Source organism: Cynocephalus volans, chromosome 6 (genome assembly GCF_027409185.1).
Source record: "Cynocephalus volans isolate mCynVol1 chromosome 6, mCynVol1.pri, whole genome shotgun sequence".
In the NCBI taxonomy this organism is placed as follows: Eukaryota; Metazoa; Chordata; class Mammalia; order Dermoptera; family Cynocephalidae; genus Cynocephalus; species Cynocephalus volans.
Window position 1 is genome coordinate 162,526,351 of NC_084465.1, and position 64,572 is coordinate 162,590,922.

Sequence of the window (64,572 nt, forward strand, 5' to 3'; positions counted from 1 at the left end):
TTTTCTGAGGAGGAATGCCTCTCTCTTGGGGGTTCCTGGAAAATTAAACCCTTCGGGGCTTCTCACTGCTCAGAAGAAATGGACTTTGAGTAATCCTTTGCATCTCTGTCACCCAGGGGGAGAGAGGTGACAAAGGAGAAGTGACAGTCTTACATACCAACACCCAGGGCAATGCTCCCAGGCTAGACTTTCAGATGCACAGAATGGTGTGTCCCGTGGTTGGGTCATTTGTTAGACGCTCCCTCTCTCCAGTGACTCGTATAGACAAATGAGACGTGTGTCATGCTGCAGGTGGTAGCTCTGATGTTTCTACAGTTAGTTAAACTAGTATCTGTGTTAGGTGCTGCATGTATCATGATGACTAAGGCCTCTGAAGACTCAGAGTGAACGTGTGGTCAGACATAAAACTGCTCAATTTTAGTGCAATGAGGGAAATCAGAGGAGTGGAGAGAGCAGCCTTCTGGAGAGCACATCCTCTGTGCTCCTTCCCCAGGATGAGCTGAGTGAGCCAGACCAAGGTGCCAGGAGGATGGGGTGCAGCTGGGGCTGGGCATGGGCATGGGCACAGAGGCTAGAGGCAGATACTGCTGCTTAGGCCGTGGGGTATGTGGCCCAGCCAGGGTGACCATATTGAGGGAGGAGTGGAAGGCTGCTCCAGGGACCCACAATTTCTCCCCAGGGGCAGTGACAGCCACAAGAAGAGGCTGCCAGTGGGGAAAAGGGGCTCATGGAGTCTTGGGGTCCCCGCCTCCTCCTGCAGCAGCTCCCACTCCCATCCCAGGATCTGCTTGAATGGCTGAGAGGCTGCAAAAGGAAGATCCAGCTCTGCAAAGCCTTTCTTGACTCACAGACATTGGCGGTCCTCAGTTGAACTTTCCAAGCCCTCTGGACCTGAGCTTCTGCCTCCCACCCCACAGGCCGCAGTCTGGCCCCCGGGAGCCTGCATCTCTGCCCTGAGGTCCCCCACTCCCCTGGCCTGCCTGAGCCCACTGCAGGGTGCCTCTGCCCCATGCTGCAGTCCCTGAGGACTGGCCTGTGAGGAGCGACCCCCTTTCCCCAGACCCAGTATGTAAGACAGGATACAGTGGGATGAGGACCCTTGAGCACAGATCCTGGCCCGAGAGGCAGATATGGGGGGGGTGAAAGTCTATTAGCACAGCCTGGGATGAGCAGACCTGGGATGGGGACTGAATCAACCTCCCTTCTTCCTTCCCCTTGACCCCTAATTCTAACTCATGCACAGGCCTGAGGTCAAAGGTCACTACTCGAGGGAGGCCCTCCTGGACCCTCAGGTCTATGCACACTCATAACCTTGTAGCTCGTGCATACCACAACTTAAACAATAATTTTAAGATGAGTGTTTATTTATTCGTTCACTGTTGAGGTCTCAGCTCTAGAATGCCTGCATGGGAGGAGCCCAGTCCAGGGGAGCTGAGGGTCAGGCAGGAACAGTTTATGGTGATGCTGTTCCTTTAAAGCCACAGTGGGGAGGGGGAGAGGCAGTGGGGGGGAGAGGGAGATACAGAACCGGGCCAGCAATGTCTTTTGTCTTTTGCCCTTTGTGGCCTAGCTCTGGAGGTCACATCAGATCGCTTCTGTGTGACTTCCAGGTTCTACCCTCCATACCCCAGGTTTCAAGATAATGAAAATAGAGTCCACCCACCCCTGTAGAGGATTCATAAAACAAATGTACTTCACAGGGCCTGGTTTTCCAAAGCCTTGCAATTTCAAATATTGACCTTGCAAAGGACAGGAAATTTTCCCCAGGCTATTGAGTCTCTGTTGCAAGATAAGAATTTAACACAGCAAGGTTGCTGGCTCAAAGACAGACAAGTTACTGATTAATATATAAAGTTACTGCAAAGCTGCTGGAGAGAGACAGAAAGTTTGCTAAATCAAGCCTTTGTTAGTGGGTCACTTAATTGTCTAATAGAATGTCATCTGACTTGTTTTTACTAAATGTTACCAGTTTCTATTGTAAAACTTGTGAAATTGTACTTAGCAAAACCCCACCTATGTCTCTTCCTGTAACTTGCTGGTCTGGAGAATAAAGGCAGGAAGAGAACCCCAATTTGTGGTTAATTACCCAAACGGAAGGATGCCTCACGCTTGAGGGTCCTGGGATATTAACCCCTTTCTGGGGCTTCTCATGGCTCATAAGAGACGGGCTTTGAGTAATCTTTGGTGGCTCCATCACCCAGGGGAAAAGGGGTGACAAATCCATGGGAGGCAAAGCAACACACCCCCTTTTGTAGAAATCATGGCATGATTCCCATGACATAACTAACATTTACCATCTTAACCATTTTAAAGCATACAGTTCAGTGGTATTAGTACATTCACCCTTAATAAAACTGAAAACAAATGATGAAGTTCAGTTTTACAGTAATAGTTTATGAACCATACTATCATTTGAAGTGTGCTCATTAATATGCAATTTACAAGGTTAAAGCTAATAAACGATACAGGATACACGTGGGGGAAAAAGTACATTCCCATCATGCAACCATTACCACCATGCATCTCCAGAACCATCCTTGAAATTAACCTTCTCCAGGAGACCTAGTTCAGAGGAAACTTTGTTGCAAGAAAACTGGACCCAGCCCTCAGGCAGGCATAACAACCAAATCATAAACTACATCTAAAAAAAATCTGAATCCAGCCGTCTGCCGGTCAGCACAAGTACCCTGGGCTAAGCTGGCTCTGTATAGACCCTGCCTGGGTCTGGACAGGAAGACTGAGCTCCCAGCACCCACGCCTCTGGGCTCAGACAGCTCTCGAAGGTTGTTGGTCCAAAGCCCCCGGATCCTGAAACATAAACACTGCATAACAAGAACTTTCTTAAAAGAAGATGGTTTCCATCATTTCCCAGCTGTCTGAGTTAATGGGCTGCTTCTCTGAGAACTAGAGAGATTAGCCCTACTAGGAGATGCAGATGGCCAAGTGTGAGCCCCGGGGGACCGCGCCCTTGCCCTTCTCACAGCTGTTTCCTAATTCACTTTTCTTCTTCAGTAAACACTTTTCTGGGCTGCTGGTTGGAAACAGAGCTGGACTACCAGAGACCCTGTGATGTTGATGGAGAATAAAGCTGGATGGAGACCGCAAAGAACTAGGCCAAGAGACACAGAGGAGCTTCCGCAGCTCTCTGGAGCGTGAGGACTGAGCAGCTCCTGTGAAAGCAGGACTTCTGCCACGGCAGGAGCACGAGACACTGTGTGGGAAGCCACAGATGCCGTGTCCAGCGCACCTCGTCCCTTGCCAGATCATGCTTGTCTGAAAGAGTAGGTGGTTTATCTGGGGCCAATATTAATAGAAACATTCCCATTCTTGGTTTCCGTCATTGCAGGTCAGCAATTCCCTGCAAGCTCTGTAGAAATATTCCCACGCAGAGATCGAGATCAGAACATGAAGCAGGGACCTCAGAGGTGCCTGGGAACCAGGACTCGGATGAAAGTAAGATGGACTGTCTCCCGCCAGGCTTCTCCGGTTGGACGCATGTGCTGGGAAAGGCAAACGGAGTCACAGCGAAACAGCAACAGGCTCTGGGTGTGCGCCCAACATCTGAGCAAAGGGTCCTAGCGCTGCATTCTGACCTGTGGTGCTGTCACGTTCTGTGTCTCGGACACATTTGGGTAGAGGCAGGGCAGGCCTGATCCTTGCTGCTGGACAGGCTGGGAACCAGCCAAGTGCTATCCACGTGTCTGAGCACCAGGTCTGCAGGTGCAAACAGGTGGGGAGGATGCTTCCTGGTAGGGCTAAGGATGGCACACACATGTGTAAAGTGCCTCACAGTACCAGGCACAGAGTTGACACCCAATCAACGCCAATTCCCTTCCAGCTCTTTCAACTCGATCTGACTCTGGTAAGTCAGACATAACATAGCATAAACACGCATAAACAGAGCACAATTTCCTGTTCTATATTTTGCCTTCTTGCTGGATCGTATTCTCAAAAGTGTTTTCTTATTTCTGAGTCTGCTATAAATGATCAAGGAACCGATTCTCATATCCAGGGAACCCAGTACCTCTACCAGCTCAGAGCAATTGAGAGTTATTCTGCTTTTCAGGAGTAAGGACCCGAGACCTCTTTTACTTTTTTATTTTTATTTTTTGAACAAAACAACTTTAACCAGTTGGTCATTATATGTTAAACTCAAAATTTACAAATAGTGTAGATGTATTGTTATTAAATTCTTATTTATTTATTTTTAATTGAAACATAATTGATTGTACATATATGTGGGGTACAGCTTTGAATATCAATACCTGTGTGCATTACTGAAAGAAATTAAAGAAGACACAAAAAGGTGGAAAGATATCCTATTTTCACAATGTCCATACCACCCAAAGTGTCTACAGAGTGCAATTCCCATCAAAATACCAATGACATTCTTCACAGAAATAGAAAAAACAATTCTAACATTCACACAGAACAGCAAAAGATCCCGAATAGCCAGAGCAATCCTGAGCAACAAAAATAAAGCCAAAGGCATAACACTGCCTGACTTCGAACTATACTACAAAGCTATAGGAATCAATACCTGTGTGCAATCCACAATCCTCAAATCGGGGTAATTACTATATTTATCATTACGTAATGTAATCATTTTTTGTGGCCCTTTACCAATTTATCCCAAACCTCCTTCCCCTTTCCCATCTCTGGTGGCCTCAGTTCTGTTCTCTCCTTTTGAAAGTTCAACAAATTATTGTGATTGTCACATCTATCTCTCTTTCTTTTACTGTTTATTTGTTTATTTATTTTTAGTTCTAACTTGTGAGTGAAAACATGCGGTATTTTTCCTTCTGTGCCTGGTTATTTCACTTAACATAATTTTCTCTAAGTTCATCCATGTTGCTGCAAATAGCGGAATTTTATTCTTCTTTATGGCAGAGTAGTATTCCATTGTGTATATATACCACATTTTCCTTATCCAGTCGTACTTTGATGGACATTTAAGTTGGTTCCAACTCTTGGCTGTTGTAAATAGAGCTGCAATAAACATAGGAGTGCAGGTGTCCCTTCGACATGATGACTTCCATTCCTTTGGATGTACACCCAGCAGTGGCATTGCTGGATCATATGGTAGTTCTATCTGTAGTTTGAGGAATCTCCATACTGTTTTCCATAATGGGTGCACTAATTTACAGTCTCACAGTCTCCAAATACTTCTCACTTCCCACCCCACAACTGAACATATTCATCCTACCACTTCCCCCAAATAATCATAGATCTGTCCTCACCCACTGAAATACTCATACACATTTCCTGAAGATTACGAAAAAACAAACACACATAACCATCCAGCATACCCTGAATACACAAATGGTCTTCCTACATTCCCCAAATCTATAAAACAGATTGCACATCCAAAGAAATATACACAAGCACTTTCCCTAACATTGCCCGTATGCACAAGCAGAGAACACTTCCACACCCACCATCAGACACACAAATCCTCAACATTCAGAAAAAACACACACGTAAAATATTCCTCCAAAACCCAAATAACAAACACCTAAACTCTTTGAGTATAGATGCATTACATCTCACACCCTCCACATACACCAAACCCTATACACTCTAGCAAAGAGTCAGGACCTTTCCTTAATCCCAAATATCCACACAGACACAGCCAAACAACGTGTGAATACGCATATCAGAAATTCTCACCAACCGATGAAATACATAGCAATTCCCAAATTATAAATCCATATAATCACATTCCAAACAGATCCCCAAATAAAGACATACAACAAACCATTCACACATCCTGTACTAGTCTGTTTCTGTTGCTTACAACAGAATACCTGAAACTGGGTCATTTAAGGAAACAAAATTTATTTCTTACACTTTCGGAAGCTAGAAAATCCACAGTCCAGAGGGTGCACCCGGTATGGGCCTTCTTCAGGGTGTGAACACTCTCTAGGGACCCACAGTGACCCGGGTATAACACGGTGAGAAGGGCAAGAGCAAGACAGCTAACCTCCTCACTTGCTCTCCCTATGAAGCCCTCAGAACCACGCCCTAGAAAACCCATTAAATCATTATCCCATTACTCCATGAATGGGTCCATCCATTCACAGGACACAGTCCTTCCCATCCAATCACCTCTTAAAGGCGAACCTGCATAAAGAATAAGTACAATTTGCAACAATATATATACTAGTAATATTGATTTGATCAACATATGTCAACACTGAACCCCCAAAATATGTATAATCAATTATGATTCAATAAAAATTTAAAAAAAAAATAATAAAGGCCTGCACCTTCCACCACAATACTGGGGGTTAAGTTCCAACACGAGCTTAGGGGGACATTCGAGCTACAGTACCCCCTGAGTTCCTATATTCCCCAAGAGGCCCACACACCAGTACATCACATTTTCAGATACACCTAACGACCCTGACTCTCACACCCCCAAAATCAAAAACAAAACTTTCTCTCATCCTCAAATATACACACTGTCCCCCCAACCAACCTATAAGTATACACACATACATCTGTGTGATAAATTTTACTAATACAATACGGATGTAGCATACAATTTAATTTACATACAATAATAACATATATATTCCTCTTTACTGTAAATTCCATTTAGGCAAATGATTCTCATGTAATGCTTTTGTTGATTTCTGCCAAACTCTCGCATCCACAGTCAACCCACACTTCCAAGTTAATCATGATTTCACATCAGACTATGAAAGAAAGCTACTCATTTAAGTTTGCAAAGTTGCTCACATCAGTGACAATTGAGTGTGGTCACAACACAAATGCTGTCTGGTAACTTCGTGGTGACGGGTTTTATAAGTGAAGCAATGACATGTACATTACAACTTCACTCATTTTCAGTGACATGAGCTGCGTCTTCGCTGAATTGGATACAAGTCTTCTTCCTTTTATCTTTGGAGGGGAGCGGCTAGCCTGTATGGGGGATAATCGTTTTCAGACACTGAAGACGCAGGATACTGGAGACGTTTTCCTCCAGCTTTTGCACTGTTCGGAAGGTAGGAGATGCAGAAGTGACACACATTTATGTTCCCTGCATTATCACATTTCCCCCTCACTTGCAGTCCAGGCACGGAGAGAACAATGCGAGGAGCCCTGATGTGCTGCGTTTGTCACTTTCCCTGTGGTAAACATGGAAATGGCAGTTCCATACACTTAGGAGTGGGGGGTCTGAGCACCGTTCCACTGTTTTTATGTAACTGATTGGCGGATGACTCCACGGAGAACCGCAGCTGGAGCACACCGTGTCCCCTCCACGCATGCGCACCTCCTCGAGCGCGGCCGCCGCAGCGGACATTGGGAGCCGGTTGCCCGTCAACGCAGAAAGTCAGAGCCCCGCCCCTGAAAGCGTGCGCATGCGCGGGGCTCGCGGGAGTTGCTGGGCAACGGCGTCGTGCTGGGGTCGCCGCGCTGGGGCGGAGCCGTGGTGGGGTTGGGAAGCAGCGGCGCGGCCCGAGGCTGTCCCCGATGGAGCAGTACCGCATCCTGGGCCGCATCGGGGAGGGCGCCCACGGCGTCGTCTTCAAGGCCAAGCACGCGGAGGTGAGGCGGGGCCGCGGCCGGGCCGGCGGGCGTGGACGCCGCCTGCCCTCTGCCCCACGCGCCAACTCCTCCGTTCGGTCCTTGTGAGGCGGCCGTTCTCTCACTTCCCGCGGTCCGTTCCGCCTGCCTCCGCGCGGTTCTCTGGCCCCTGTTCACCCAGCGGCGGGACTGCGGGCCCCGGGCTGGTCCCAGACCCGCTTTCCCTCCGTGCTGCGATTGCGCCCCCGCCAGGAGGGCCTCGGCCTCTGGCAGCCCGGCGGCCCGCGTCCCCTCTCTTCCCGCCCTTCTCCCAGCCGGGGGTGGGTGGGCCGTGTCTCCTTCTTTCCTGCACAGACTGGCGAGATAGTTGCCCTCAAGAAGGTGGCCCTGCGGCGGCTGGAGGACGGCATTCCCAAGCAGGCCCTGCGGGAGATCAAGGCTCTTCGGGAGGTCGAGGACAGTCAGTATGTGAGTGGGGCCGGCGGCGTGGGGACGTCCCGAGGCGTCGCGTTCCGGCGCCTTCACTCCCCCTCCCCCGTGCTCATTCATCCGCCCGTCACTTCCGTCCACTTGTGCACCCTCATTCACCTCATTACCTCATTCCTCACTCATTCCATCGCTCATTTGCCCACTTATTTCTTCACGTACTCATCATCATCCATTCATTCACCAGCTTGTTCTTTTCAAAGCATTTAGTGATTTCTAGTAATAACTAGCACCTGGAGAGCCCCTCACGTTCTGCAGGCTGTTAAAGGTTCTGTGTACATTTGCGTGCTGAGTTCTCTTCACTGCTCTGCAAGGTAGGTTCCAGGCGCTGTTTCTCACTGGAGGGGACAAAGTGGGATCAGCAGCTCATGGGCCATCACTGGTCAGTGGAGGCACTGGCCCAGGTGTGACTGCGGAGTCCAGACATTCTTCCCTTGGGGCCTCCTCTAGGCTTTACTCTGTGCTGGGCACTGGTGACACAGAGAGGAACAGGCCCAACCCGGCTCCTGAGAACTTAAGTGTGCCAAGGGAAACAGACAGAGGCAGCCGGGCCCACCTTGTGTGGTTCGTGCTGTGACAGATACTGTCACAGGGTGCTGTGCAGCCCTGACACCTCTGACACTGGTGGCCTCAGTGTGTGTGATGTGTCTCCAGCTGTCCTAGCGCCTGAGAAGGTGTGGTTCCTGGTGCCCTTCCCTTTGTGCTGGGATTTAATGGCTCTAGAGGAAACAGGAGGTCCGTGTTCATGTATGTGTGTGCGTGTCCATTGATTTTCAGGTGAGCAGGCTGTGCTGGGGGACCAGATGCTGCCACTGAGTGACCTTCTTTAGACCTTTTCCCTGAGTGTTAGTGGAGACTTAGAGTGGGACCTGCCTTGTCTTGGGAGAGCAGAGCACCGTGAGCACTGAGCTTCCTGATTCTGAGCTCAGGTCCCATGTCATCTTCCCTGCTTGGTCCTTTGTTACACATGGTCTGGAGGTCTCAGGTGGTTGCATAGAGGGTCTGGCGTTGGGAGTCTGGGGACTGATGGGCTGCCCCACCCACAGGTGGTACAGCTGAAGGCTGTGTTCCCACATGGCGCAGGCTTCGTGCTGGCCTTTGAGTTTATGCTGTCAGATCTGGCTGAGGTGGTGCGCCATGCTGAGAGGCCGCTGGCCCAGGCACAGGTCAAGAGCTACCTGCAGATGCTGCTGAAGGGCGTCGCCTTCTGCCATGCCAGCAATATTGTGCATCGGGTCAGTCCCACAGTGGGCCAGGGGTGGGGCCTGGGGGGCTGACTCAGTTTGGAGGTAGGGTTAGCCCTTGAGGAAGGTGTGGTCAGAGGGGGACAGAGGTGGTCAGGACCTTTAGGTAAGCAGACCCAGGTGTGTGGCCCTGGAGGAGGTGGGGCTGGGACTGACCTGGGTGGTCAGCCTGCCAAGCTCCCTGTCCCATGGTTCTGGGGGGGATTTGGGCAACTGATGCCTCCTTTGGTCCCCCCAGGACCTGAAACCTGCCAACCTGCTCATCAGTGCCTCAGGCCAGCTCAAGATAGCAGATTTTGGCCTGGCCCGGGTCTTCTCCTCAGACGGCAGCCGCCTCTACACACACCAGGTGGCCACCAGGTATGGAGGGCCAGATTCTCTCCAGCCCTCTTTCTGGGGATGAGGTGCTTCTGGGCCTTCGGAGGATGGAGCTGGGGTGACCTTCTGGAGCAGCATCCTTTTAGAGCAGTGGCCTGGCTATGACCACCAGCCCTCTTCCTCACAGGTGGTACCGAGCCCCCGAGCTCCTGTATGGTGCCCGCCAGTATGACCAGGGCGTTGACCTGTGGTGAGTTTCCTGTGGGCAGGCAAGGGATGATGTTGTCATGAATTTCTGTGAGGCTTTGGGGCTCTAAGCTGTTTGGTGGTCTTTTACTTGGTCTGAGCTCTAGGCTGCCTTGGGGGTGTCTTCCCTGGTTTGGGTATTCTGAGCAGTTTGGGGTCAGTGTTCCTCACCATGACGTTTTTGCTGTGGGTGGGGAGGTGGTCTGAGGCTCAAGGTGGGGAGTGTCTGAGACGAATGTGATATCTCTGAGCTGGTCAGAGGCCTGTGTCCCTGGCTGTGAAGGCACTGAGCCTTTTGGGGAAGAGGATGGTTTGTAGCACCTGAGGTTCTGAGATTTGGGGGCCTGTCACAGTTCACTGTGTGGTGGAGATGCAAAGATTACTCAGAGCCCAAGTATGAAGAGCAATGAGAAGCCCGAAGGGGCTGCACCGAGACAAACTCCTTCCAGGAAGAGGAAGCAAGGCGCAGCCCCAAGTCGGTTTTTGCTTCAGCTTTTATTGTAAAGACAAGGAAGTTACAGAAGAAAAACAGATGTTTAATCAGTCATAGTAAGAACATAAAAGAACTGGCTCTGTGACAATCTTCATCCAAGCGTGTATAGCTCAAAAATAGTTTAAACAATATACTATCAAAAGGAGTCATAAATCTAAGCTATGTAATGTACAAAAAGAAACAATAAGATATTTAGCAGAGTGCCTAACTTTAAGGAAACTGCTTAGGGCAGGAGATGGAACATCCCCCATGTACTAACTAATCTACCAGAACATCCTTGAAAATTTTAACTTATGTACTTTCCCATCATTAACTTCTGCTGTACTAAGGGCAATTGCCTTAAGAACAATCCCTGTTCTGCCTCAATGCTGTTATCCACATTAAAGGCTTTAGTTTTGTGTAAATTCTCTGGTCCTACATTCTTTCCTAAAGGTTTGGGCTTTGGCCCCATAGCTGTAGGCTTTGGCCTCCTAAACTAAGGACTTTGGTCCTGTAAAATTTACGTGTTTTAATTCTATCTTATTAATAACCTTTTAATCAATATCCTCTCCCGGGGCCATTTTACTGGCCTGCCCCAGAAAGTGCAGGGGGAGCTGTGCATCCTGGAGTGTGAGGCTCTGAGCAGTGTCGCAACTAACCGTTGGGGCTTTGCTCTGGGTTCTAGGGTTGAGGTCTTTGTTTGGGGGTCTGTACCCTTAGACATGAAGACTTTGGGCTGGCGTGCAGGGGTCTTGCCCCTGGTGTGAGGTTTGGAGCTGATGACAGTAGGTCTTTGTCCCATGGTGGGTGATCTCTGAGCTGCTTGGGGTTCTGTGTCCACAGGGCTGTGGGCTGCATCATGGGGGAGCTGTTGAATGGGTCCCCCCTCTTCCCGGGTGAAAATGACATCGAACAGCTTTGCTGTGTGCATCGCATCTTGGGCACCCCCAGCCCTCAAGTCTGGCCGGTTTGCAGGGGCCCTTGCTAGGGAGGGTGTGGGGCAGGTTTACTCCATTGCCCATCAACAAGTGGCTGCCTCCCCGCGCCGCCACACCTTTTCTCTCATGGCCCCGACCCCTGTTGACCGACAGGGACCACTGTCCTTGCCAAGTTTGGGAGTTCCTCTTTCCTGCCATGCTGGAGGTGGGAGGGCCAGGTCCTGTCCTCTGCCCCTTCCCACCCCAGCACGCGCATGGCTTGGCGTCTCAGCAAGCTGGGTACCAAGCTGGTATCTAAGAGGGTGAGGGGTTGGAGGAAGGAATGGAAGAGGGATGAGTGAATGAGTGATAATGGGGACACATGGATGGGGAGCTGTGAGTGAGCTTGTGTTAGGGACAGGAGCTGGCCTCTAGGGGAGTGGCAAGGGTGGTGCCTGCTCTCATGTTCCCCCCTCCTCTTCCGTGGCCCAGGAGATCACTGAGCTGCCCGACTACAACAAGATCTCCTTTAAGGACAGGGCACCGGTGCCCCTGGAAGAGGTGCTGCCCGACGCCTCTGCTCAGGCCTTGGACCTGCTGGGCCAGTTCCTCCTCTACCCTCCTCGCCAGCGCATCCCAGCCTCCCAGGTAGAGTAAGGCCATGGTCTCTGCTTCTTTACCTTTTCTCATCCCCGCCATTGCCCCAGTACTCTGTACTTGATAGCTGTGTGACCCCATCGTGTCAGCAACCCTCAGAACCTCTGATGGGTGGGGATGAGAACCAGGCATCCCGGACACCTGCACTGTACCCAGGACCCCCAGGGGCCTCAGCAGCTGTGCCTCTCATGAGCAGACTCCACTGGACATCCCCAGTGTTCCCTGAAAGGCTGCAGGAGAGCAGCGATGACCTGTTAGAGGGGCATGCCCATCTCTCAGGAGAGCACAGGTCCAGGTGGGTGGGTCCTGGTCTGTCTCAGACCATGTGGCAGATACAGCAAGAGAGTTGTAGGGGACTTGCTCCTTTATTTCTGCAGCAAATATTTATTGAGCATCTGGCATGTGCTGGGCATTGTCCTGGGCCCTAGAATAGACAGAGAAGAGCAGACCGGCCTCTTCCCCGTGTCGAGGCAGCTTCAGACCCAGAGGGTCACAAGAGGGTCTGCCCCTTATCTGTGGGAGCCCAAGAGGGATGCGGGGCCAACTGTGGGGTCTAGCAAGGCTTCCTGGAGGAAAGGCGGGTTTAAGCATGAAAAGGTGTTTGAGGAGGTGTGCACCGAAGAGAGAAATGGTGAGCAATGGCCTGGAGAGGAGGCCCAGGAAGTTTGGTGTGGCTGGAAGGCAGGGAAGGACAGTGAGGATGGCAGGAGCCACAGGCTGATGGTGTCAGGACCTCTCTCAAGCATACCTGTCCCTCCAGCCTGATGGCCACCATTCCCAGCCACACTCGGCACCACACATGTCCTCTCAGTCCCCACTCAGCTCCCCTTTCAGTCTCAGTCAGCAGCTCCTGTGGGCTCTGCCTGCACAGTGCACCCAGCCGTCTGCCCACTTCTCCCCCAGATCGCCCCCAGCACCTCCATCCCTCCTCCTCCAATTGATCTTCTCTCCACCTGGCAGAGACAGTGGCCTTGTCCCAGCAAAGCTGGTCACAACCCTCCTCTGCCAGGGCCTGTGGCTCCCTCTAACTCAGGAAAAGCCAAGGCCCTTCTGATGGCCTACAGGTATGGTGTCCTTGGGCACCATCACTTCTTGACCCTGCCTGCTGGTGTCCCCCTTGCCCATTCCTCTCCAGCCCCACAGCCTCGTCCATGTCCTGGAACACACTGGGACACTCTCTGGGGTGGAACGCTCTTCTCCAGGTATCCTGGCGCCTGCTCACCTCTTGCAGGTCATTGCTCAAATGTCCCCCCGTCAGGTGGCCTTCCCTCACCACTCTTCAAATCTGCAGCCTTTCTCCAGTATTCCTCATGCCCCTCTCTTGCTTTCTCTTTTCAACAGCACCAATTGTTATTTGACATACTGTATATTTTACTCCATTTTCTTGTTTATTATCTTCCCCCTACTTCTCCGCCTATGTCAAAAAGGCAGAGCTTTTGTTTGCTTTGGTAACCGCTGTGTCCCCAGCCTCCGGAACAGAGCTTCAGACACAGTGGGCACCCAGGAAAGCTTCCAAGTCAGCTGGAGGCATGAGTGGGTGAAGGAAGAAGTTAACAGTCACCCTCAGCCTGAGGCTGGGGACAGGGAGGTGACTGGTTTCCTTCTGCTGTCCCTTACTCACCACCCCCAGGCCCTTCTGCATCAGTACTTCTTCACAGCTCCCCTGCCTGCCCACCCGTCTGAGCTGCCGATTCCCCAGCGCACAGGGGGACCCGCCCCCAAGGCCCCCCCAGGGCCTCCACACATCCGTGACTTCGATGTGGACCGGCCTCTTGAGGAGTCGCTGTTGAATCCGGAGCTGATTCGGCCCTTCATCCTGTAGCAGGGAAATGCTGGCCGAGGCCCTGACTGCCTCCCTGCCAGGGCCACCGGGCTGCTTGTTCCTCTGCCTCCTGCCTGACTTGACTTTCCACGGCCTCCCCACAGCCATACTGGGCCCACTCCACACCTCGCCCTGCTCCTACCGTGTCCTACTCTTCAGCCCTCGTGAGGGCTGGTCTCAAGGAGGCAGAGGTCATGTTCCCAGCACATGAGGATGTCCAGTCCAGCAGAGGAGGCCCGCGGCTTGTACTCAGTTGGCCTCACATCTGTACACTAGTGACTTATAAGTCAGAAACAGATCTCTGCTGCCGTCCAGGGACCACCCTCGGATAGTGGCCATGCCGGCCTGTGCTGATTCTCAAGGCCCTGCGTCCTGGTCAAGGACATCCCTGTTAGAAACATCTGGGAGAAGGGTAGAGAGTAAGATGTCCTCATGGTGGAAACTCAAGTGGGAAGGAGGATTTTGGTTTAATTTTGTTCTAGTTCAGTATTTGAGATTTATTATAAAAGCCCCAAGTGGCTCTGCCTATGTCTGCTCCTCCTCTATTCATCTCATGGTCCTAATTTTTTCGTGGGTCACTGAGATCATAGCTCTAGTCATGGCCACTCTCACCCTAGGGCTTCCTGGGTGCCTCATATAACTGAGCGCTCATTTGGAAGTGGGGTGGACGGAAGTCTCGACCCAAGGATGGCTCAAGATCCAGCAGGCGACCCACGCACATTAGGCCGGGTTACTACCGTCTGCTCCCTGAGGATGAGGGGGAGCCAGAGCAGCTGTGTGAATAAGGAAATAGGCACTCCTGCAGTTAATTTATGAATTCAGTAAACCCCAGTCTAATCCCAGCCAGCTTATGTCATAATAATTTGATAAAGATGATTCTAAAAGATATATGGAAATGCAAAGGGCCAAGAGGAAGAATCAGAAGCAGAAGAAGAGGAAACGATGAAAGGACTTGCTCTGTCAGATATCAACACTTTTTATAAGGTTATGTAATAATTAAGACAGTGTGGTATTGATTTGGGGATAGGTAAAAATGGACAGACGAGAGAAACTTATTTTCAGCAATCTTTTATTCTTAAGATGTTTGCTTTATGCTTCATGTGGATACATGCTTCTGGGAGCACTGAGGATACCAAAGTGACTAACACTGCTGCAGCTGCCGGCCTCCAAGCACTTAGTGGGAAGACACAACGCGGTAAACCCCAGTTGCTGCTCTCAGGAAAGTCTGATGTCTTCATGATCTGACCTCTGTTTATTTCTCCAGCCACATCTGCAGACTCTAAGCTCCAGTCAGCCTTAGTTAATTTCTGGTAGTTCTCACCTCTGCATAAATGGGAGCCTGCACTTAGGCTTGATGTGTTTGGAAACAGTTTAAATAAGATGTGGTCAACTGATGAAAAGCTCATTTGGAGATTGTCAGTTGAGGCCTTAGGTTTTTTTCTACAAAAGCTTTTCAAGCAGCGTACATTGTACAGTGATAACCAGGCACATGAGGAGACAAGAACGTAAATAAGCAGCACAAACAGAAAACAGACTAGGTATAGTAGTGGACTCACCAGACATAACACTGTGTAACAGCTGTACTCTGTCCAGGATGCTAAGTAATTTACTAAATTTCTAGGGTAATATCAAATCTAGAATGAAGCGTATACAATTTCTAAAACTACAAGGAATAATGGAATAATAAAAAATACTTGCTACAACACAGGTACAAATATGTAGCACATAGATGATAGTTTTAAACTAAAAAATATTAGTAATATAAGAAAGAATAAATGCTCCAGCTGAAACAAAGATTGTTATCTCAATTAGAAGGAGAATGAAATTATGTGGTATTTCCAAGAGAAGTCCAAAATGTAGATACCAAAAATTTGCAAGTAAGAGAATAAAACATTTACCATGTACACACAAACCAAAAATCTGGTATAGTTATTTGATATCAAACAATAGATTTTAAGGCAAAGAACGGTTAATATCAGACAAAGATTTTAAGGCAAAGAGCATTGCTAGAGATAAACACATTCAATGCTAATGATATTAAATCTATTGGCAAAATTTTCTAAATTAGTATTCACATAATATGGTCTCAAAATTTAAGATGAATATAAATCAAACAGTAACAGAACTAAAAACCAGAAAGACAAATCCACTTCCAAAGCGTTAGATTTAGAATAGCTCTCCAAGAAACAGGAGGCCAGTCCAAGTGTAGTTGTGTTCACAACTAATCAGTCACAACCAGTTGCAGATTTCCTTGTTCCTTTTCCGTTTCTGCTGCTTCACTTGACTAACCCAAACAAACAGGAAAAGACAGAACAATTCGGAATGTAGTTTGCCTAAGAGGATGAACATATTGACCTAATACTTGTATATTTTAAATAAAAACAAATCCAGACTTGAGAGGCTATTTGAAAAGCCTGCTGCAATACTGAGAGCACTCCAACCTCAGGATCTGCAAGCATCTCCAAATCAACAAAGGGCTTTGCTTCCATAGAGAGGTGAGCAGGGCAGCAGTGGGGAGAGCAGGCAGCGTAATCAACGTGGTTTAACAGGACGTGTTTATTTCGTTGCTCACCAGGTTCTTGGAATGAGCTGTTACGGGAGCATGTCTACATCTTAGTGCTTGTTTGAGCTTAGGGGCGAGCCAAAGGTTAGGGGCCTAAGGCGGGGAGAGAATCCTGACTAAAGGTTGGTCAACTCAAGTCAGTGGGTAAGTAACAGGCAATAGTGAGCACTTGGTCAACAACACAAAACCAAACAACACAGGATACACATTCTTCTCAGGCACATGCAAAACACAATAAATCGGGCCAGCCTGTGGCTCACTCGGGAGAGTGTGGTGCTGACAACACCAAGTCAAGGGTTAAGATCCCCTTACCGGTCATCTTTAAAAAAAAAAAAAAAAAAAAAGACAAAACACAATAAATCAATCATAGACTGGGCCATAACAAGTCTCAACAAATTTCAAAGGATCAAAATGATCCAAGGTGTGTATTTTTTTTTACTGAAATGTAATTAAGCTAGAAACCTGGAAGATAACATAATTACAAATATGTCTGAAAATTAAGAAATACACTTCTAAAATAACCCATGGATCAAAGAAGAAGCAACAATGGAAGATGGAAAATGTTATGAACTGGCTGATACTAACATTACAACACAGCAATTCTTGTGAGATACAGTCACAGCAGTGCTTAAAGGTTAATTTATAATCCTGATGATATGGATATAATATCAAAAAGGCTGTGACTAAGCCGTGCATCCATCACAAGTTTAATAAAGAAGAGCAGTTACATCTAAATAGGTAGAAGGAAATAAACAGGAAGAGAAATTAACAAAACAAAAAAGGTATGATGTGGAAGAACAAAGCCAAAAAATTTATTCTTTCAAGAGATTAATAATGTCAAAGTGGGTGATGCTGATCAAGAAAGAGAAGGCACAAACTATCAATATCCGAAATGAAAAAGGATTCAGAAGAATAATATTAGGAATAACTTCATGTTTACAAATTTGAAATTTTGGTAAAATAGACAAATTCATAGAAAAATCTAACTTACAACAGGCAAAAACAAAAATGCCAAAGTGTCTTAAAACTATTAAACTGAACCTCCAAATCAGATTATTTTCATGATGCAACCACCAGGCTCGGATAGCTTCACTGCTAATTTCTACCATTCATTTAAGAGAAAGTGCCAAGATACCAGAGAACAGAAGCTTATTTTGTAACATCAGCGATAGTCTTGATTCTAAGATTCAACAAGGACATTACAGAAAAGAAAATTGCATGATTACTCTTACTCATGAGTATGAAAACACATCATGGCTTGGTAGTAGTTGTTTGAAGTAATGAAAGAATATCTGTTAACAGAATTTTTACCCAGCAAAAATATCTTTCAAAAGTAAAGGAAAAATAAGGCTGGCTGGTCAGCTCACTCAGAGTGTGGTGCTGATAACACCCAGATGAAGGGTTTGGATACCCTTACTGGCCAGCCGCCAAAAAATAGTAATAATGATAATAAAGAAAAAATAAAACCTTTTTCAGACATGTAAAAGCTGGAAAGAATTCGTTTCTAGCTGATTCACTCTAGAAGACGGCAGAAGGAAAGTGATACCAGATGGAAATCTGTATCTACTCAAAAAATCAAGAGCACCAGGAATGGTAACTACTTGGGCAAATATTGCTGTTTTCTCTTACTATTTAAATATTTGGTCGGATTCTCCAGTGAAACCATCTGGGCTTGTAAAGTTCATCAAAAGTCAGGAAAGTCTCAGAAATTGTTGCAGTCAAGAAGAACATAATGAGACATGACATAGTGAGACAAGATATGTATTAAACAACCCAAATAGTATATGAGTCAAAGGGAAAATCTCAAGGGAATTTCTTTTTTTAAAGTACTGAACTGAGTGAAAATGAAAACATGATGTATAAAAGCAGTACTCATGTGGAAAGTTATAGCACTAGCTGCATATATTAGAAAAGAAGAAAGGTATTTAGTGAATCACCTCAGTTTTTACTTTAAGAAACTTGACAAAAAAGAGAAAATTAAGTCCAAAATATGCAGAAGAAAAGAAATAATACAGATCAGATAGAACAAACAGGAAAAAGAAAAAGAAAAAAAAATAAGTGAAACTGAAAGCTGATTCGCTGAGATCTATAAAATTGATAAACATCTAGCCATACTGATCAAAGGGAAAAAGAAGAAAAGACACAGAATACCAATACTGGGAATGGGAAAGATGTTATCATTACACAGATATTTAAAAGTATCATCAGAGAGTATTATGAATTTTGTGCTGATAAAAGTCAACTTAGATAAAATGGGCTAATTCCTTGAACGACAGAAATTACCAAAGCTCACTCAAGAAGATATTGATAACCTGAGTAGCCCCATATCTATTAAGGAAATAGAAATTACAATTAAGCTTCCCACAAAGAAAACTTCATTATATAAAAACATTAAAAATATAAAGAAAAACCAAAAATAAAAATATATTGTCCTTATTCTGACCTTGAAACTGCAATTTGGTCTGAACTTTACTCTGATACTGACTCTGACCCATCCTGATCTTTAACTTGGGCTTGAAACTGACCTTAATGATAAACCTGACCTAGATCCCCCATCTTGATCCTCACCATGTCCTTGAACTTGATACTGACCCTACACTCACCCTGACCTTACTCTGACCTTTGGTTAACCATGTTCTGACACTACATTGCCTTGAACATCTTCCTGACCGTGATCCTGATGTCAAAAATCATGCCTCACCTTCACCTTGATCCTGAATCTGAGCCCAAACCAGACACTCACGCTCAAACTAATTCTGAACCTCAACCTTACTTTGTCCCTAAAAATAAATGTTATCCTGACAATTGTCATCACATTTACCCACTCTGAATTTGAATCTGACCTTGAACCTGACCCTCGCTCTGACACTCAACCTTTTTATAACCCTGGTTCTTAACACTGTACATGATCATCAATCTGACCCTGCTCTGGATCTAGACAGAACCTGTCCCTATTACTGAACTTCACCTGACATTGATGCTAGTCCAGATACTGACCCACACTGACCCTGGACCCTCAACCAATCCCATCTACATAAGACACTAACCCTGACCCACCCTAACCTTGTACTTGACCCTAAACCTGACTCTTGACCTTCAGCCTTACACTGAACCCGACAACCTGAATCTGACAATTAACCTTATCCTCACGCTTAACTTGATCATCACCCTGACCTTAATTTGACCTTGACCCTGATCCTGACTCTGACCCTGACCTACACACTCACTCTCACCCTCATCCAATTCTTTGGCAGACTCTGATACACTACCCTTACCCCCACCTGCCTTTGAACTTAACTTTAAATCTGCCCATGACCCTGAAACTTATTCTCATATTGACTCTCTCCCTAACCCTAGCCCATTTCTGACCTTTATCCTGACCATCACCCTGACTGTGACTGCACTTGACCTGGAACTTAACCTTGACCATGAACTTGATCCTCACCTTCACACTGACTCTCATCTTACTCTGATGCTCACCATGACACTGATCCTGACCCTGACGATTAACATGACCCTAACATTCACCCTGACCTTGGCCCTGACAATGACATAGCTCTCACACTGATCATGACCCTGAACTTGATACCACCCCAGAACATTTATCCTTAATGGGACACTCACCCTCAGTCTGACTTTGACCCACTATCTCATTCTGTCTCTAGACTCAATCCTCACCTTGAAAGCATTGTCCTGACCCACTCTGACCTTGCACTTGACTTGTACCTGACTGAATTACACCTGTACGCTGAAACTGAAGCTAATCTGCATCCTGACCCTGATTGAGACCCTGATCCCGACATTGACCTTGACCTTGATCCAGGCCTCAGTTCCATTCTGACCTTGAGCATGGCCTTGGATTGACCTTGTCAGCTTGACACTGAACCTGAACCAGGCCTTTACCCTGACACTGACCCTGATCCTGCCAGTGACACTCAAATAACACTGACCCTGGTCATGGCCTTGTTACCAGACTACAGGGTCTGTCCCTCAGAGAGCACAAAACCGCTAATACCAGGGTAAAATGAAAAGGCTCTATTACTTGCAAGTAAGGAGAACACTGGGGATCACTACCAAAGCAGTGTTTCCCCAAACAAGGGAAAGAAGTTGTCATATAGCCAAGGTTCCTGCCTAACTTCCTGCCCACATTCTTATTTAGGCCATGTCATGTAAATGACGGATACAAGCTTGTTCAATTTGGATTAGTTGACTATGAGACATAGTTCAGTGGTCAGTTCTAATGCCAAATTTGCATTTGGACCCGGGAAGGAATGTGGCCTTTGGGCAACAGCAGGACCTCAGGATGTTGTCACAAGGGTTAAACCTTGAGCTCTCAGCTAGTATAGTTGAGACTTCTCATTGTGGCTGACTCATGACATAAAATTGGGGCAGGTAGGTGTGGAGATCCTGGGTTCTCCTTGGGGAGAGATTCACCAAAGTTCATCTCTGTGGCCCATATTTCAGTTTCAGCCAATATATTTTGAGGGAAGTCTAGTATGGTTTAAGATTTCTTGCCCCTTCCTGCGAGAACAGAAACTCAGAACAAAGGGTTATGACCGGTTCACTTCCTGTCTTGGACCTGTTAGTGGTAGTGAGGGCCTGGGCATTTAGGAGACCATGGAGCCTAGGTTACAGCCTCTTCTGCACTCTAACACTGATCTTGAGGCAGAACCTGACTTTCACTTGACCCTCATCCTCAACCTGCCTTGATCCCATCAAGACCTTGGCTTGATTTTGAATCTGGTCCCTGACCCTGAAATTGAACTTCTCCTCTACACTGGCCCTTACCATTATGCTAACCGTCATCCTGAGCCTGATAATCACCCTAATCCGGATCCATCCTCACATTGAACTTCACTTTGAACTTGACCTTGACCACAAACCGGACCCTGATCCACAGTGGCAGGCAGGATAATGGCCCCTCCTAAAGATGTCCATGCCCTAACCTATGAAGATGTTGCCTTACATGGCAAAAGGGACTTTGCAGATGTACAGATCATGAGATGAAAGAGCATCCTGGATTATGCAGGTCAGGCCCAATCTAATCACACGTGGACAGCTTTTCCTGGCTGCAGGCAGAGAGAGAGAGATTAAGTGGAAGAAAGAGGAGAGGGACTTGACCTGCTATTGCTGGCTTTGATGATGGAGTTAGAGGGCCACAAGCCAAGGAATGTAGGTGGTCTCAGGAGCTGGGAAGGGATCTCAGCAGACACCCAGCAAGGAAATGGAAATCTCATTCATAAAACCACAAAAAGCTGAATTGTGACAAAAACTTTAATGAGCAAAGAAACAAATTCTCTCCCAGAGCCTCCAGTGTGGAATGCAGCCCAGCTGACACCTTCATTTTGGCCCAAGACTCAGACTAGACTTCTGACCTACAGAACTAAAAGATAATAAGCATATGTTGTTTTAAGGCACTATGTTTACTATGTTGTTTTAAGGCAACAATAGAAAACTAATATACCCACCTTGACTTTGAATTGACCTTGAACTTGACAATGAACCTCACGCTCACCCTGACCTGGAACCTGACTTAAACTTCACCCTGACCCTAACATTATCCTCACATTGATCTTCAGAGTAAAGGACTGTGTCGAATTAAGGATCAAAGTAAAGGAGAGGTCAGGGCTATGGTCAGTGTCAGAATTTAGTTCAAGGTCAAAATTAGTGTGAGGGAAGTTTTAGGGTTAGGGTTGGGTTCAAAATCAAGCCCAAGGTCAAGATGAGTGTGAAGGTCAGGATAAGGATACATTAGAGGGTCAGGGTCAGTTCATGGTCAAGGTCAAGTTCAGGGACCCTAATCCTGAACATCAACCTCACACTCACCTTGACTCTGGAATTGACCTTGAATCCTATCCAGAACTGGACATTCACTGTCAACCTGAATATGACTGTCAATTTTACCTCACCTCACTCTGTCAATGACCATGTCCTCACCCTGACCAAACCTATCCCTGACCTTGAACTTGATCTTGACCTTCACTCTGCCCTTCACTTTTACATTAAATCTGATCTGAACCTGTATAGGCCAGGACCAAGACCACATGAGGTCCACAGCTGGTATCAAGGCTAGCATAAAAGCCAAGGTGAGGGTCAGGGCAGGGCTTGCACAAGGGACAGCGCCAAGGTGAGAGGGAGGCTGAGGGTCATTGTGAGGGTGACTGCGAAGGTCAGGGTGAGGGTGAATGTTAGGTGAGGACAAGCACCAACATGAGGGCAAAACCAGGCAAGGGTGAGGAACAGGGCTCAGGCTCAATTTCATAGTGAGGGTGAGAGTCAAAGAGAATGAGGGCAAATGTAAGAGCCAGGGCAAAGACCAGCTTGAGGGCAAGGGTTCAGTTGAGGTCAAGGATAAGGGAGATGGCAAAGCCAGGCCAGGGGAAGGTCAGGTGAACTGCCAGGGCTAGTGCAAGTACAAAGTTCAGGGCCCAAGTGAAGGCAAAGAAGGGGTCCAGAGCGAGGATGAGAGTCATATGGCAAGGGCGAGGGGAGGGCAAAGGTGAGAGCAAGTAAGTGCAAGGACCTAGGCCAGGGCAATGACCAGGGTGAGGGCCAGGGCCAGTGCCAAAGCCAAGACAAAGGCCAGGGCGAGGGTCAGAGTTGAGGCCAGGCGTGGGACAGATGTAGGCGAGGGCACAGGTGACAGTCAGGACCCCTGTGACCAGAGGCTGTGACCAGGACCAGGGCAAGGATGAGGGCCAAGACCAGCATTAGGGAGAAAACCAATGGTAGGGAAAGGGATAGTGAGGGTCAGTACGATGGCCAGGGCCAGGACCCTGCCCTCTGGGAGGTTCAGGTAGTGGTGAAGCAACAGTGAAGGCCAGGGACACAGTGAATGTCAGGGTCTTGAGGGCTGAGGTGAGGGTAGCAACAAGTGTAGGGGTAGATGGCAGATGCTGGCCAGCGCCGGTCAGAGTCAGGATGAGGAGCAGGGTCAGGGTGAAGGCCCAGGGTGAAGACCAGGGTCAGGCCCGGGTCAAAGGTGAGGTCGAGAAAGCGAGAGCAAGGTCCAGGGGCAGGCTCGGCGTCCAGTGCAAGGTCCAGTGCAAGGGAGCAGGTCAGACCGAGGGCCAGGACAAGGGTTTAAAACAGGGTTGGTTCAGTGCCAGGATCAGGACGAGCGCGAGGGCAGAGGCAAGTTGGCAGTCAGGGAAAGAGGAGCCGGCCGGCACTTAAGAGAGTTAGCGGAGTGGGCTGGGCGTGGCTGTCGGGGCGCGGCGGGCTGGGCGGGAGCAGGGAGGGGCCCGGGCGGGAGCAGGGGCTGGAGGGGGGGCGGGGGCGGGAGCAGGAAGGGGCCCGGGAGGGATCGCGGCGGGGGCTCGGCGGGGGCGGGGCGGGGCCGCGGCGGGAGCGCGGCGAAGGCTGCCGGGCTGGGCGGAGCCGGCGGGATGGACGCGCTCCTGGGTCGGGACGAGCTGCTCCGCGTCTTCTCCTTCTTGGAGGCCCCAGACCTTCTCTGCGCCTCGCAGGTGAACAAGGTGACGCGCTCTGTGCAGGGCGAGAGGCAGGGCCTGGGCTTGTGGTCGCCGGCGCGTCGGCGGCCGGGGCTTCTCCTCTGGACCCTCGGTCTCCCTGTCCGTGGCGGAGGCTGTCGGTCTGCTCTGAATCCGTGAAGCGGCGGGAGTCGCTCGTGGTCCCGGGCGGAGACCTCGGCGTCCTCGGGAGGCTCTAGCGACCGTCCCTTCTCCTGCGCTGGGCGCCTGTGAACCAGACGCAGGCTCCCTGCCATCAGGGTTCACTCCTAAAATTGGCTTAGAGACCGTTTTTCTTTGCATTCTCGCCTTTTCTGGAATGTTCTGGAACTTCCTTCCTGGGAGCTTTTCTTTTACCCGTTCCCTGTGCCCTGACGGCCACACTCCCGGTTCTCCCCGTGATGGTGATGCTGATGGCTCCGCATCCTGCCGGCTCAGAGGTGTCCGTCCCCAGCCACTCGCACCCCCCGTCCGTCGTTTCCTTCATGCCGGTGCTCACGAAATAAACACTGGTGGAGTGAGCTCGTCCCGTGGGTTCCCCGCTGTGCACCGCCCTGTGTTACAGGCACGCTGTCTTCTTCCCCCGAGGACTCCGCAGAACTGTAATCTCGTGATTATTTGTATCGTGTATTTGTTTAGTATCGGGTTTTCCCTGCTAAATCCGTTCTTAAGAGAGGGAGTTTGTACTTTTCATCACTGTCTCTGTCACCCAGTGTGTGCCTTGACGGTTAAGTTCTCTCAGTAAATATTTGTTGAGTAAATGAATTTCTTTAAGGAACTTAAAATTCATATTATATCGTTTTACAAAAAGGTTAATAAGCAGATCCTTGCTAGAATACCGTTATTATACTTTTAAGTGTATCAAGTGAAATATTGGGCTTTCGCCCTCATATTTACTGATCAGGATACTGAATATCACACAGTGATTTGCCCAAGGTCACCCATGGAGTTATGCACAGAGCTGGAATTGGATCCCTAGCTGTTTCCATGGCAGTAGGCTAGGGGTAACTTAGGGGACAAGTTTGAAAGGGAGGTGCCCAATACCCTATGGTAGCACCAGTTTCCCCAGGTCATAGTTTCCTCATAGGTAAAATGAGGTCAGTAATCCCTGCCTCACGGTGTCATTGTGAAGGCCAGGAGCTAACAGAAGGATCCTTTAAAGGTGGGTAGCATTTATTTTGCAGGGTGTATTGTGTATTACAATTCTCTGTCTGGGAAAGAAGATCTCAGTTGCGTTTTGAACTAGGAACTATAGAAAGGAGAGAGAGAGAAAGGATATACAGAGAAAATGCACAGATCATCTTGCCTGGTTTGAGTTTGCAGAATATAAACTTTACACTTCTACCAGCCAAAAAGACTTCTTAAAGGCGTAGGAACTTTGAGTTGGCAGGTGAATGAGGGCTGTTGAAGGGGTCGCTTGGGCTCAGAGAGGGTGGTCATTGCTTCTGCCGGGGCTTGGAAAGCCACATGTCTGGGATGGGACCCTCAGAGGTTCTGGCCCACCGAAGGCTCTAGAGAGTTGCCCACTGAAGCTGTGTAGGCTCCAGAATTCTGGACGTCTTAGCTGGAGAGGGTAGGAAGTTCCATGAGGCAGGCCTGGGCCTGACGGGGGGAAAGGTCTGGCACCCTGTTCCCTATTCCGTGAAACTATCCTGAGCCTCCTGGTAAACACTACTGCAGAAAGCAGTCGTGGGAGGATAGTCTGTGTAGAGGATACAGGACAGCCTGGGAGGCTGGAGGCTGCCCTCATTCTGCCGTCCAGCATTTCTGGGATATCCCCTTGGCCCGTGCCTTAATTTACTTCATTGCAGCAGCCTTCTTACCAGGCATACTTCTCTGCTTTCAGCTCCAAACCTTCCTTCTCACAGTAGCCAAAGTGATTTTCTGAGATGCAGTTTGACCCTACCACTCTCCTCTTCAAAATTCTCAAGTAGCATCTCACTGTTTTTGCCATTACGACTTTTGGGAGTTGGTCTAAGCCAACCTTCAGCTCCTTTTCCCATTCTTCTCCACCCAGAATCCTATGTTCTAATTAAGACAAATTACTCATTCATCTTTTTCACCCTTAGGAATATTCGCCCAGCTGTTGTGTCTCAGCAATGCTGCAGCCACGTAAAGAACCGCTACTCATTCTTTGAGACTTGATCAGTCATCCCTTCTCTGAGTCCCTTGGCACCCCACCCTTTACCCCCATTGAGTTGCTCATTCTGCCCTTATTTGATTGTTTTTGATTATTCAAATATGTCTCTAGCTCTACCTCAGGGTGCGTTTTCTTGAGTGCAGGGAATGAGTTTGATTCAGCCTCTTGTCCCCTCCACAGGGCCTGGCAGGCTAGGTGCTCACTGCCTGTTGTCTGACCACACACTTCTCTCCTCCTCGTTCTAGGTCTGGAATGAGGTTTCAAGGACCAAGGAACTGTGGAGGTGAGTGAAAGAAGAGCCATATGTGGTCCTGCAGAGGAGCGGTGGGTGCACTGGTTAAGGCTTCTGAGCATCTGAATTTCTGGCTCTGCTGAGTGCATAAGAAAGGATTATCCACGATCCCTACCAGTAGGAGAATCCTCCCTGGTTAGGGATGTAGCTGTTTTTCTAGAATATTGAAATATGAAAGATTATATTAATCAAATGGGAAATAAGGTGGGGCCATCAAACTCAGGGGCAGAAATATACAGCAAATGAATGCAGCTGGCTGATAGAAGACAGATCAACAGAAATATGATCAAGCTGCCTTTATTTTAATTCAGCTTTGGTGTAACAACATAGCAACACAAAAATGTATGGTATTAGAAGTTATAAAGATCAAATGAAAAAAATAAAGTTGAAAATAAAAGACATTTTAATTGTCAAGTTATGAATTTTTTTTTTTTTTTTTTTTACTAATTCATTTCTTTGGAACCTGACATCTTTTCTTTTGTACCAAGGTATAACTGTCACTGGCTGGCCGGTTAGCTCAGTTGGTTAGAACGTGGTGCTGATAACACCAAGGTCCAGGGTTCGATTCCTGTACCAGTCAGCTGCCAAAAAAAAAACCTGTCAGATCTTGTTGCAGAATACAGTGCTTCTCTAACTGCCAACTAGGAACTATAATTGTAGCCACTCATGATGGAGAACAGCTGTTCACACATTGTCTGTGAAACATGGAAAGACTTTATTTTTAGGATGACTGTGCCTTGAGATATTGGGGACATCTGGAATGCCAGTCTTGCCATATTTAATTTGCAGTATCATTTAGCTCTATTCCATTTGTTGGTTTTTATTAAGTTTTTATTACTAATATTAACTAGAAAAACAGTACTAATCTCTAGCCAGTTTTGAAGTAAGAGAACTTTTATGAGAATTCGGTCTTTATCTGTACAATTGGGGGAATGTAGTCTAGATATAACATTCAGTTCCAGAAAGTGACTTTTCTATAAGAAAGTGGACAAGATTATGTCTTAGCAAATGCGTTTCTCAAAAAAATTGTTTCACTAGGAATAAATGAATTGACTCACGTATTGTAACTTTGTGGAGGTCCTGGCCCAAGAATATTTACATGTTTAAAGAGGTGTGATGCCAATCCCAACCCTAGTCTTTGTTATCTTTCCTCATAAGCCAGGGTAGCAATTTTCTGAGTGAAATGTATTTCTTTGAGCAGTTCAAGAATATTCTCTTCAGCACATCACCTAACTTCCAGGTAGTGTTCATATGTTACCATCCTGTGCCTCCAGGTTCCTCATGCAAATTGTTCAGTTGTCTGCAGGCCAAATCATGAATAGGTTTTCAGTTCATTACTATTTTATAGTTTTGGTGTCATCCCTTGTGTTTGTATCCTTGACTACTGTCCTTATAAAAACACTGGGTTTATGTTTCTTAAGCTCAGACAACAGCATTCCGAAGGCATCATGACCTGTGGACACATGCATGTGTCATTTCCTGATGCTGTGCCTTGCATGGGTGCCATGTCCAAAAGCTCTCCAGGCCCATTGAAATTCTCATGGACACAGTGAATAAACATGGTTGACCATGTGATATATTTTTAATTTGTACTGTATAATTTCAATTGAAAATGCTACAGATTACTATTTTAAATGCTTTGTGACCTTTGAAATCCTGTAATTTCTTCAACACATTAAGCATTAGCTTTTTGGTTAGAAGTAAAATTGCAAATAATTGCTTCCATTTAAGGTATGTAATTTCTGTTGTGGACAATAGCTTCTTTTTTGTTATTAATTGCTATCTGTGAAAGGTTTTGGTGCCAAAGTATTTTTTTCACTTGATACATCCTTGTATTTTAGAGGTATAACACTTACTTTATTCATATTTATACTTTATTGATGTTCACCTTTTTTCCTTTTTTGGTTAAATCGTTTGGTTTTATTATCTCTTTTCTAAATATTGGTTGTAGTTCTCACTATGGTTTGATATATGATGGACTTAAACATGTAGGAATAGATTTCACTTCCACAGAGAAATGTGCCATCTCCTGCTTTTTTAAAACCACATTATCTTCTTGGTCTAGCTTTTATGTTTATACTTGTGTTAGTCCATTTCTGTTGCTTATAACAAAATACCGGCAACTGTGTGATTTATAAAGAAAACAAAATTTATTGCTTACAGTTTTTGAGGCTGGGAAATCCACAGTCCAAGGAACACATCTGGTGGTGGCAGGCAGTGACCCCTCACATTGCAAGATAGTGGAAGCAGAAAGAGCAGAGAGAAAGCAAGAGAGAGACAGACTCTCCTCTCTGTTCTTTTGAAGCCCTTCACACCACGCCCCTGACCACCATTATTAATCCATTCACTACTGCACGGTCCTACAATCCAATCACCTCTTCAATGCTCCACCTTTCAACTACCACAGGATTTCCCACCCTCTTAACAGTCACAGCGGGGGCTAAGTTTCTAATACATAAAATTTGGGGGACACAATTCAAGCTTCAGTGAGTTTTGGGGGGACATAATTCAATCCGCTTGTTTAGATTGAACTATGTGTACAAGAAATACTTTACTTTCCTTTTATTTCAACTAAAATAAGATCAACAGAATAAGAGTGATGACATAAGCCAGGGTAGCAATTTTCTGAGTGAAATGTATTTCTTTGAGCAGTTCAAGAATATTCTCTTCAGCACATCACCTAACTTCCAGGTAGTGTTCATATGTTACCATCCTGTGCCTCCAGGTTCCTCATGCAAATTGTTCAGTTGTCTGCAGGCCAAATCATGAATAGGTTTTCAGTTCATTACTATTTTATAGTTTTGGTGTCATCCCTTGTGTTTGTATCCTTGACTACTGTCCTTATAAAAACACTGGGAGATGTTTGTTCAGCCTCAGAGTCAGGGAGATAAAGGGAATGATGAAGACCGTGGTGAATCATTGTCATCTAAAGGGTACAGCCGTGTGGCTCCAGGCAAATTTTGCCAGGTGGGAATTTGGGTTCAGTATTGCTAGACCTCCTGCTTTTATCTGATTTTTATGTAAAATCTCCTGATTTTTAAGTGTTGGCAGCTAGTTCATGTGGGCCATTCCTATGCGGGCCAAACAAAATAATCTGGGGGCCTGTTCTGCCCATAGGCTGTCAATATGGTATTTCTGGTAAAAGGCCAGAGATTCAGCAAACACAGTAAACCTTCACCCCACATGAGCACTAAAACTCTTCTCAGTGTTTTGGAAGCTCTTCAGTGCCTAGAACAAAACCTGACACATAAGTGTTCAATGAGTGTGCAAGTTAGGATGATAGAGACTTTGTGTTGTACTTGTTCAGACTGTGGGGATATGAACGAGTTATTTTTCATCTGACTTCATTCTCCACCTCTTGAGGTATGAGTACTGGACTGGAGCCAGAGGATGCCACATCAGCTCTGATGTACCATAAGTGCTGAAAGCCTCTGTCCATAAAGCCTCCCTCACTTTCCAGCCAGATATCCACTCTCCTTGTGCTCAAATCCCATAGCACCATAAGCTGCTTCTTCCTTCTAGAACTTAGCAATTCTTCCCTGAATTTTATTTTTGCTTATCCTCTAACTAACCACCAGCTGAGAGTGCCTCTAGGGCAAGAGTCATGTCTAATTCACTCCAGGGCCCACAGATTAGGCAGGTGTTTAGTAATTGTTTGCAGCATGGATGAGCTAACCTTTTATTCTCAACAATCTATGAGAAAGGTACTATCATAGGATTAACAGTGGTCACATATACATTACGAATGTAGGCTCTTGGAAGATGGCAGAGTAACAACCTCCAAAAGTTGTCTCCATAAAAACTATGAGAAAATTGGCAAAAATGGTCAAAACCAACTTTTTCAGAACTCTGGAAATAACCAAAGGCTCGCAGCAATCTGGGAAGTGTTTATTCAAGAAAAATGACTGAATCTCAGTAAGAATATTCCTATTCCTCTAACACCCCTCTAGCTCTATATTAGACTTGGATATCAACAGCTCACAATAACAGTGAAAACTGGATTCTGGCAGTCACTGGAGAGTGAAGAATGGGATTGGAGATCCTTAAAAGGCTCATTCCCAGAGAACTGTCATTACTTGACCTGTCTGGTGCTTCTTAGAAGACCCTATTTGTAAGGCTATCTTTATTTGACCTGATGTGGAGTTCAAAAAAAATTTACTTTGGGACATTTGTTGAAACAATTACAGACATCTGGTTAACTTTGTGCCTGGCTGACAGTTGGGCAAACAATAGACTGACCAAAAAGCTTAAAAAGAAAAGCTGGGGAATGAGATGTCCTTAAAGACTTTGAAAACTCTAACATGTTCCTAAGAATCTAGAGGGTGACATGCATGCCCAGGGCTGTGTGCAAGCTCAGAAAAAAAACCTAAGAAAACTCTAAACTCCTACTGACCCTGAGACTGCATTAGCAGGAAGTGAAGGCTAAGGTAGAGTTGTCAAATTCCCTGCTGAATGTTAAAGATGGGCCCCAATCTACATACAGAACCCCTTGGCAAAGACTGGGAAACTTACTGGTTCCAGACTAAGGAAATCTCTGTCAAGTTATTAGTAAGCAGTAATCTAACTGAGCTGAGATTTCAGTGGCTACCCATAATAAAGAATACAGACTTTTCAGAAGTAGTTCAGAAACATCACTGACCAAACAGTAACATAAAACAGCAAAAAAAAAAAAAAAAAAAAAAAAAAAACCAGAAATGATCTGATTTCCAGAGTTACACATAATATTATTTAAAATGTTCAGTTTTCAACAAAAGTTATGAGACATACAAAGAAACATGAAAGAATGGTCAATGCACAGGAAACAAAGCAACCAACAGAAAGTGTCCTTGAGACCCCAAAAGCATGGGCAACCAAAGGAAAAATAAACAAATGGGATTATATCAAACTAAAAAGCTTCTGCACAGCAAAAGAAACAATTAAAAGAGTTAAAAGACAACCAACAGAGTGGGAGAAAATATTTGCAAAATATACATCTGACAAAGGATTAATATCCAGAATATATAAGGAACTCAAACAACTTTACAAGAAGAAAACAAGCAACCCAATTAAAAAATGGGCAAAAGAGCTAAGTAGGCATTTCTCTAAGGAACATATCCAAATGGCCAACAGACATATGAAAAAATGCTCAACATCACTCAGCATCCGGGAAATGCAAATCAAAACCACATTGAGATACCATCTCACCCCAGTTAGGATGGCTAAAATCCAAAAGACTATGAACGATAAATGCTGGCGAGGCTGCAGAGAAAAAGGAACTCTCATACATTGTTGGTGGGACTGCAAAATGGTGCAGCCTCTATGGAAAATGGTATGGAGGTTCCTTAAACAATTGCAAATAGATCTACCATACGACCCAGCCATCCCACTGTTGGGAATATACCCAGAGGAATGGAAATCATCAAGTCGAAGGTATACCTGTTCCCCAATGTTCATCGCAGCACTCTTCACAATAGCCAAGAGTTGGAACCAGCCCAAATGCCCATCATCAGATGAGTGGATACGGAAAATGTGGTACATCTACACAATGGAATACTACTCAGCTATAAAAACGAATGAAATACTGCCATTTGCAACAACATGGATGGACCTTGAGAGAATTATATTAAGTGAAACAAGTCAGGCACGGAAAGAGAAATACCACATGTTCTCACTTATTGGAGGGAGCTAAAAATTAATATATAAATTCACACACACACATACACACACACACACACAAACCGGGGGCGGGGGGAAGAAGATATAACAACCACAATTATTTGAAGTTGATACGACAAGCAAACAGAAAGGACATTGTTGGAGGGGGGGGGAGGGAGAAGGGAGGGAGGTTTTGGTGATGGGGAGCAATAATCAGCTACGATGTATATCGACATAATAAAATTTAAAAAAAAAAAAAAAAAAGAAACTGTCCTTGAGGAAGCCTAGACATTGGACTTAACTAGACAAAAATTTTATGTCAGCTATTTAAAATATGTTGAAAGGACTGAAGGAAACCACATGTAAAGAACTAAAGGGAAGTATGAGACAGCTTGTCTCACCCAATACAGAATACCAATAAAGAAATGATAAAAAATAACTAGAAATTTTGAAATTAAAAAGTACTGAAATGAAAAATTCAGTAAAGGGAATCAACAGCTGACTCGTGTTGTGTCTTAGTTTTCTGTTGCTTATAACAGAATACCTAAAATTGGTAATTTATAAAGAAAATACATTTTTATCTATTATTTATTTATTTTGGGGGGGGTGGCTGGCCTGTACAGGGATCTGAATCTGTGATCTTGGTGTTATAAGGCTGTGCTCTAACCAACTGAGCTAACCAGCCAGCCCAAGAAAAGAAATTTATTTCTTACAGTTTTGGAGGCTGGGAAGTCCAAAATTGAAGGAGTGTACCTGTTGAGGCCTTCTTACTGGTAGAGACTCTGCATAATCCTAAGGTGGTACAAAGCATCACATGGCAAGAGGGCAAAGCATGCTAGAATGCTCAATAAGTCTCTTTCTCTTGTTAAAGAAAAAGCCACTAGTGCCACTCTCATGGTAACCCATTATTCCATTAATAATGAATGGACTAATCCATTCATGAGGGGGCAGAGCCCTTAAAATCCACTCCCCTCCTAAAGGCCTCACCTCTTAGTATTGCCACATTGGAGATATATTGGCTCTGTAAGAAGTACTAAAGGGAGTCTGCAAGAAATACTAAAGGGAAGTGAAAGGACACTAGATAGTAATTTGAATCCACATAAAAAAAGAGTACCAGTAAAGGTAACTTAATAGGCATATATAAAAGGTAATATAAATGTATTTTTTGTTTGTAACTTCTTTTTCTTATCTGATTTAAAAGACTACTATATAAAGCAGTAAGTACAAATCTCTGTTGACAGGCACACAGTGTATAAAGATGAAATATGTGTGACAATCACAGCACAAAGGAGGCAGGGAGGAAATGGAGCTATATAGGAGTAAAGGTTTTATATATTATGGAAATTAAGTTGGTATTAATCAAAACTAGATTGTTATACATTAAATAGTAATCTCCAAGACAACCACTAAAATATGGTAGAAGAGATGACAAGGGAATTAAAATAGCACCCTAGAAAATATTTAACACAAAAGAAGACAGTAATAATGGAATGACCGGTGCACTCACTGGCTGAGTGCCGGTCACGAAAAAACGACAAAAAAAAAAAAAAAAAAAAAAAAAGGTAGAGGGAGAAAAGGCATAAGACCTAGGAAATAAATAGCAAAATGACATACATATATTCTGTCTTATCAGTAATTCCATTAAATGTGTATGGATTACACATTCCAGTAAAAAGGCGGAGATTGGCAGAATGAGTTTTAAAAATGATCCAATTTTATGCTGTCTGCAGGAGACTTACTTTAGGTTCAAAGACACAGATAGTTTGAAAATAGAAGAATGGGAAAAGGTACCATGCAAAAAAATAACTAAAAGAGCTGGTGTGGCTATACTAATATCAGACAAAATAGACTTTAAAATAAAAGATGTTATTAGGGACAAAGAAGGATGTTTGATAATAATAAGCAGGTCAATCCATCAAGAACATACAGCAATTATAAATATATATGCCCCTAACAACAGAGCAACAAATACATGAAGGGCTGACAGAATTGAAGGGAGAAATAGGCAATTCAACAGTTAGAGTTGGTGACTTCAAAAAATGTGGGTTCTTGCATCCCAGCTGCATAACTTTGAGTAAGTTGTCTAACCACTCTCTGCCTCCACGTCCTTGGGTGTAGAATGGGGATGTGATCTTATTTAATAGGGTTGTTATAAGAAGCACTTTGTGCCTAATGTATAGTGAGCACTCATTCAGTGTTATGTCATCCTTATCCCCATTTTACAGGAGAGAAAACTGAGGCCTAGGTAGGTAAAGTGAATTGCCCAAGGTTTCATGGCCAATAAAAGGCAAAGCCAGGATTCAAAGCTAGGCCTAGTGGCTCCAAAAGCCATGACTGTTATATACCGCCTGGAATTTCTGTTTTTCAGGCAGCTGTGTCTGAGACACTGGTCCTCCTGCAAAGCCTCTGAGGTTGTCCTGGGCACACAGACATGGAAACAGTACTATCTCTGCTGGTCTGAGCTGGAGTTCCGAATGGAATCTGGGCAGCCAGGGAAGGACTTCATCTGCAGAGCCATTGCTGGGCATGCAGGTATGAGGTGGGGAATGTGGTAGCTGTGCTCACTCCCACTGCTCACTCTCTTTCTGGACATGTCTCTGGTCAAGTCAAGTCTCCTTCTGGTGCAGTCATGGCATTTCAGCCAGTGACTTGGAAAGCATCACTTGATGAGTGCATGTCTTGCTGTGTTCTATATCATTTGTGTTATGTCATTTGATCCTTGCAATAACCTTGTGAGGAACGGCTCATTATGTCTGTTTCAGAGGAGGAAGAAACAGAAAGTAAAAGTGCAGGGGGTAGATTAAGGTTACATGGCTGGAGGGTGATGGGCAGTCCTGGGAGCAGAATCCAATTGTAACTCTGAAGCCCTAGTTCTTTTGCCATCCACACTGTCCCCTAAACGAGCATCCATTGTGCTCCTGAGACAGAGAAGGAGAAATGGTTTTCTTGCTTGCCCTTTTACCAAGTTGAGTGTTCACATCACAGGCCTGTCTGTGTTCTCTTACAGGACAGATAGAGGAGCTGGCTTACGTCACAACTAGTGAGTACAGGTTTGACAGGAGGGAGAAGTCTGTGGTTTGCACCGTGTCCTCAGACTGCACTGTGCGTGCCTGGGATTTGCATGAGGTGAGCAGGCCCCCAGGAAGGGAAGGTGAGGATGAGATTGAATCCTTACTGTGTCCTTGGTCAAAGGGTCTCAGGCCCTTTATCTTTATGATCTCATTTAATCATCATGGAAAACTACTGAGGTGAGGGGTGGGAACCTTATTTTGCAGATGAGAAATCTGAGCTTGCAAGAGGATCAATTAGTGTGCCAGGTCACACTGGTAACAAGCACGAGTGGACCCGTGTTTGAAACTTGAGTCTGACTAGTCTCAAGTGACACATTTTTGGCTTCTTGCTGCACTGACTTTACCAACAGCGCCTGCTGGGGGCCGTGTTGGCGCCTGCTTGGGATGGCTGCTGCCATGCTGTCCCTCGCACCTTCATGTGAGCGTCATCGGACTTTGATCTGAAGCCACGCTGTCATGTGATTCTCCACATGGGGACCGATGCTGGCCACTGGGTGGTTTTGCCTAGATAATTACAACTTTCATTTATGCCCACGTGTGAAAACCTGGATAACTAAATTAATACTTCAAACTTTGTTGGTGCTTATGGTTAAGAAGTTTTCATAGCCATTTTCTCATTACAGCAGCCAAGCAGGGTATTCGTTATTATCATCCTAATTTTATAGAAGGATACATTGGGACTGAGACAGGGAAAGTGTCCTTAGTCTTGAACCATGTGGTCGCCCTGCAAATCCAGGAGTTCTGCCTGGGGCCACACAGATGGAACACGACCTCCTAAAACGGATATTTTCCTGGAAAACTGTCAATTATTTCACATGTTTGAATGTCCTAGACAGGCAAAGGTACCTTTACTGTCTTATTTTATTATGTAAATAAACAGTCTCTTGGGAAGTGAGTGCTCACCTCTCACTGTTCATCAGGTGCTGCAAGTCAATGCTGCCTCTAAAAAGTAGCAGGTTCCTCTCAAGTTAACTAACACAAGACAGCAGCAGCAGGGGGGGAGGAGGGGCCGCCCACCAGGGTGTCAGGAGACCAGGTGGAGTTCAGGTCTCAGCTGCACCCTAACTCCTTGTGGTGTCAGGTCTCCTGAAAGTTATTTTGCATGATACTATAATGGTGGATACATGACATTATGCATTAGTCAAAACCCGTAGAATAAACAACACTAAGAGTGATCCCCAGTATAAACACCGGATTTCAGTTAATAATGGTGTATCAGGATTGGTTCATCATTTATAACAAATGTACCAGCCCCATGCAAAAGGCTAACGGGAAACTGCAGGTGGGGCAGGGGTATGTGAGCACTAAGGTACTACCTATACTTTCTACTCAGTTTTTCTGTCAGCGTAAAACTGCTCTAAAAATAGAGTCAATTAAGTTTTAAAAAGATTCAGCCATTTCAAATTCAAGGTAAACATTTTCATAAAAATTTAAACAATAAAAATTAAAAAATTAAACAATAAATGTGTTTAAAGTAAAATTAATATCCTCTGCCCCTTTCTCCTGATCCTATGCACTAATGTTACCAGTATTAACTATTTGGTCTGTACCCTATTTTATTATGCAAATACATACAGGCACACTCATGTGTGATTATGTAGAGAGGTTCTTGGTTGTTAGAAAGTATTACTTTAATTTCTTAAACAAGATAAGATTATCTTGCACACACTTCTGTAAGTAAGTTGATGGACGTTCCTTCTTGTCAACTTGTATACAAGTAGTTCTCATTTGTTCTTTAATACCCCTTTAATATAGCATAACATGGTTGTGTCGTAATTTATTCAGCCATTTCTCTATGAACATTCAGGTATCATTTTTGTATTTTATATACATTCAGGTATTTTTGCTATTACATATAGCATATATATATGCTCTAAGCACTGTAATCCTTGTACCTGTATACTTAGAGAGTTTATTCTTTTGTGTAAATTTCCGTAAATGGGGTTGCTTGTCAATTTCATGAGTAGTTTAGATTTTAATAAACACTGTCATATGTGTTAAAAGGTTTGTGATAATTTATACTTCCACCAAAAGGATAGGAAAACACTGGCTTCCTGCATCCCTACCAGTGTTGCTTATAATTATTTTTTGCCAGTCTGACATGCAGAATGTTCAAGTTGTCATTTCTCTGTTTACTTGTGAATTTGAACATGTTTTACAGTGCTTACTGGCCTTTTGCTTTTTCTTTTCATATTCTTGGTCCATCTGGCAGGGGGGTTGTGTGTCCTTTCCATATCAGTGTGTAGTGGTTCTTTATATGGGAGGATACCAATAACAATAAAATCGCTGATGAACTCACTGAATTCTCCCAGATCCTATGCCTGGAGGGGTGTTATAGTTTAAGAAGGTGAAGCCACATGTTAAGAGGTGAGGCCTCAGCAGTCTGGCCTCTGAACCCCTGCTCTAACTGCTGCACCCTGCTGTCTCCAGGGATGACTTGGGGTTTCCTGCTGGAGTGACAAAGACTCCTCAATATTACTATTTAGTATTTTTTTGGTAGTATTGTTTTTTCTTCTTTTTTTTAATTTATTGAAACATAATTGGTTATATATGTGGAGGACAGCATAGAATATCAATACATGTGTAGAATATGTGATATAAAATTAGGATAATTAATATATTTAACATTACACAATATAATCATTTTTTGTGGCCCTTTACCAATTTCTTGCTACCCCTACTCCCCCTCCTCCTTTTCCACCTCTGATGACCTCAGTTCTGTTCTCTCCTTTTGAAAGTTCAACGAATTATTGGAATTGTATCTTTATTTCTTTATTTTTTTAGCTCCCACTTATGAGTGAGGACATGCGGTATTTCTCTTTTTGTGACTGGCTTATTTTACTTAAGATAATTTTCTCTAAGTTCATCCATTTTGCTGCAAATGGCAGAATTTCATGCTTTTTTATGTATAAGTAGTATTCCATTGTGTATATATTCCACATTTTCCTTACCCTCTCATCTGGTGATAGATGTTTAGGTTGGTTCCAACTCTTGGGTATTGCAAATAGAGCTGTGACAAATATGGGAGTGCAGGTATCCCTCTGACGTGCTAATTTCCATTCCTTTGGGTACATACCCAGCAGTGGGATTGCTGGATCATGTGGCAGTTCTGTCTGTAGTTGTCTGAGGAGCTTCCACACTGTTTTCCATAAAAGCTGCACTAATTTACAAGCCCACCAGCAGTGCAGGGGGGTTCCCCTCTCTTTTTGCATCCTTGCCAGCATTCTCTGCCTGTTTGATAATAGCCAGTCTGACTGGTGTGAGATGATATCTCTGTATGGTTTTGATTTGCATTTCCCAGATGCTTAGTGATGTTGAGCAGTTTTTCATCTGTTGGCCATTTGTATATCTTCCTTTGAGAAGTGGCTGTTTATCTCCTATGCCCATTTTTTAATTGGGTTACCTGTTTTTTTACTGTTAAGGTGTTTGAGTTCCTTGTGCATTCTTGATAGTAATACCTTTTTTGCAAATATTTTCTCCCATTCTGAGGTTGTCTTTTTGTTCTGTTACTTGTTTCTTTTGCTGTGCGGAAGCTTTTTAGTTTGATATAATCCCATTTGTTTATTTTTTATTTTGTTGCCTGTGCTTTTGGGGTCTTATTCATAAAGCCTTTGCCCAGTCCTACTTCCTCAACTGTTTCCTGTAGCTTTTCTTTTAGAAGTTTTATAGTTTCAGGTCTTATACTTAAGTCTAATCCATTTTGAGTTGATTTTGGTAAATGACAAGAGGTACGGGTCTAGTTTCATTCTCCTACATATGGATGTCCAGTTTTCCCAGTACCATTTATTGAAGAGGCAGTCTTTTCCCCAATGTATGTTCTTGGTGACTTTGTCAAAATCAGTTGGCTGTAAGCATGTGGGTTGATTTCTGGGTTCTCTATTCTGTTCCATTGGGTCCGAGTGTCTGTTTTTATGCCACTACCATGCTGTTTTGGTTACTGTAGCTTCATAGTATAGTTTAAAATCTGGTAGTGTAACACCAATGGTTTTATTTTATTTATTTATTTATTTATTTATTTCTTAGGATTGCTTTTGCTATTTGGGGTCTTTTGATGTTCCATATGAATGTTAGGATTTTTCTTTTTTCTATTTCTGTGAAGAATATCATTGGTATCTTGCTGAGAATTGCATTGAATCTGTAATGTTAATTCTTCTGGTCCAAGAGCATGGAATGTCTTTCCATCTTTTTATGTCCTCTTTAATTTCTTTCAGGAGTAATTTGTAGTTCTCATTTTAGAGATCTTTCACCTCTGTTCTATTTCTGTTGCTTATAACAAAATACACAGAACTGGGTACTTTGTAAGAATATGAAATTTATTGCTTACAGTTTCAGAGGCTTGGAAGTCCAAAGTCCAGGGAACGCATCTAGTGAGTCTTCTTTAGTGGTGGCTTTACAGCAATGCAAGGGTCTCACATGGCAGAAAATGGCAGAGCAGAAAGAGCAGAGAGATAGCTCCTCATACACTCTCCTTTTAAAGCCCTTAGAACCACACCCATGACCACCATTTTTAATCCATTCATTAAGCATGATCCTCAGAATCTAACACATCTTCAAGCCGCCACCTTGCAATTACCATAATAGGATTTCCCACCCTCTTAACAGTCACAGTGAGGGTTCAGTTTTGGGGGGACATTCAACCCAAGGCAACGTCCTTGGTTAAATTGATTCCTAGGTGTTTTATTTTTTTTTTGATGACTATTTTAAGTAGGCTTGCTTTCTGGATTTCTTTTTCTGCTAGTTCATTGCTGGAATATAAAAATGCTACTGATCTTTGCATGTTGATTTTTGTATCCTGCAACATTACTGATATTGTTTATCAGCTGTAAGAGTTTTTGTAGAGTCTGTAGGTTTTTCTCTATATAGGATCATGACATCTTCAAACAGGGACAGTTTGACTTCATCTTTTCCAATCTGGATGTCCTTCATTTCTATCTCTTGCCTGATTGCTCTGGCTAATACTTCCAATACTATTTTAAATAGAAATGATGGGAGTGGGCATCCTTGTTTTGTTCCTGTTCTTAAGGTAGAAGCTTTCCCCCATTCAGGATGATATTGGTGGTGGGTTTGTCATATATGGCTTTTATTTTCCTTCTATATCGAGTTTGATGAGAATCTTTATCATGAAGGAGTGCTGAATTTTGTCAAATGCTTTTTCTGCATCTGTTGAGATAATCATATGGTTTTTGTCTTTGATTTTATTGATGTGGTGTATCACATCTATTGACTTGTAAACAACTCTACATCAACTATACATCACATATATTGTAAACAACTATGCATCAACAGATTCGAAAACCTGGGAGAAATGGATAAATTTCTGGACAGCTACAAACTAGCAAGACTGAACCAAGAAGAAATAGAAAACCTGAACAGACCAATAACAAGTAACGAGATTGAAGCAGTAATTAGCAGTCTCCCAACAAAGAAAAGCTCAGGACTGGATGGCTTTACTGCTGAATTCTACCAAACCTGTAAAGAAAAATTAACAACAGTTCTCTTCAAAGTACTTCAAAATATTAAAACAGAGGCCATTCTCCCGAATTCATTCTATGAGTTCAACATCACCTTGATACCAAAACCAGACAAGAATACAACAAAAAAGGAAAACTCAATATTTTTCTTTCTTAGATTTTGCTTTACAGAAGTTTAATTTTTACCCAGTCACAATTTTTTCCTTCTTTTATGATTTCTTGGTATCCTGTCTTGGTTTAGAAGGCCTCCCTTATCCCACCTTGAAGTTCCTCTTTTCCTATATTTTATTCTAACTTTTTTTTATGTTTTTGATATTTAATTTATAAGAATATCTTTTTATATGTGATTGGAAGCATAGGGGTCTGACTGTAGTTTCTTCTAACTAGGCCACCAACTGTTCCAACATTGTCTATTGGATAAAACCTCCACTGACTTATAATGCCTCCTATTTTATATATCAAATTTCTATTTAGATTTGGGCCTGTGTTTATAAACTCTTGTTTCATTTATATGAATGGCTGTTGTGCTGGTACTATATCACTTTTTATACAATAGCTTTATAAAAGTTTGATGTCTAGTAGGGCAAGTCTTCTTTACAATTGTTATTTCAAATGTTCTTCATGGTCCTTCCTCCATATGAACTTTGGAATCGTGTGTGTGTGTGTGTGTGTGTGTGTGTGTGTGTGTGTGTGTAGAGAGAGAGAGAGAGCTCTTTTTGTATAATCTGAAACAATAAGAACAGTATAGGAACTGCATTAGTCTGTTTTCTGTTACTTATAACAGGATACCTGAAACTGGGTAATTTATAAAGAAATGAAATTTATTTCTTACCGTTTTGGAGGCTGGTAAGTCCACAGTCCAGGGAACACATCTGGTGTGGGCCTTCTGGGTGGTGACTCTCTACAGCAACTCAAGGTATCACATGGTGAGAAACTGCTGAACAAGAAGAGAGCTATCTCAGTTGCCCTCCTTATAAAGCCATCGGAACCATGCCCATTACTCAGTGGATCAATTCATTTGTGAGGGCACAGTCCTCACAATCCAATCACCTCTCAAAGGCCTCACCTTTCATATACCATAATTGGATGTCCGACCCTCTTAATATTGTTACAGTGGAGATCAAGTTGCCAGTACATGAACTTTTGGGGGACACATTTGACCCATAGCATGAATGAAACACTTTTTTAAAAGATGGAGTGAATTCACTCGTGAAATGTTTGGACCTTTTGTCTCCATTGTGATTAAACTTTACCAGCCTTTTCAGTCTCTCCTGTAACTCCTTTTCTGTCCAGGATTTTGCCTGTTCTTGAATCAAGCTGAATCACTTATATTTTGCTAGAAAATTACATTCCTTCTGAGTTTTCAAACGTGTTGCCTTAAAACTGCCCATGGTTGGCTGTGATTGTCTCATCGTTCTGGCTGTGGTATAGTCCTTTCTCATCTCATTAGTACATTAGTCTTTTTATATACCCAGCAGTGTTGAGTTTGCCAATAATTAATTTAAAATTTTTTGGATCTATATTCATGAATAAATTTTTTAAATATTTGCTTATTTGTAAAATTCATCACAATATTTTTTGAAAAAAATAACTAAAAGCATGGCAAAGTTTTGCAGTCACCTGATGGGTGATTGAAATCGGGGTGCTGCTAATATTAGAGTTGTGCATAGTTTAAAGGTCAAAGTTCAAAAAGGATTGTTTTATTTTGGGGGTAGAGGGGGCACGGCTGGCTGGCATGTGGATCAAAACCCTTGACCTTGGTGTTATAAGGCTGTGCTCTGACCAACTGAGATAACTGGCCAGCCCTAGGATTATGTTAAAACCAGTCATGCCTTGCCCCTGTATCTGCAGAGGAAACAATGTTCCCAAAGGGAAATTAGGCATCTCATTATTAGGCATCTGTTGAGTTCTTTGGCAGGTGATTTAGCTCTTTCCTTCTCTTCCCGCACACAGGTTTAACCTTCCTGTCCCCAAACAATTATACTGTGATTTTGTTGAGGTCAACATTTATTGTATACATTATTATAATTTTGTAAATGCACTTCACAGCTGAGTCATGAAGTAAATTATCTTTACCATTCCTTCCCCTTCACCCCTATAGCATTTTGGTTTCCCAGAAGTTAGTAATTATCTTTCTTTTAAAAAATTTGCTTAATTTTATGCGTACTTATAATATCCAACTCCACATTTTGACTGGAATCTATATTGATTTCTGACATGGTTTCTCACGCCATGCTTTGTTCTCTGATCCCTGGAGAAATCTAAGGTTTGAGATTGTCTCCTTCTAGTGTCACAGCATATGGTGCCAGCAGAAACATCCTTCCGCCTACAGCCTCCACTTTCCTGTTTCATGACCTGCGTGGAATTCCCTCCCCTTGGGAGGCACATGGAATTGGGGACTACAGGCAGGAATTTGAGTAGTGTGTTCTAGCATTCTCTTTCACTGGCTGCTGCTTTTCCATTCTGACATAGGAGGAGAGTTGCATTGCTTTTTGCCCACTTCAATACCACTAAACACTTGTAAATATTCTGTGTTTCTCTGAGAGTCACTTGCCATCAGCCCAGTCCCTGGTGCTGGGGTCTGTCCTAGTCACGTTAACTGTTTGAGCAACAGAAATCAACTGAGGGAGAAAAAAAGAAACTAATAGAGGAATATCAAGATATGACTAGAAAAAGAGATCATGATAAAAATAATAAACCATGGTAAAAAAAGATATAATAACCCCCATTTGTGAAGCAACCTAACCATGGCAGGCCTGGGAAGTGGGGAGCAGCAGTCAGTGGTTCACCCGAGGCCCTGACTCAGTGGCACTAGGCTCTTTACCTCTGCATTCCTATTTTATAAATCCCAGGAGACCGTGGAGTGGATCCCACTTGGGGCAGCTGTTTTCCCCTGGATCAGTGAACTGTGTGTGGGGCTAGGCTTTGGCCAGGGCTGGCCCATGGCAGCACTGCTGGTGCACACCCTGAAAAGGGGGAGGTATTCAAAGCAGGGCAGCTACCGTCTGTGCAACGTCAAGTATTTATTCACATCCACAAGCCTGAATTTGCTTGTCAGTTATACTGGCTACCATGCGAACAGAGTGAGACAGTACCTGTGGAAGTTCTCTGTAGACTGAGAGCAGGATGCAGCGGTGCACAGCCCTGGCTCTTGAGCATGGCATCAGGCTTGCATCCAGCCTCCCTGTCCATCCTGCGCCTGCCTTCCTTTTCACTGGACCCTTGGTAATGCCGAAAATGCTTCAGATACATGGGGCCATTGTGTGTGCCGTAACCCTATGCTTAGGCTTGGTAAGTGCTATCCAGCCTCCAGCAGGTCTTTCCAGACACTCCAGCTTTGCTTTGTGAGTTATTACTCTTCATATATCTAGGACACACCTGTTCTTCCTCTTCTGTTTTCCCTACTGCGCTGTAGGGTGAGGTCATGTCTTTTTCACTTGCATGTTCTTGGTGTGTACTGTGGAACCTGGCACAGAGTAGACACAGGTAACTGTGTGTCAGTTGAATGCATAAAGGTATATGTGTTTATGAAATAAATGGATCACTGTGTAAGTTGTTATGTTAATTTTGTTTTTGCCCAGGGCACAGAGATCTGGTCAAGCCCTCTACAGCCTGCTGCTCTGGTGAATTTGGTGACTTACCCTCAGCTGCAGCTGATTGTCACCATGGACAAGCAGGGATTGATTAAAGTGTGGAAAACAGAGAATGGGTGGGAGGGGGCCTCCTTCTGTCTGTCGACATTCTCATCTGCGATGGAGGCCTGTGACATCCAGAGGGCCCCTTCCTGCTGGTGAGTGACTGGTTCTTAGGCACCGTTGCAGGTCCTAGCCTTCTCCTAGGGTTTGTGGACACTGGCAATATGACTACTATGATGGATGAGCCTTGAGCCAGGCCCTCTCGACAGCAGACCATGTCACTCTCCTCTTTGGGTTCCCCAGCTCCTCCTTGCCTGCATCGTAGAGTGAAGATGCCTTGTTCTGGCCTTCAGCCCTAGCATGGAGCAGTAGCCTTTATATGTGGCCCCAACTGGGTAGCCTCTCCCTTTCTTTCACAGTGAGATCCACCTCTATGGGCTCCCTCGGGGTTTTTGTCCATGTGCCCCTGCTTTCTTCTACCTGAAGTTTCTTCTTACTACTGCATTTTTACCATTTGTTCCTGTTTTTCAAGTCCTCGCTAAGGCCCAACTCAGGAAAAGCTGACTGTTTGACAGAATGTGAACATTTACCCAAGACAGTGAAGGACTTGAGTTGCTGGGACATTTAATTTAAAGATGACATTGGAAAGCATTTGACCAGGCAGAAACACCATGAAGGTGGTGTTTAAGATGACAGATCTAGGAAGTAGCTCTCATCTAAAGACAGTGTCATCTACTTGTGGGGAAGAGGGTCTTTGGAATTATGGGCAAGCTGCTGTTTCTAAATAAAAAGATGAGTAGATATCCAGGAACAGTGTAATGTTTCAAAAACAAAACAGAACAAAACTAATCCTGTAAAGGAGAGGAACTTAGCTCAGCAAACAAAGTAGGACCTAATGAGACATTTAATATAAACAACTTTATAGTTGTCTGAGTATGAGCTAACAGTATAATGTTCACCAAACTGAGAAGGTATCCTGAGACTGCAGAGTGAAGCAGGCAGCTCCCTATGGCTTACAAGTAGTTTATTATTCTGATTATCATCATTGGCGGGTGATTACTTACAGGGAATGGATTGGATGGACTCTCGATCCCAGTGCTGTGCAGCTGCTTTCTCCACAACCCTGGGGAGTTTTGGGGGAAAGGAGTTGGAGCTTATAAGGTACTTAGGGACAAAAGCGGAGCCATGCCAAAGAGAGAGAGGCTGCAGAAGGAGAAGATTCCCCGGCACCTCGCAGCCTCCTCTTGCTTATCCCTGGGGTTGCTGGCATCATTCCCCTTATCTTAAACAAGCATAGCATTCTGTTCCTTCCCTTTCTCATTTGCCAAGCAACCTGTGCAGGGGAAAGATTGTAACTATTGAAGCCAGAGCTCTGAAGGCCATGAGGATGAAGTGAGTTCTCGTCTGCGTTCCTGTAAGTTGTTTAAAGACTTTAGAATAAGTGTAATTAATAGCTCCCAGAGAAATTTGAGAATGTTATTGTATAGATGAAGAAGAAACAACTATGATTCTCCTGTGGGAATGGCAGACCATGGAATTCACACTTGTTTATGAGGGACAACTAAGAAAAATGAGGGAAAATGTATCCACACACAGACAGTGTATGTATCATCCACTTGATAATGTGAGAGAGCTAAAAAAAAAAAAAAAAAAAAAAACAACTTCTAGGGCGAGATTTAGGAGATGGGATCACAGTGGTGACCCCATCACTGGGGGCTATTTTTGCCTTGGGAATATTTACTCCAAGGCATTTGAGAGACTGAGCAGAACTTTGACAGCCTAGGGGACCAAAGCCAAGGCCACCAAGTATGGCAAGCCTGTGAATCCTCATGCACTGGGTGGGATTAGCCAGTGTTGCAACCTAAGGGTAAGGGTAGGCTGTGGGTCAACCAGCCCTTGCATAGGCTGTGGCTCAGCACCCCTGATCACCTGGTAGGAGTGAACAAAAATCCATTTTGGAGAAAGATAACATCACTCTATGCCTCACAGTATTTCTACTTAAAGCTAGGCATAGGAAGAGGTAAGATAATATGAGCTAGAACTGGCAGGAGAAATAGTAGACAACATAAAGAGAACCACAGGGGCTTCAGACGTTATAGATATTAGACACAGACATTAAAACACCTATGGTTGCTATGTTCAGGGAGGTAAATTTCAGCAGAGAACTTATGGATATAAAACATGACATAATAGATTTAGAAAATAACCAAGTAGAAATTCTAGAACAGGAAAATTCAGTAACAATGGTTAAGAACTCAATGGGTGAATTTAATGGCAGGGTAGACAATTGAACCACACAGTGACTGGGTGTGGGGCAAGGGGAGCTTTTGAGCTACTGGCAATTTAGCTATTTCTTAACTTGGGTGGTGACATGAATACTTGCTTTGTAATAATTTATTGAGCTCTACACTTTGTTTTGTGCAGTTTTACATATGTGTGTTACATATCAATTAAAAAGTTAAGAATGTAAAAGTGAATTAGTGAACTGGACGAGAAAGCAAAAGAAACTGTCTAGAATGATACGAAGAACATTAAATGTGGACGAGAGAGTAAGAGAAATAGGCCAGAGCTCAGGTGCTAGTGGGCATCTGATCACCTGGAGATCTTGTTTAAGTGCAGATTCTGATTCAGTAGGTCCCTGGGGATGCCTGAGATTCTGACTCTATCAAGCTTCTAGGTAATACTGATGCTGCCTGGGGTCCACAAGGCTATAAAGGACCCACAGAAAGTTCCAGTATTTGTTTAACTGATATCCTAAGGGTAGAGAAGGGGTGAATGGGGCAGAAGAAACTTTTGAAGAGATACTAGCAGATACTTTTCCAAAGCAGAGTAAGGAAATTAATGCATGGAATCAAGAAGACCTACAACACCAAGCAGAATAAATAAAAATAAACCTGCATATGAACCTGTCAGAGTGGACTGAGATAGCTGAAGACTAAGAAAAATCCTAATACAAGCCAGAGGAGATCAAATTACCTTCAAGACTGACTTCTTAACAGCAACAGTGGAAGCTAAATGACAATGGAATATCTTAAAAGATAGAACTGCCAACCAAGGATTCTATAACCATGTTGCTTTGTGTTGCTTTGCCCCCATGGATTTGTCACCCCACTTCCCCTGGGTGACGGAGATGCAAAGGATTACTCAAAGCCCATCTCTTCCGAGCAGTGAGAGGCCCCAAAGTGGTTAATCTCCCACTGGAACCCTCAAGCAAGAGGGATCCCTTCCTCAGGAAATTAACCCTGAATTAGGGTTCTCTTCCTGCATTTATTTTCCAAACCAGGAAGTTACAGGAAGAGACATAGGTGGGATTATAGTTTAACAGCATAGGCTGATAACTTTCAGTGAAACAAGCCAGATGACATTCCAGTAAGGCAATTAATGGTCCTATCAACAACAGTTTGATCTTAGCAAATATTCCTTAACAGCAATTTCTCAGTATCTTTACAAACAATCAGTAACTAGTCTGTCTTTGAGCCAGCAGCCTGCTGTGCCACAATCCTTATCTTGCACCAGAGACTTATAGCCTGAGGGTAATTTCCTGTCCTTGCAAGGTCAATATTTGAAACTGCAAGGCTTTGGAAAACCAGGCCCTGTGAAGTACATATGCTTTTTAGTATATTCCACATAACTAGAAAAGTTTTTAAAGGATGATAGTAAAACAAAGACTTTTTTTCAGGAAAAGAATGGAGAATTTGTACCAAACAACCACTACCACTAAACAAACAAACAAAAACCCCAAAACTAATGGGACTTATTCAGGGAGGAAAAAAATGATCAGAGATGAAATTTCATTGAGTCAGCAAAGATTGAAGAGCAACAGCAATGGTCAATAAAAGAAAATCTAAGTGAATCCTGACTTTGTAAAACAGCAGTTAACAATGTCTTGTGGACTTTAAACTATATATGGAAATAAAGTGCATGGCATTTGCATTTAAGTTAGAAGGTTATGAGATCCTTGCATTGTCTAGAAAGATTAAATGTGCCGATTAATAGTATAGTATTGTGGGCCGGCCCCATGGCTCACTCGGGAGAGTGTGGCGCAGGTAGTGCCAAGGCCGTGGGTTTGGATCTTATATAGGGGTGGCCGCTGTGCTCACTGGCTGATCCTGGTGCAGACAACACCGTGTCAGGGGGTTGCAATCCCCTTACCAGTCAAAAAAAAAAAATAGTATAGTATTGTAAGTTAAGATTGCATACCATAATCTGTAGTGTTAACTTCAAAAGATTAGTGAAAGAGCATATAGCTAGCTCTAAATCATAAGAGGACAGCAAATATGTCTGATGGGTGCCCCATGGGGACAGTTAACCCAATGCAAAGTTTGTTTAGGATTTCAAGGCAGATCTGGAAATGGCTTGAGAGTGTGAGGAGGAGGGACCGGCATGGGCTTTTCTGGTGGCCAGGGGGTGGGGCTGGGGTGAGGGTGGCCACCTGGGCCAGTGTTGATGTGGTTTGAACACTTCCTTTCTCATCAGCTTGCCCTGACATGGAGCAGAAGCAGAACAGAGCGGGTGGGGTTAAATGTCAGCAAACATCAAAAACTGAGCCAGACTGTTATACTCATCCCAGTGTTTAATGACTGAAATGTGCATGTTTTGTGTAACTGAATTTGAACTTGTGGAAGCAAACCATTAGTGTATCAGTCCATTTTGTGTTGCTATAACAGAAATACCTGTGACTGGGTAATGTATGAAGAACAGAGGCTTATTTGGCTTATGATTCTGGGACAGCTGCATCTGGCACGGGCCTCAGGCTGCTTCTACTCACGGTGGAAAGTGGCAGCAGCTGGTGGGTACAAGCAGATCCCATGGCGAGAGGAAGCAAGAGAGAGAGGACGTGCCAGGGTCTTTTAAACAACTCTTGAGGGAACTAATAGAGCGAGAACTCACTCATTACTCCCTCCCCCAGGGAGAGCATCAATCCACTCATGAGGGATCTGCCCTCATGACTCAAACAGCTTCCAACACTGTCACATTGGGGATCAGATTTCTGCATGAGTTTTGGGGGGAAAACACATCCAAACTCTGTCAATTAGGGTACTCTGGGAGGCCTGTGCTCTAAGGCTGATAACTGAAGTGAAAGTCCCAGTGAAAGACTTGTTCAAGAGCCCATTTTGTATTTTGAGAAGTGAAATACTTTTGTCTCTCTCTTTAATGTCTGATTGTATATAGAGTATAAGGAGTGTCTTAAGTATGTGCAGAGACATGAGTAACCTTGGTTTATATTTTGGGTATCTGGGAGGCAAGAGATTCCCTGAGGTCTTTACCCCCAAGAGGGAAACCCTGGATGAGGAATCGCTTTTTTGGCCGTTGGTCGGCCACACAGGCAGACATTTGGCAGTGGCCCAAGGGTTTGTAAACATGTGCAGATGGGCGGACTGTGGGCCAGGGCACTGAGGGCTACGGTAAAGTGCAGCCATCTGTGCCGACCTTTGGGTCCCACCCTTTATCAGGGACATTCCACCACAGGGATGGACAGCAGCAGCCCTTCAGTGCAGGGGTGGCAGTGCCATCCAAAAAACATGTGAATGCCCATTCTAGTTTACTCAGGTGTTCTCAAGGAACCTCTCGGGTAGCCAGTGGGTCCTGGAGAGTGGTGGCTTCGTCCAGTGCCCTTGTATCTGGTGAGGGTCTGAGCACAACGGGAAGCTGCTTCCCCCTATGAGGGGAATGCAGGGAATACTCCAGATGGCCCAGGTCTGCTGTCATCCTGAAGATGTCATTTACGTTTAGCGAGGAGGCTTCTGCGTGACCCCAGCCACAGTGTGCAGCTGGGTGCAGAGTCACAGGCTCAGGAGCTGTGAGAGTCTCTTTCACCAGGAGGACCCAGCTGCGGCCAGCAGTGTCCACGCGGATGGTGGAGAGTGTGGGGACAAGAAGGGCAGATTTTTGGCACCAGAAGCCCATGAGCAGCTCACGGCCATCGTGGGTGTTCCAGAGACTGAAGGAGGCTTGAGAGGAGGTTGCTGAAGCCTCCACGGGGAATGAGTCTCTGGGCACTAACAGGATGCCTGCTGTGATGTAACTCGGACAGTTGCTAGAGGCTTTCGGGATAAAAAGCAGCATTTAGAATAGGCTGATTTGTGGGTAACATAAACAGGCCTAGATAAGTTTGTAAATGAGGAATGTGTGGCCCCCAGAACCCAAAAAGTCCTAAAAATTGTTGAGTTTGTTGTGGGTGCTGAGAGGGCCAGCCACAGACCAGACACAAAGTTCTGGGGCCTAGTGCATGCACTAAGCAAATTTATTGGGAGAAAGCAGGTATTACATATTTTTCAGCCAGCTGCAAACCCCTCCCATCACCTCTCCCATCATGTGTCCTAGGTAACTCAGTAGGAAATCTGTGGCTTGTGGTTAAGCCTTGCAAAATCTTGCTGACACAGTGTATTCACATCCTGCTGAGACGGGCAAAATACAGGAGAGCAAGAGTGTCTCCATCTTTAACAGGTGTTCTCCTTCATTTTCCTCCACATAACTATTATTTTTTTCATGGTGAATTACAGCCTTTACCTTGGTAAAGTGTCTTTATTATTTCATTTCATGCTTTGGACCTGAATGCAGCCTTTTCTGGTCCAGGATCATACACCTGTCTTCTCACTGATTGCGTTTGTCTGGTCCTCTTCCCCTCCCACACTGGCCTTTCTGTCTTGGATGGGTCTCTTGAATGTAGTACAGAGATGTTGTGTTGTTTGCTTGTTTGTTAACCAACCTGAAAATCTTTTAAATAAGTGAATCAACCCATTTTCTTATTAAGATGATATTACTTATGTGCCTAATCTCAACCTTGCATTTAATTTTATGCTACGTTCACTGTATGATGTGGCGTATTTACTCAGTTCCTTTCTCTGTGTCTATTTTCTTCCCTTTTTCATGTGTGCATTGGGGAGGAGCGCTGATACCTTTTATTAATTAGGAAGGCCTTGTATTTTTGTTGTAATGGTTCCCTTTATCTTAATACTTTTTGGAGCACCCTTAATCTCCTTTTCTTTTTTATTAGGCTTGTACTCTTTTATTTGTTGGCTTTAAATGGTATATTTTTACTCTCATGACAGTCACTGAGCTGTGCTATTTTGATCTTTCTTGCTTCTCTTCCCATTTTAAAAAATGCATCATTTCTACTGTGGTGAGAACATGAAACATTTACTTGCTGTTCTTCCCTCCCCCCACCACACCCCACTTTCTTTTTTAACTCTTTGGTCTACAGTTTAATGTACTTAGTTCTTTTGGTGAACTTTTCCTTGTCGTCTCCTGCTTTGAGGAAGATCATCCTCTACTAGATTCCTGAGGAAGCGCGGTGCGGACAGTATAAGGGCTCGTGAAGTCAGTTCTTATAGATTTAAAACCGCTTTTCTACAGCCTTGATGCTTGGTGGGGCGTAAGGTCTGCGGCTCACACTTTTCTTGAATTTTATGAAAATATTATTTCAGTTTGTATGTTTCTGTTGAAAAGTCCAATGCCAGCCTGACTTGTTTTCCTTGTTAGGCATTTGGATGCTTTAACTGAGGAAGTGAAGAATTTTTTAAAAATACTTCGGGGCCTGGCAGGTTGGCCCCTTGGTTAGAGCACAGCGCTGGTAACACCAGGGTCAAGCGTTCAGATCCCTTTACCAGCCAGCCGCAAATAAACAGATAAATATATAAAATAAAAAATAAACTTTAGTAGTTTTATTACAATATGTCTAAGGTCATCATCTGGGTCAGTTTTTCCAGGAACATGATAAACCCTTTCAGTATGTAGATTCAGGCCTTCTTTTATTTCTAGTTTCATTGTGTAATTTAACTGTTTAACTTTTCCTCCTTAGGAACTTCACTTTGTGTTTACTGTATCTTCTTTGCCTGTCTGCTCTGTCGCTTTTTTCTCTGATTCTTTTCAGCTCTTTATTTCGCTTTGTTCTCTTGTCTGTTTTTATTTCCGTCTCTAGTGTCCTTCTTATCTGTTCAGTAATATTCTCCCTTAGACTTGTTCATCTTCATTTTCTTTTCAATTTATCAATATATAATGTAGTTGATTTTCATGTCCTTTTACCAATTCCTCCTTTGTTAATCTTCATTTTTAAGATAACTTTATTTAATATCTTTCCTGAAATAATTTTAACTCTTATTTCATATCTTCTTAGTTTTTTGTTTTGTTTTTTGTCCATTTCAGTTCTGAGTGTTGAATGTTTTTCTTTTTCTTTTTAAAACAAGTTCTGGCCAGTTTTAGTAAAGAAAAATTTTGCGTAGTTTTCTTTCTCCAGTCTCCTCTGGCATGCTTCTAACGGTGTCAGAATCAGCAGGATCAGTGACGGCCCGTGTGCACGCTCCAGTGTGTCATGAACACCGTTGTGGCCAACATGGCGTAGTGCTCTATTTTGTATTTCCTCAAGGCGGGCAGCTCTTGGCAAGGACGACCAGTTTTGCTTTGTCTTGTCGGATCATCTTCAGCCTCTGCCTGTACCCCAGCAGGTACTTTCCACTTTTTATAACAAGTTGGAGCCTAGAGTTGATCAGCTCCAGGGAGATTTCTGTTTCTGTTGTGGCCGTGATCTGCCTGCCTCAGGCGTGCGACGGCCTCCAGCCAAGAGCAGCTGCCAAGACGGCCTGGGCGCAGGAAAGGCTGAGGGTTGAATTTCTGATTTAGGGTGTTCTTTCAGATCTGCAAATACTTTTTGTAGATGTAAATATTGTGGTACTTAATTCATATTGGGGTGTGGTTACAGATCTGTTTTCTTGGTTGTTCTTTGGAGTAATATTTTCATCAGCTAAAATATTTTGTTTCTTACTTACTGTTTAACTTTGTTTGAGTGTTGCCTGCCATTTCCTGTGCATTTTGAAATATTTGTGTTGTCTTGGACAGTAGTAACAGGTGTTTCTACATATATAGAACAGAAAGTCCAGAATAGATTCCACGTGTAAATGTCTGTGGCAAAGGTAGTCTTTTATTTAATTATTTATCTTTTTGTTTTTGTGTTTGTTTGTGTGAGTGTTTTAAGATGGTCTTCTAAAAGAGTAGGTAAAGGGCAAACTATTCAAGAAATGGGACACTTAGCTGTTAGGAAAGCAAAAGTAAGCTACTCTATATCACTCCATTTATAAGAATAATTTAGAATAATTAAGAAACCGAATGTAAAAGGTAATGTTATAAAATTTTCTGAACAATATACAAGTGGTTTTAAAAATCAGTCTGAAAGGGCTGGATGGTTAGCTCAGTTGGTTACAGCATCGTGTTTTAACAACAGCAAGGTCAAGGGTTAGAATCCCCATACTGGCCAGCCCCCCCAAAAAAATCAATCTGAGATGTACAAGGCCTTGCTAAGCAAGACAAAACTGGGATCAAGAAAATATATGCAGATTTGATTTACTTAAAAAATTAAAAACATCTAAATTATAAAAGACGGTATTTATAAAATCAAGACACATGAAAAGTTATGAGAAAACATTTATTTAACCAAGGATTTGTGTCAGACCATATAAAGAGTAGAAATCCAATAGAAAAATAGGTAATGATATGAATAGTCAATTCATAGAAAGAAGTACAAATGGCCAATAATATGTAAAGCCATAAACATAACCTAGTCATCAAGAGAGTGACATTGAAATGAGACTTTTCACCTACCAGATGAGCAAACTTTTAAAGATTAATGTTATAGTAATTTGGATGAGGAGAAGCAGGTATTTTTATACACGGTAAATAGGAATATAGTTTGAAGCTTTTTTGAAAGTTTTTTTTCTCTGTTAAAAGTTTTAAATATGCATAGTCTTTGACCCAGTGATGCCTGTCTCAGGGGTCTGCTGTGAAGAAGTGCTGGCATCTGTGCACAGGGTCACCTGCAGGATGCCCACTGCAGCAGTCACTCTTCATAGTAACAAGATTTGCAAACAACTGAAATTTCCATCAGTATGAGAGGAAGCAAAAAGTCGAAGGAAACTGTCCATGAATTTGGAAAGATTTCCAAGGAATATTTTAGGTATAAAACATAAAAGGCAGGTTGCAGAATGGCTCTCCAGCGGTGACCCAGTGTGCCATATGCCAATGGCTAGAAAGGGCCCTGGATGGTCACATGCCAGACTTTTGCAGGAAAGGGATAATGGCTTTTGCTGTGAAGACTTACATGCTGTTTGAGCATATTCATTTTTGCCTGTGTATTTGAAAAAATATTCTAAGACATGACTTAAAGCTAACTGGCACTCTGTAAGGGAGGCAGTTTAGCAGTTACCGTCTCCATCCTTCAGGCGAGGAAACACCACCCAGAAGGGGATGGTGCTTCCTACTTAGCCGGTGTCCTGGATGCGGCTTTGTTTTGGCTGCTTTCTGTTGCAGGTGGCCTGTGTTGAAGGGACCCTCTACACACCGACAGTGCCTCAGCTGCAGGTGGTCTCCAAGGTGTCTGTGTTTCCCAACAACTCCATGACCCTCATCTGCTCTCCTGGCCGAGAGTGGGTGTTTGTCTCTACACAGAACTCAGACCTGGGCTCAAAGGTCAGTGTCTGCGGAGCCCTTTCCTAGGGAGCCAGCATGTGAGGAAGACGGAGGGTCTGGAACCCCAAGGTTGTGGGATGCGTGTTAGGACCAAGCCGTGCAGCCGGTTGAGGGCACCCAGGTCAAGTGTCGCTCATCGTGAGCCACACCTGTTCTTGTCGGGGTCTGTTCCCAGCAGTAGTGTCCTCTCTGCTGGCATTTACCTCCCTTACGCAGGAAGCTCAAGGCCAATGTTGAGTCTGTCCTCAGGGCTCCTGCCCCTGTAGCCTCTGCTCTGTCCAGGCTGCTGTGTTGCCTGTGAGCTGAAAGGGGCTGGCACCCAGGCTGGGGAGGGTAAAGTTTAGTTTTGAACAGGTTTGGGCCTTAGTGGAAGTTTTTCAAGAGCCATTTGTTTGGTGATCTGAGGACAGAGCGTCAGTGAGAATGAGAGTGAGGGGAAGGCATGGAGGGGATGCTGACAACGTGGAGAGGGCATCCGGTGCCTGGCAAAGGAAAGCCCAGCGCTTCGCTGTGCCTTCTGCATAGGGGTTGTGTGAGAGTCCTGATGACTCGTGGGCACAGGGACATCCAGTCATCTGCTAAGGATGAGGCACCTGTTGAGTGCCAAGGTCTGAATTAGGAGTTAGACTAGAGTATAAGGCAAACTGCTGGTGATGGTCTTTTGGAAGAAGGAAGACAGAGAGAGAAACTGATCACAGAGCAGGAAGGGACAGAGAGCCCTGGGACCTGGTAGCTGGGCAGGCGTGTGGTCAGGGAAGAGCAGCCAAATGTAGAGAGGCCACCCTCTGAAAATGCAGTGCCAGGGCCCGTAGGGGAGGCATAAGGAGATGGGAAAGGAATATGCTGTGTATTTGCAGGCAACGGCAAAACAGTGACCAAGCTGTTCAAAACCAGAAAAATGCTGTTTATTTGATTCATCCGTCACACCGACCTCACTGCACCTGGCCTACCAGCAGGGCCAGACATGGGCTGGGATTAGCCTTGAAAAGCCCCTGGTCTATGAATAGTTGGAAAGGAGGATCCACAAGTGGCATGGCCACCCTGTGGGGCCAAGTAGGGCAGGGGTGGGGTTAGAGGTGGGGGCAGAGCCCGATTCCCTGGCTAGGTCCCCTAGGGGTGGGGAAGGGTGTTTCCAAGTGCTCCTGGGCCTGCGAAGCCCCCTCCCTCACCTGCAATGTGACCCATGCAGGTACGTTTCCCCAGGTGTTCTACACTCACTCCTTGCTGCACCCGTTGGAAGACGAGCCTCCTGTCTCCACCACCCTCCCCGTCTGGCTGAGATCCAGAGCCTGCTGGGCCCCTGACGAGGTGGCCAGGCTGATCGTGATGCACAGAAATGACAATGGCATGCAGCTGGTTGTCACTGCCTATGAGTTAGGGGCCAAGAAGTCCAGGGATAGAGTGAACATTCTGGGTAAGGGTCCCCGTGCTGGTGCCGGCGGGTCTGCATGTCACCGCCGTCATAGTATGATTCTTCCAGCACAGGTTGCTCACGTTTCCTCTGGGACACTTTCTTTTTCCTCTCAGTGAGATATAGGGATATAGTGGCCCCTCAGAGGTGGTGTTGTTTGCAATTTTATGTGCTGGTTGAGCAACTGAGCACTTACTACATGTTGGGCCCTCTGGACAGCCTGGGATTCAGACATTAAATGCCGACTCTTAGAGTCTCACTTCTCCTTACTGACCTTCCTGCTTTTACTCACTCCTGCCTCTTTTTCTGGCTTTGTCAAAGGCCCTGTTTGGGCACTGAGTGCACACAAACATGAACACAGCCACGACTATCTCTTCCCTAAGGAGCTTCTAGTCCAGAAGGAAAATAAGACCCACAGCCCTCTTCACACTGTCTCCTTATCTATGTCCCAAACCCCACGTCACCCTGACAGGCCTTCCCGATGGTCCTTAGCATTTTTTCTTTTGTATTATGTTTGTTTTCATATCATTATTTGACCATAAATTTCACTCTGAGCTTCCTGGCAGCCAAGGAAAAAAGAGAAACAAAATGCATAATATAACCCCTTGTCTGATATGAGAGAACACATGAATTCTTCAGAAGAGGTAATTTTTTTCCTGGTAAAAAGGAGTTATACCATATAAAATATAGAATCTTCAATTGTTTTTGGCAGATGCCATAAATGTCATATAGTTCTTAAGTGGCTATTTCTTATATCATCCTGTCATAGATGAGAAAGGGTAGAAGGAAGGGCACCTCATTCCCTGAAGGTGCTACATGCCAGATACTCTGCTGGTCACTTCCACGAGCATATGGCACTGAATCTTTACAATCACCTGTAATTAAAGTGTTGTAATCAGTATTTTAGAGCTGATGAACTGGAGATATAGGGGAGTGAATGCATGGGTCAGGAGTGAATGCAGGTCTAACTTCAAAACTATTGCTCTTTTCAATGTACCACATCATCTTAGGTTAGGCATATGTCTATTCCAGAGAAGCCAATTTCTGTGTCTTTATTTCAAAAAGTGCAACAGATCGCCAGTTTCCTCTTCCCAGACACCATGGTGCCTCCCACCTCATGAAGGGCCATGGCTCACAGGTGATCCTGCTGGTCTCTGGCGCAAAGCTGGTGCTGTTCACCATTCATGGCTTGAAGCTGGCTGCCTTCCAAGACCACCAGAAGCCCATCACATCCACGTGGGTGGTGAGTGTGGTGCCCCTGCCCATGTTGCGGCTTTCTGCCTTCCGAATTCCACATCCACACTTACTTGACCTTTCGTTTCAAGGACCCAAACCAAGTCATCACCTCTTTCCTTGACTTCTCTTTGCGAGTCTATGTGTGGAACAAAGGAAAGAAATATCCCATCCTCAAGAGCTGCTATCATTTGCTTGGGGGATCCCACAGATGGGCCAGGTAATTGGCTCTGTTTTCCTTCACTTTGCCTGTAAAATGGCCTTACATGGCCTACAAGCAGTGTTTTCTAAGGAAATGTTGGAAAGGATGTTAATAAGACCTACCGTCATAAGCCCAGCCTCTCCCTTCCTAATGGGACCCAAGGCAAGCACTGCTCAGATTCTGTTTCCTCTTCCTCTAAAGATGTTGGCTGTAGCTATGCATAACATACATTGTCTCCTGTAATGTACAAAAACTACACATGCAGTTGGCATCACCCATGTTTTACAGATAAAACAGAAACATACAGATGTGGATATTTTGTCCAAGGTCCCACAGAGAGCACACAGCCAAGCTTGGCTGAACCCTGACTTTGACCTTGTAGAAAATGTCCACACTCATTAGCTCTTGTGCCTACATTTCTTTCATTCAAGATAGCAATGAGAGTGATCAGGAAGTGATAGATTAATTCTAAATTCTGGGGAAATGACTCAGACTTGCCCAGATTGGATTAGGTGCCCCTCCTCCTATATCAGGAGAAGTTTCTAGAATAGTTGAAATCATTGTGATTCAGGAGCTCTTCTGAGGAGGGCCCAGAACTGATATTCCCACTTAAGAATGTGATGTTTGCTAATTGTTACAAATGAATTTAGGTCCTCAAATCAAAGCCCAGAGTAAGCAAGAGATAGAAATAGGGCCAGATGGGGTGGACTGGGTGGGAGACGGCACAGGGGGCTGAGTTCCACCTGCATGTAAAGGCTTTTACTACTTAAGTTCTTGTCCTTTTCTCAGATTAACACCCAGCATGCCCCTTCTCTTTGCAGTAAATTTACCCACATGGAAAGCAACGGCATGAGCATTGTAGGCATGGAAACCAATAACATGGAGAGAAGTAGCCTGAGGTCATACTGCTTCAAGGTGCAGCATGGCTCAAAGGGTGGTACCAAGTGAAAAGGGACTCACTTTGAACACATGCAGAGACTGGAATGATGTTACCAGCATTGGGGCAGGAATTAGTAATTCTTGGGTGCCTACTGTGTGACAAGCACTGTGCTGTGTGACTTTACTTTTAAATCCTCACAAGTCAACAAAATGGGTATGTTTGTCTCTGTTTTTCAGACAAGGAAAATGAAATTTAAAAAGACAGTAATTGAAAGAGATAGACCCCAATACTGTAATAGTAGGGGACCTAAACACCCCTCTCTCAAAATTGGACAGATCATCTAGGCAACAAGTCAATAGAGAAACACAGGATTTAAACCACACTTTAGACCAACTGGACTTTCCAGATATCTACAGAACATTTCATCCAGCCACTACAGAGTATACATACTTCTCACCAGTTCATAGAACATTCTCTGGAATAGATCACATGCTAGGTCACAAATCAAGCCTCAATAAATTTTTAAAAATTGAAATCATTTCAGGTATTTTTGCAGACCACAATGGATTAAAACTAGAAATCAACAACAAGCAAAACTCTGGAAACTATACAAGTACATAGAAATTAAACAACAGGCTCCTGAATGACATAGGGGTCATTTAATTTCAAGAAGAAATTAAACTGGAAATCAAATAATTTCTCAAAACTAATGAAAATAGTGAAACATCATGTCAAAACATATGGGATGCTGCAAGGCAGTTCTAAGAGGGATGTTTATTGCATTAAATGCTTACATCAAAAGAATAGAAAGTTTTCAAACTAACAACCTAACACTACAACTCAAAGAATTATAAAAACAAGAACAATCTAATCCCAAAGGTAGTAGGTAGAAAGAAATAATTAAGATCAGAGCAAAACTAAATGAAATAGAAACCCAAAAAACAATACGAAAGATCAGTCAAACAAAAAGTTGTTTTTTTGAGAAGATAAATAAAATACAGAAACCATTAGCCAGACTAACTAAAAACAGAATAGAGAAGACCGAAATATCAAAAATTAGAGTGAAAAAGGAGACATAACAACCAATATCACAGAAATACAAAGAATCACTAGAGGCTATTATGAATAACTATATGCCAGCAAATTTGAAAACCTGGAGGAAATGGATACATTTCTGGGAACAAACTACCAAGACCAAACCAAGAAGAAATAGAAAACCAAAACAGACCAATAAACAAGCAAAGAGATTGAAGCAGTAATCAGGATTCTTCTAACAAAGAAAAGCCCAGGACCAGGTGGCTTTACTGCTGAATTCTACCAAACATTTAAAGAATTAATACCAATTCCTTTCAAACTATTCCAAAAAATTGAAACAGAGGCCATTCTTCCCAACTCATTCTATGAAGTCAGTATCACCCTGATACCAAAGCCAGACAAAGATTCAACGAAAAAAGAAAATTATAGGCCAGTATCTCTGATGGACATAGATGCAAAAATCTTCAACAAAATATTAGCAAACAATACAGCAACACATCAAAAAAGTTATACACCATAATCAGGTGGGATTCATCCCAGGGATACAAGGATGGTTCAACATATGCAAATCAATAAATGTGTGAAACATCATATCAACAAAATCAAGGGCAAAAACTATATGATTATCTCAGTAGATGCATGGTAAAGACTCTCAGCAAATTAGGTATAGAAGGAGAATATCTCAACACAATAAAAGCCACATATGAAAAACCCTCTGCCAATATCATCCTGAATGGATCCTTGAGAATGGGAATGAGACAAGGATGCCCACTATGACCATTCCTATTCAATAGAGTACTGGAAGTATTAGCCAGAGCAGTCAGTCAAGACAAAGAATTAAAGGGCATCCAGACTGGAAAAGATAAGTCAAATTATCCCTGTTTGTGGATGACATGATCCTGTATATAGAGCAGCCCAAAATCTCTACAAAAAAATTCTTAGAGTTGATTAACAACTTTAGTAAAGTTGCAAGATACAAAATCAACATGCAAAAATTGGTAGCATTTTACACTCCAACAGCAAATTAGCAGAAAAAGAGATCAAGGAAGCAATCCCATTTACGATAATCACCAAAAAAGTAAAATACCTAGGAATCAACTTAACCAAGAAGGTAAAAGATCTCTACAATGAGAACTACAAACTGCTGTTGAGAGAAATTAAAGAGGACACAAAAAGATGGAAAGATATTCCTTGCTCATGGATTGGAAGAATGAACATTGTGATAATGTCCATACTTCCCAAAGCAATCTACAGATTGAGTGCAATCCCCATCAAAATACCAATGACATTGCTCACAGAAATAGAAAAAAAAAATCCTAACATTCATATGGAACAACAAAAGACCCTAAATAGCCAAGGCAATCTTGAGCAAAAAATAAAATTAAATTAAAATAAAAATAATAAATAAAATGCTACCTGAGTTCAAACTATGCTACAAAGCTATAGTTACCAAAACAGCATGGTACTGGCATAAAAACAGACACTTGGACCAATGGAACAGAATAGAGAACCCAGAAATCAGCCCTCAAACCTACAGCCAACTGATCTTCAACAAAGGCAAGAAGAACACACATTGAGGGAAACAGTGCCTCTTCAATAAATGGTGCTGGGAAATGAAATTAGACCTGTACCTCTCACCATACACCAAAATCAACTCAAAATGGATTAAAGACTTAAATATAAGACTGCAAATGATAAAGTTCCCAAAAGAAAATGCAGGGGAAACACTTCAGGATGTAGGAGTGGGCAAAGATTTTATGAATATGACCCCCAAAGCACAGGCAACAAAAGGAAAAATAAACAAATGGGATGATATCAAATTACAAAGCTTCTGCACAGCAAAAGAAACAAAACAGAGCAAAAAGACAACCTACAGAGTGGTAGAAAATATTAGCAAACTATGCATCTGACAAAGGATTAATATCCAGACTATACAAGTAAATCAAACAACAACAGTAAAAAACAAATAACCCAGTTAAAAAATGGGCAAAGGAACTGAACAGACATTTCCTAAAGGGTGATGATAGAGTTTGGATGTGCCGTCACCACCAAAACTCATTTGGAAATCTAATCCCCAATGTGGCAGTGTTGGAGACTGAGTCATGGGTGTGGATCCCTCATGAATTGATTAGTGCTCTCCCTAGGTGGGGGGAGTAATTAGTGAGTTCCCACTCTATTAGTTCCCATGAGAGCTGGTTGTTTAAAAGACGCTGGCACCTTCCTTCCCTCCTTGCTTCCTCTCACCATGTGATCTGCTTGTACCTGCCAGCTGCCTCCTGCTTTCCGCCATAAGTAGAAGCAACCTGAGGCCTATGCCAGATGCAGCTGTCCCAGAATCATAAGCCAAATAAACCTCTGTTCTTTATAAATTACCACATCTCAGGTATTTCTGTTATAGCAACACAAACGGACTAATACAGGTGATATGCAAATGGCCAACAGACACATGAAAAAATGCTCAACATCACTCATCATCAGGAAAATGCAAATCAAAACCACATTAAGATACCATCTCACCCCAGTTAGACTGGCTGTCATCAAAAACAGAGAACAACAAATGCTGGTGAAAAAATGTGGAGAAAAAGGAACCCTCCTACACTGTTGGTGGGACTGTAAATTGATGCAGCCATTATGCAAAATGGCATGGAGATTCCTTAAATAACTTCAGATAGAACTGCCATATGACCTGCAATTCCATTGCTGGGTATATACTCAAAGGAATGGAAAGCATCATGTTGAAGAGATACCTGTATTCCCATGTTTATTGCAGCTCTATTTAGTCAAGAGTTGGAACCAACTTAAATGTCCATCATCAGATGACTAGATAAGAAAAATGTGGTATATCTACACAATTGACTATTACTCAGCTGTAAACAAAAGAATGAAATATTGCCATTTGCAGCAACATGAACAAACTTAGAAAAAATTATACTAAGTTAAATAAGCCAGGCACAGAAAGAGAAATACCATATGCTCTTTTTTTTTTTTTCAAATTTTATTTTATTTTGTCAATATACAATGTGATTGATTATTGTGGCCCATTACCGAAACCTCCCTCCCTCCTCCTTCTCCCCGCTCCCTCCCAACAATGTCCTTTCTGTTTGCTTGTCATATCAACTTCAAGGAATTGTAATTGTTATGTCTTCTTCCCTCCCCCCCAATTTTTTTGTATTTATTTATTTATTTTTAGTTCCCACAAATAAGTGAGAACATGTGATATTTCTCTTTCTGTGCCTGACTTGTTTCACTTAATATAATTATCTCTAGGTCCATCCATGTCATTGCAAATGGCAGTATTTCATTCTTTTTTATAGCAGAGTCATATTCCATTGTGTAGATATACCACATTTTTCGTATCCACTCATCTGCTTATGGACATTTGGGCTGCTTCCAACTCTTAGCTATTGTAAAGAGTGCTGCGATGAAAATTGGGGAACAGGTATACCTTCGACTTGATGATTTCCATTCCTCTGGGTATATTCCCAGCAGGGGGATACTGGGTCATATGGTAGATCTATTTGCAATTGTTTGAAAAACCTCCATACCATTTTCCATAGAGGCTGCACCATTTTGCAGTCACACCAACAGTGTAAGAGAGTTCCTTTTTCTCCACAACCTTGCCAGCATTTATCATTCACAGTCTTGGATATTAGCCATCATAACTGGGGTGAGATGGTATCTCAGTGTGGTTTTGCTTTGCATTTCCTGAATGCTGAGTGATGTTGAGCATTTTTTCATATGTTTCTTGGCCATTCATATATCTTCCTTTGAGAAATACCTATTTAGCTCTTTGGCCCATTTTTAAATTGTGTTGCTTGTTTTTTTCTTGTAAAGTTGTTTCAGTTCTTTGTATATTCTGGATATTAATCCTTTGTCAGATGTATATTTTGCAAATATTTTCTCCCACTCTGTTGGTTGTCTTTTAACTCTGTTTTTTTTGCTGTGTAGAAGATTTTAGTTTGATATAACCCCATTTGTTTATTTTTCCTTTGGTTGCCCTTGCTTTTGGGGTCATATTCATGAAGTCTGTGTCCAGTCCTGCTTCGTGAAGTGTTTCTCCTATGTTTTCTTTAAGAAGTTTTATTTTTTTAGGGTGTATATTTAATTCTTTAATCCATTTTGAGTTGATTTTAGTATATGGTGAAAGGCACGGGTCTAGTTTCATTCTCCTGCATATTGATATCCAGTTATTCCAGCACCATTTGCTGAAGAGGCAGTCTCTTCCCCAGTGTATAGGCTTGGTGCCTTTGTCAAAGATCAGATGGCTGTAGGTGTGTGGATTAATTCTGGATTCTCTATTCTATTCCATTGATCAGTGTGTCTGTTTTTATGCCGGTACCATACTGTTTTGGTTATTATAGCTTTGTAGTATAGTTTAAAGTCAGGTAGTGTTATGCCTCCAGCTTTTTTTTTTTTTTTTCTTTTTGCTCAGCATTGCTTTGGCTATGTGTGGTCTTTTGTTATTCCATATAAATGTTTGGATAGTTTTTTCCATTTCTGAGAAAAATGTCTTTGGAATTTTGATGAGGATTGCATTGAATTTGTATATCACTTTGGGTAGTATGGACATTTTCGCTATGTTGATTCTTCCAATCCAAGAGCATGGGATATCTTTCCATCTTCTTGAATCCTCTCTAATTTCTCTCAGCAGGGGTTTGTAGTTCTCATTATAGAGATTTTTCACATCCTTGGTTAACTCAATTCCTAAGTATTTTATTTTTTTGGTGGCTATTGTAAATGGGCAGGCTTTCTTGATTTCTCTTTCTGCATGTTCACTATTGGAGAAAAAAAATGCTACTGATTTTTGTGTGTTGATTTTGTATCCTGCTACTGTGCTGAAATCATTTATCAACTCCAAGAGTTCTTTTGTAGAGGCTTTAGGCTGTTCGATATATAGGATCATGTCATCTACAAAAAGGGACAGTTTAAGTTCATCTTTTCCAATCTGGATGCCCTTCACTTCCTTCTCTTCTCTGATTGCTCTGGCTAGTACTTCCAACACTATGTTGAATAGGAGTGGTGAGAGTGGGCATCCTTGTCTAGTTCCTGTTCTTAAAGGAAAAGCTTTCAGTTTTTCCCCATTCAGGATGATATTGGCAATGGGTTTATCATATATGGCTTTAATTATGTTGAGATACTTTCCATCTATACCTAACTTATAGAGGGTCTTTGTCATGAATGAATGCAGAATTTTATCAAATGCTTTTTCAGCATCTACAGAGATGACCACATGATCCTTGTGTTTGACTTTATTAATATGGTGTGTCACATTTATTGATTTGCATATGTTGAACCAACCTTGCATCACTGGGATGAATCCCACTTGATCGTGCTGAATAATTTTATGTATGTGTTGCTGTATTCTGTTAGCTAGTATTTT

The 64,572-nt window shown here is 43.7% G+C and overlaps 1 protein-coding gene and 1 pseudogene across 2 annotated transcripts; both read left to right on the forward strand.

Annotated features, from left to right (window-relative positions):
• The first annotated feature begins 7,444 nt into the window (after positions 1-7,444).
• Positions 7,445-14,223, forward strand: LOC134380287 (cyclin-dependent kinase 20-like). 2 transcript variants are annotated; one of them, XM_063099995.1, is made up of 8 exons: positions 7,445-7,554; positions 7,888-8,001; positions 9,066-9,254; positions 9,502-9,623; positions 9,769-9,831; positions 11,143-11,266; positions 11,709-11,864; positions 13,504-14,223. In XM_063099995.1, exons 1-8 carry the CDS (start codon positions 7,480-7,482, stop codon positions 13,693-13,695), a joined length of 1,035 nt encoding a protein of 344 aa, XP_062956065.1. In that variant the 5' UTR covers positions 7,445-7,479; the 3' UTR covers positions 13,696-14,223. The 2 variants fall into 2 exon arrangements, with proteins under 2 accessions (XP_062956065.1, XP_062956066.1); XM_063099996.1 differs by lacking the exon at positions 11,143-11,266.
• A 9,423-nt stretch (positions 14,224-23,646) lies between these two features.
• On the forward strand, positions 23,647-58,225 carry LOC134381123 (F-box/WD repeat-containing protein 12-like; annotated as a pseudogene).
• Positions 58,226-64,572: the final 6,347 nt, after the last annotated feature.

Bases quoted from the DNA above. Each gene is read 5' to 3' on its own strand.
- LOC134380287 (XM_063099995.1), top strand. From the start codon at position 7,480: ATGGAGCAGTACCGCATCCTGGGCCGCATCGGGGAGGGCGCCCACGGC. The intron at 8,002-9,065 runs GTGAGTGGGGCC...CCCCACCCACAG, and splicing joins AGGTCGAGGACAGTCAGTAT to GTGGTACAGCTGAAGGCTGT. The intron at 9,255-9,501 runs GTCAGTCCCACA...TGGTCCCCCCAG, and splicing joins CCAGCAATATTGTGCATCGG to GACCTGAAACCTGCCAACCT.